Raw genomic sequence first — 62,644 nt, forward strand, 5'->3', positions numbered from 1 at the left:
AGGAAGCTGGATTAATATCAATACAGATACAATCAGCAACACAAGGTGCTGGGGGAGAGGGGTTACTGAGTGACAGTGTGTGGGAGCTGGATTAACATCAGTAGAGATACAGTCAGTAACACAGGGTGCTGGGGGAGAGGGGTTACTGAGTGACAATGTGAGGGAGCTGGATTAACATCAGTAGGGATACAGTCAGTAACACAGGGTGCTGGGGGAGAGGGGTTACTGAGTGACAATGTGAGGGAGCTGGATTAACATCAGTAGGGATACAGTCAATAGCACAGGGTGCTGGGGGAGCGGGGTTACTGAGTGACAGTATGAGGGAGCTGCATTAACATCAGTAGTGATACAGTCAGTAACACAGGGAGCTGGGGGAGAGCGGTTACTGAGTGACAGTGTGAGGGAGCTGGATTAACATCAGTAGAGATACAGTCAGTAACACAGGGTGCTGGGGGAGAGGGGTTACTGAGTGTCAGTGTGAGGGAGCTGGATTAACATCAGTAGAGATACAGTCAGTAACACAGGGTGCTGGGGGTGAGGGGTTACTGAGTGACAGTGTGAGGGAGCTGGATTAACATCAGTAGAGATACAGTCAGTAACACAGGGTGCTGGGAGAGAGGGGTTACTGAGTGACAGTGTGAGGGAGCTGGATTAACATCAGTAGGGATACAGTCAGTAACACAGGGTGCTGGGGGAGAGGGGTTACTGAGTGACAGTGTGAGGGAGCTGGATTAACATCAGTAGAGATACAGTCAGTAACACAGGGTGCTGGGGCAGAGGGGTTACTGAGTGACAGTGTGAGGGAGCTGGATTAACATCAGTAGAGATACAGTCAGTAACATAGGGTGCTGGGGGAGAGGGGTTACTGAGTGACAGTTGAGGGAGCTAGATTAACATCAGTAGAGATACAGTCAGTAACACAGGGTGCTGGGGGAGAGGGGTTACTGAGTGACAGTGTGAGGGAGCTGGATTAACATCAGTAGAGATACAGTCAGTAACACTGGGTGCTGGGGGAGAGGGGTTACTGAGTGACAGTGTGAGGGAGCTGGATTAACATCAGTAGAGATACAGTCAGTAACACAGGGAGCTGGGGGAGAGGGGTTTCTGAGTGACAGTGTGAGGGAGCTGGATTAACATCAGTAGTGATACAGTCAGTAACACAGGGTGCTGGGGGAGAGGGGTTACTGAGTGACAGTGAGGGAGCTGGATTAACATCAGCAGAGATACAGTCAGTAACACAGGGTGCTGGGGGAGAGGGGTTACTGAGTGACAGTGTGAGGGAGCAGGATTAACATCAGTAGGGATACAGTCAGTAACACAGGGTGCTGGGGGAGAGGGGAAACTGAGTGGCAGTGTGAGGGAGCTGGATTAACATCAGTAGAGATACAGTCAGTAACACAGGGTGCTGGGGGAGAGGGGTTACTGAGTGACAATGTGAGGGAGCTGGATTAACATCAGTAGGGATACAGTCAGTAACACACGGTGCTGGGGGAGAGGGGTTACTGAGTGTCAGTGTGAGGGAGCTGGATTAACATCAGTAGAGATACAGTCAGTAACACAGGGTGCTGGGGGAGAGGGGTTACTGAGTGACAGTGTGAGGAAACTGGATTAACATCAATACAGATACAGTCAGCAACACAAGGCGCTGGGGGAGAGGGGTTACTGAGTGACAGTGTGAGGGAGCTGGAGTAACATCAGTAGAGATACAGTCAGTAACACAGGGTGCTGGGGGAGAGGGGTTACTGAGTGACAATGTGAGGGAGCTGGATTAACATCAGCAGGGATACAGTCAGTAACACAGGGTGCTGGGGGAGAGGGGTTACTGAGTGACAGTGTGAGGGAGCTGGATTAACATCAGTAGTGATACAGTCAGTAACACAGGGTGCTGGGGGAGAGGGGTTACTGAGTGACAGTGTGAGGGAGCTGGATTAACATCAGTAGTGATACAGTCAGTAACACAGGGTACTGGGGGAGAGGGGTTACTGAGTGACAGTGTGAGCGAGCTGGATTAACATCAGTAGTGATACAGTCAGTAACACAGGGTACTGGGGGAGAGGGGTTACTGAGTGACAGGGTGAGGGAGCTGGATTAACATCAGTAGAGATACAGTCAATAGCACAGGGTGCTGGGGGAGAGGGGTTACTGAGTGACAGTGTGAGGGAGCTGGATTAACATCAGTAGGGATACAGTCAGTAACACAGGGTGCTGGGGGAGAGGGGTTACTGAGTGACAGTGTGAGGGAGCTGGATTAACATCAATAGAGATACAGTCAGTAACACAGGGAGCTGGGGGAGAGGGGTTACTGAGTGACAGTGTGAGGGAGCTGGATTAACATCAGTAGAGATACAGTCAGTAACACAGGGTGCTGGGGGAGAGGGGTTACTGAGTGACAGTGTGAGGGAGCTGGATTAACATCAGTAGTGACACAGTCAGTAACACGGGGTGCTGGGGGAGAGGGGTTACTGAGTGACAGTGTGAGGGAGCTGGATTAACATCAGTAGAGATAGTCAGTAACACAGGGTGCTGGGGGGAGAGGGGTTACTGAGTGACAGTGTGATGGAGCTGGATTAACATCAGTAGAGATACAGTCAGTATCACAGGGTGCTGGGGGAGAGGGGTTACTGAGTGACAGTGTGAGGGAGCTGGATTAACATCAGTAGTGATACAGTCAGTAACACAGGGTGCTGGGGGAGAGGGGTTGCTGAGTGACAGTGTGAGGGAGCTGGATTAACATCAGTAGTGATACAGTCAGTAACACAGGGTGCTGGGGGAGAGGGGTTACTGAGTGACAGGGTGAGGGAGCTGGATTAACATCAGTAGAGATACAATCAATAGCACAGGGTGCTGCGGGAGCGGGGTTACTGAGTGACAGTATGAGGGAGCTGCATTAACATCAGTAGTGATACAGTCAGTAACACAGGGAGCTGGGGGAGAGCGGTTACTGAGTGACAGTGTGAGGGAGCTGGATTAACATCAGTAGAGATACAGTCAGTAACACGGGGTGCTGGGGGGAGAGGGGTTACTGAGTACAGTGAGGGAGCTGGATTAACATCAGTAGTGATACAGTCAGTAACACAGGGTGCTGGGGGGAGAGGGGTTACTGAGTGACAGTGTGAGGGAGCTGGATTAACATCAGTAATGATACAGTCAGTAACACAGGGTGCTGGGGGGAGAGGGGTTACTGAGTGACAGTGTGAGGGAGCTGGATTAACATCAGTAGTGATACAGTCAGTAACACAGGGTGCTGGGGGAGAGGGGTTACTGAGTGACAGTGTGAGGGAGCTGGATTAACATCAGTAGTGATACAGTCAGTAACACAGGGTACTGGGGGAGAGGGGTTACTGAGTGACAGGGTGAGGGAGCTGGATTAACATCAGTAGAGATACAGTCAATAGCACAGGGTGCTGGGGGAGCGGGGTTACTGAGTGACAGTATGAGGGAGCTGCATTAACATCAGTAGAGATACAGTCAGTAACACAGGGTGCTGGGGGAGAGGGGTTACTGAGTGACAGTGTGAGGGAGCTGCATTAACATCAGTAGTGATACAGTCAGTAACACAGGGAGCTGGGGGAGAGCGGTTACTGAGTGACAGTGTGAGGGAGCTGGATTAACATCAGTAGAGATACAGTCAGTAACACAGGGTGCTGGGGGAGAGGGGTTACTGAGTACAGTGAGGGAGCTGGATTAACATCAGTAGAGATACAGTCAATAGCACAGGGTGCTGGGGGAGCGGGGTTACTGAGTGACAGTATGAGGGAGCTGCATTAATATCAGTAGTGATACAGTCAATAGCACAGGGTGCTGGAGGAGAGGGGTTACTGAGTGACAGTGTGAGGGAGCTGGATTAACATCAGTAGAGATACAGTCAGTAACACAGGGTGCTGGGGGTGAGGGGTTACTGAGTGTCAGTGTAATGGAGCTGGATTAACATCAGTAGTGATACAGTCAGTAACACAGGGTGCTGGGGCAGAGGGGTTACTGAGTGACAGTGTGAGGGAGCTGGATTAACATCAGTAGGGATACAGTCAGTAACACAGGGTGCTGGGGAGAGGGGTTACTGAGTGACAGTGTGAGGGAGCTGGATTAACATCAGTAGTGATACAGTCAGTAACACAGGGTGCTGGGAGAGAGGGGTTATTGAGTGACAGTGCGAGGGAGCTGGATTAACATCAGTAGAGATAGTCAGCAACACAGGGTGCTGGGGGGAGGGGTTACTGAGTGACAGTGTGAGGGAGCTGGATTAACATCAGTAGAGATACAGTCAGTAACACGGGGTGCTGGGGGGAGAGGGGTTACTGAGTACAGTGAGGGAGCTGGATTAACATCAGTAGTGATACAGTCAGTAACACAGGGTGCTGGGGGGAGAGGGGTTACTGAGTGACAGTGTGAGGGAGCTGGATTAACATCAGTAATGATACAGTCAGTAACACAGGGTGCTGGGGGGAGAGGGGTTACTGAGTGACAGTGTGAGGGAGCTGGATTAACATCAGTAGTGATACAGTCAGTAACACAGGGTGCTGGGGGAGAGGGGTTACTGAGTGACAGTGTGAGGGAGCTGGATTAACATCAGTAGTGATACAGTCAGTAACACAGGGTACTGGGGGAGAGGGTTTACTGAGTGACAGGGTGAGGGAGCTGGATTAACATCAGTAGAGATACAGTCAATAGCACAGGGTGCTGGGGGAGCGGGGTTACTGAGTGACAGTATGAGGGAGCTGCATTAACATCAGTAGAGATACAGTCAGTAACACAGGGTGCTGGGGGAGAGGGGTTACTGAGTGACAGTGTGAGGGAGCTGCATTAACATCAGTAGTGATACAGTCAGTAACACAGGGAGCTGGGGGAGAGCGGTTACTGAGTGACAGTGTGAGGGAGCTGGATTAACATCAGTAGAGATACAGTCAGTAACACAGGGTGCTGGGGGAGAGGGGTTACTGAGTACAGTGAGGGAGCTGGATTAACATCAGTAGAGATACAGTCAATAGCACAGGGTGCTGGGGGGAGCGGGGTTACTGAGTGACAGTATGAGGGAGCTGCATTAATATCAGTAGTGATACAGTCAATAGCACAGGGTGCTGGAGGAGAGGGGTTACTGAGTGACAGTGTGAGGGAGCTGGATTAACATCAGTAGAGATACAGTCAGTAACACAGGGTGCTGGGGGTGAGGGGTTACTGAGTGTCAGTGTAATGGAGCTGGATTAACATCAGTAGTGATACAGTCAGTAACACAGGGTGCTGGGGCAGAGGGGTTACTGAGTGACAGTGTGAGGGAGCTGGATGAACATCAGTAGAATACAGTCAGTAACACAGGGTGCTGGGGAGAGGGGTTACTGAGTGACAGTGTGAGGGAGCTGGATTAACATCAGTAGTGATACAGTCAGTAACACAGGGTGCTGGGAGAGAGGGGTTATTGAGTGACAGTGCGAGGGAGCTGGATTAACATCAGTAGAGATAGTCAGCAACACAGGGTGCTGGGGGGAGGGGTTACTGAGTGACAGTGTGAGGGAGCTGGATTAACATCAGTAGAGATACAGTCAGTAACACGGGGTGCTGGGGGGAGAGGGGTTACTGAGTACAGTGAGGGAGCTGGATTAACATCAGTAGTGATACAGTCAGTAACACAGGGTGCTGGGGGAGAGGGGTTACTGAGTGACAGTGTGAGGGAGCTGGATTAACATCAGTAGTGATACAGTCAGTAACACAGGGTACTGGGGGAGAGGGGTTACTGAGTGACAGGGTGAGGGAGCTGGATTAACATCAGTAGAGATACAGTCAATAGCACAGGGTGCTGGGGGAGAGGGGTTACTGAGTGACAGTGTGAGGGAGCTGGATGAACATCAGTAGAGATACAGTCAGTAACACAGGGAGCTGGGGGAGAGGGGTTACTGAGTGACAGTGTGAGGGAGCTGGATTAACATCAGTAGTGATACAGTCAGTAACACAGGGTGCTGGGGGGAGAGGGGTTACTGAGTGACAGTGTGAGGGAGCTGGATTAACATCAGTAGTGATACAGTCAGTAACACAGGGTGCTGGGGGAGAGTGGTTACTGAGTGACAGTGTGAGGGAGCTGGATTAACATCAGTAGTGATACAGTCAGTAACACAGGGTGCTGGGGGAGAGGGGTTACTGAGTGACAGTGTGAGGGAGCTGGATTAACATCAGTAGTGATACAGTCAGTAACACAGGGTGCTGGGGGTAGGATGCTGGGAAGCTACTGGGCGACTGTTTAAAACTCACCTTCACATACGGAGGTTCCTAGAACTTTGAAGGAAAGAAGGCGTGAATGAGTGATAGAGGAAGACAGAGAGGAGTAAGGGAATGGGAGAGAGAATGATATATGAATGAAAATGAGAACAGCGAGAACATCAACAAGACAACATTCGACAGTGATGACCTGCTACTCTGACATGAGCAACTATCTCTCCCCTCAGTCTGTCTCACTCTCTTCCTCCTGAACCTCAGTCTCTCTCTCTCGATCTTTCCCATTCCAGACTCTTCCACTCCCTCTTGTGTTCTATTTGTTTACGGAACGTGAGCGTTGCGGACAGGGCTGGCAATTATTGCCCATCCCCGACTGCCCTCCATTTCAGGTGGCATATGGGAATCAACCACATTGTGGATCTGGAGTCACATGTTGGCCAGAGCAGGTAAGGACGGCAGATTTGCTCCCCGACAGGACCTTGGTGTCACGGTCATCAATAGACTTTTAATTCCAGATAACTCACAATCACACATCCCAGTCTACTGTGGTGGGATTTGAACACTGTTCCCCTGATCTTGCCTGGGTCTTTGGATTACTAATCCAGTGACAATGCCACAACACCACTGCCTGCCCCGACATTCAGCCTCTCTCTGCCTCCTTGTACTCTTCCCTTTGGCCTCTCCCCCTTCGATCTATCTCAGTTCCAATCTGTCCACTGCTCGATGTCACAACTCAGTCTCTTTGCCCTGATTTCTCAACTGCAATCTCTCTCACAGAATTGCAGAATAATACAGCTCTGACGAGGCCCTTTGGCCCATCGAATCTGCACCGACGCATGAAATACACCTGAGCTGCCGACCTAATCCCATTTGCCAGCATTTGGCCCATAGCCCTGAATGTTATGGCGCGCCATCTGCTCATCCAGGTACTTTTTAAAGGATAATAATAAGGCAACCCGCCTCTACCACCATCCCTGTCATTCCAGACCGTCACCATCCTCTTGGAAAAAAGGTTTTTCCTGAAATCCCCCCTAAACCACACCATGTGTTCCCCCGTAACTGACCTATCAGCTAAGGGGAAAAACTGCTCTCTCAGAAGTCACAGTCTGCAATACAGACTGGAATCCAATGGAGGGGTTTGTAGCGGTTTATATTCAGAATATCCGTGTGGGAAGTACAGACTGGAATCTAATCGAGGGGTTTGGGGTGGTTTATATATAGAATAGCAGATACCCGGGAGTGAGTTACAGACTGGAATCTAATCGAGGGGTTCGGGGTGGTTTATATATAGAATAACAGATACCCGGGAGTGAGTTACAGACTGGCATCTAATCGAGAGGTTCGGGATGGTTTATATATAGAATAACAGATACCTGGGAGTGAGTTACAGACTGGAATCTAATCGAGGGGTTCAGGGTGGTTTATATATAGAATAACAGATACCCGGGAGTGAGTTACAGACTGGAATCTAATCGAGGAGTTTGGGATGGTTTCTATATAGAATAGCAGATACCCGGGAGTGAGTTACAGACTGGAATCTAATCGAGGGGTTCGGGGTGGTTTATATATAGAATAACAGATACCCGGGAGTGAGTTACAGACTGGCATCTAATCGAGAGGTTCGGGATGGTTTACATAGAGAATAACAGATACCTGGGAGTGAGTTACAGACTGGAATCTAATCGAGAGGTTCGGGATGGTTTATATATAGAATAACAGATACCCGGGAGTGAGTTACAGACTGGAGTCTAATCGAGGGGTTCGGGATGGTTTATATATAGAATAACAGATACCCGGGAGTGAGTTACAGACTGGAATCTAATCGAGGAGTTTGGGATGGTTTCTATATAGAATAGCAGATACCCGGGAGTGAGTTACAGACTGGAATCTAATCGAGGAGTTTGGGATGGTTTCTATATAGAATAATAGATACCCGGGAGTGAATTAGACTGGAAACTATTTGAGTATTGAATAGGAAGACGGTCTGGGTGTTTACCTGGTCGCTATGTCATCATCCTCCCCACCCCAGCCCCAATATTCATTGGGAAAGCCATTCATCTGGAGATATTGTTCTGGGGTCACTGCTGAGACCCCACCAAAGTACGTCTTGTATGGAAGTCTGCAAGATTAAACAAAGAGCATCAGCTTCAGAAGAAATATCAAGCTAAATATTCATCAGCACTCCCGGATGTGAAGGAACACACCTTTAATAGTGATTTCAGTGTGTGTGAGTCCGGGTGTGAAGGAACACTCCTTTAATAGTGATTTCAGTGTGTGTGAGCCTGGGTGTGAAGGAACACTCCTTTAATAGTGATTTCAGTGTGTGTGAGCCCGGGTGTGAAGGAACACTCCTTTAATAGTGATTTCAGTGTGTGTGATCCCGAGTGTGAAGGAACATTCCCTTTTTTTATTGGAATTTTTCAAAAATATATATCAACTAAACAATAATATCAATAACAATAATAGTAATAACACCCCCCGGCACCCGTAACAACGCATATAACAAACCCCCCTACCCCCCCCCCCCCCCCCCCCCCACCCCCCCCCCCCCCCCCCCCCCCCCCCCCCCCCCCCCCACCCCAATAAACAACAAAATAAATTAACAATAAGCAAATTAACTTAAACACTATCCCCCGAAAGCTGAATGAATCCCGCCATGTCATTAATCTAGGTCTCCACGCTCGGAGGTCTCGCATCTTTCCACTGCAGCAAGATCCTCCGCCGGGCTACCAGGGACGCAAAGGCCAAGACATCGGCCTCTTTCGCCTCCTGCACTCCCGGCTCCACCCCAACCCCAAATATCGCGAGTCCCCAGCCTGGCTTGACCCTGGATCCCACCACCCTCGACACCGTCCTCGCCACCCCCTTCCAGAACTCCTCCAGTGCCGGGCATGCCCAGAACAAATGGGCATGGTTCGCTGGACTACCCAAACACCTGACGCACCTGTCTTCGCCCCCAAAGAACCTACTCATCCTAGATCCGGACATGTGGGCCCGGCGCAGCACCTTGAACTGGATGAGACTAAGCCTCGCACATGAAGAGGAGGAGTTCACCCTCTCCAGGGCGTCCGCCCATGTCTCCTCCTCAATCTGCTCCCCCAGCTCCACATCCCACTTAGCCTTCAGCTCCTCTACCGACGCCTCCCCCACCTCCTGCATTACCTGGTAGATGTCAGACACCTGCCCATCCCCGACCCACACCCCCGAAAGCACCCTATCCCTTACCCCCCGCGGGGGCAGCAAAGGGAACCCCTCCACCTGTCGCCTAGCAAATGCCTTGACCTGAAGGTACTTGAACATATTCCCCGGGGGGAGCTCAAACTTCTCCTCCAGTTCACCAAGGCTCGCGAACCTCCCGTCAATAAACAGGTCTCCCAACTTCCTAATGCCTGCCCTGTGCCACCCCAGGAACCCGCCATCCATGTTCCCTGGGACAAACCGGCGGTTCCCCCCTGTGTCGCCTCCACTGCCCCAAATTTTGAGGGTAGCCGCCACCACCGGGCTCGTAGTGTACCCCGTTGGAGGGAGCGGCAGCGGCGCCGTTACCAGCGCCTTCAGGCTCGTGCCTCCACAGGACGCCATCTCCATCCGTTTCCATGCTGCCCCCTCCCCATCCATTACCCACTTACGTACCATCGAGACGTTAGCCGCCCAATAGTACCCAGAGAGGTTGGGCAGCGCCAGCCCCCCTCTATCCCTGCCCCACTCCAAAAAGGCCCTCCTCACCCTCGGAGTCCTGTGCACCCAAACAAATCCCAGAATGGTGCTGTTCACCCTCCTAAAAAAGGCCCTCGGAACGAAAATGGGGAGGCACTGAAACAAAAACAAAAACCTCGGGTGCACCGTCATTTTAATGGACTGTACTCTACCCACCAACGACAACATGTCCCACCTTTTAAATTCCTCCTCCATCTGCTCCACCAACCTAGTAAAATTGAGCTTGTGCAGAGTCCCCCAGCTCCTAGCCACCTGAACCCCCAGATACCTAAAACTCCTCACTGCCCTCTTTAGCGGGAGCCTACCAATCCCCTCCTCCTGATCTCCCGGGTGTACGACAAACAGCTCACTCTTGCCCAGGTTCAATTTATATCCCGAGAAACTCCCGAACTCAGCAAGAATCTCCATCACCTCTGGCATTCCCCCCACCGGGTCTGCTACATACAACAGCAAGTCATCCGCATACAGCGACACTTGGTGCTCCTCCCCACCTCGCACCAAACCCCTCCACCTCCTCGACTCCCTGAGAGCCATGGCAAGAGGCTCAATTGCCAATGCAAACAGCAAGGGGGACAGGGGGCACCCCTGCCTCGTCCCACGGTGGAGCCTGAAGTACTCGGACCTCCTCCCATTTGTCGCTACACTCGCCATCGGGGCCTCGCACAGCAACCTCACCCATTTAATAAACCCCACCCCAAACCTCTCCAACACCTCCCACAAATACCCCCACTCAACCCTGTCAAAGGCCTTCTCCGCATCCAATGCCACCACAATCTCCGCCTCTCCTTCTGCTGCCGGCATCATTATCACATTTAGCAGCCTTCGCACGTTAGTGTTCAACTGCCTCCCCTTCACAAAACCCGTCTGATCTTCATGTACCACCTCCGGCACCCAGTCCTCTTCGCCAACAACTTGGCGTCTACATTCAGCAGTGAAATCGGCCTGTATGATCCGCACTGCAAGGGATCCTTATCACGCTTCAGGATCAGGGAGATTAGCGCCCGAGACATCGTCGGGGGCAGAACACCCCCCTCCCATGCCCCGTTGAAGGTCCTAACCAACAGGGGGCCCAGCAGGTCCGCAAATTTCTTATAAAATTCAACCGGGAACCCATCCGGTCCCGGCGCCTTCCCCGACTGCATGTGGCCAATCCCACTGACCAGCTCCTCCAACTCGATCGACGCCCCCAGTCCCCCCACCTGCTCCTCCTGCACCCTTGGAAATCGGAGCCTGTCCAAAAAGCTCTCCATTCCCCCTCCCACCACCGGCGGCTCCGACCGGTACAGTTCCCTATAGAAGTCCCTAAAGACCTCATTGACCTCTGCCCCCTCCCGCACCACATTCCCACCCCTATCCTTCACTCCACCAATCTCCCTAGCCGCGTCCCGCTTCCGAAGCTGATGCGCCAGCATCCTGCTCGCCTTCTCTCCATACTCATAGACCGCTCCCTGTGCCTTCCTCCACTGTGTCTCCGCCTTTCTGGTGGTCAATAAATCAAACTTGGCCTTCAAGCTACGCCGCTCCCCCAGCAATCCCTTCTCCGGGGCCTACGCGTACCTCCTATCCACACTCAACAGCTCCTCCACCAGTCTCTCCCTCTCCCTCCTCTCCCCCCTCTCCCTATAGGCTCGGATGGAGATCAGCTCCCCCCTAATCACTGCCTTCAGAGCCTCCCACACCATCCCCACCTGGACCTCCCCAGTATCATTGACCTCGAGGTACCTCTCGATACATCCCCGGACCCTCCTACACACCTCCTCATCAGCCAACAACAACGCCAAAGCGGGCGCTGGTCCCGCACCTCCCCCATCTCCAGATCCACCCAATGCAGAGCTTGGTCCGGAATCGCAATAGCCGAATACTCGGCCTCCTCCACCCTCGGGACCAGTCCCCTACTCAAAACAAAGAAATCAATGCGGGAATAAACCCTGTGCACATGGGAGAAAAAAAGAGTACTCCCGAGCCCTCGGCCTCCCGAACCTCCAGGGATCCACTCCTCCCATCTGGTCCATAAACCCCCTCAACACCTTGGCCGCCGCCGGCCTCCTGCCTGTCCTTGAACTAGAACGATCCAGTCGGGGATCCAGCACCGTATTGAAGTCCCCCCCCCCCCATTGATCAAGCCCCCCACCTCCAGGCCAGGAATGCGGCCCAACATACGCCTCATGAAACCAGCATCATCCCAATTTGGGGCGTACACATTTACCAACACCACCCTCTCCCCCTGCAGCTTACCACTCACCATCACATATCTGCCACCACTATCAGCCACAACCTCACACGCCTCAAACGCCACCCTCTTCCCCACCAGGATCACCACCCACCGGTTCTTCGAGTCGAGCCCTGAGTGGAAAACCTGCCCCACCCACCCCTTCCTCAGACGGACCTGGTCCGCCACCTTCAGGTGGGTCTCCTGGAGCATGGCCACGTCCGCCTTCAGCCCCTTCAGATGCGAAAACACCCGGGCCCGTTTAACCGGCCCATTCAACCCCCTCACGTTCCACGTAATCAGCCGGATCGGGGGCACCCCGCCCCCCTCCCCCGTCGACTAGCCATAGCCCATCGACTGCTCGCCCCTGCCAGCACCCATTCGGCCCGTTTCCCACGGCGATAGAACCTCACCCCGACCCCCCCCCAACTCCTCCCTGGCCAATCCAGCAGCAACCCGGTATCCCCCCCCCAGGCTAGGACCCCTCCTAGTCACGACTCTCCCTCCACTGTACTCCCGTGAGCCAGCTGACTTCTGCTGACCCCGGCAGCTCCCGCTCTAACTCCGACCCCTCCCGATATGAGGTCCCCCCTCCTCCCCTGCATCAGCTCCTTGGCACCGCTTCAGCGCGGGAAACCCGGTCTAATAACCACGCCCCTCGCCACCAGCTCCACCCCCTCGCCCGCAGCGCGGGAAACCAGAGAAAAGCCCGCGCTTTCACACTGCCCCACCCCACCAACGCAGCTCCCAAACCACAGTCCCAACCCAACCACCAACTCCGTACAAAGACACAGATCAACCACAAACCCCAGTACCCCCCTTAGAACACAAAACCATAACCCACATCGTCCGAAAGCGAGAGAAAAAACAGAAACAAACAGAATAACCCGCTACAGCATCAACAATAATACAGAAATAGAAAAACTCCCACAGCCCCCAATCTCTAGTTCGAGTCCAGCTTTTCAGCCTGTACAAAGACCCACGCTTCCTCCGGGGACTCAAAGTAGTGATGCCGGTCCTTGTAGGTGATGCACAGGCGACAACATGCCGACTTCACCTGCTTTCCATGGAGCACCGCCTTCGTCCGGTTAAACCCGGCTCTCCGCTTGGCTACCTCCGCACTACAGTCCTGGTAGATACGCACTACCGAATTCTCCCACTTACTACTCCTCACCTTCTTGGCCCATCGGAGAACACACTCCCGGTCACTGAACCGATTGAACCTCACCAGCATCGCCCGCGGGGGTTCATTCGCCTTAGGCCGCCTGGCCAGTACTCTGTGGGCCCCCTCCAGCTCCAGGGGCAGATGGAAGGATCCTGCCCCCACCAGCGAGTTCAACATCACGGCCACATAGGCCGGCAGGTCCGACCCCTCCAGCCCCTCCTCGAGGCCCAGGATCCGCAGGTTCTTCCTCCGTGACCGAAGCTCCATCTCCTCGAACCGATCTTGCCACTTTTTATGAAGCGCCTCGTGTATCTCCACCTTCCCCACGAAACCTCCTCCTCGCGCTCAGAGGCCTGCTGCTGCAACTCGAGTATCGCTGCACCCTGGGTTGTCTGGGTCTCCAGCAGCTTACTCGTCATCACCTTCAGGGATTCCAACAACCACCCTTTCAGCTCCGTGAAATAGCACAGAAGGGCCGCCTGCTGCTCCTCAGCCCACTGCCTCCACTCCTCAGGGGCTCCACCGGCCGCCATTTTGTCCACCTTCCCCCGCTTTTCCAGGGGAGCTGCTGCGTTTTTCTCCTCGCCCCACTTCGAGTCCGCACCATAAATCCCGGGGGGTTTTGCTCCAGACCCCTTTATCCACCGGGAATCGTCGAATCAGCGCCGTTTGGGGCCCTTAAAAGAGCCCACAAGTCCTATTAAAGCGGGAGCTGCCGAACATCCGGCTTAGCTCCGCATAGCCGCAACCGGAAGTCATCGAAGGAACACTCCTTTAATAGTGATTTCAGTGTGTGTGAGCCCGGGTGTGAAGGAACACTCCTTTAATAGTGATTTCAGTGTGTGTGAGCCCGGGTGTGAAGGAACACTCCTTTAATAGTGATTTCAATGTGTGTGAGCCCGGGTGTGAAGGAACACTCCTTTAATAGTGATTTCAGTGTGTGTGAGCCCGGGTGTGAAGGAACACTCCTTTAATAGTGATTTCAGTATGTGTGAGCCTGGGTCTGAAGGAACACTCCTTTAATAGTGATTTCAGTGTGTGTGAGCCCGGGTGTGAGGGAACACTCCTTTAATCGTGATTTCAGTGTGTGTGTGCCCGGGTGTGAAGGAACACTCCTTTAATAGTGATTTCAGTGTGTGTGTGCCCGGGTGTGAAGGAACACTCCTTTAATAGTGATTTCAGTGTGTGTGAGCCTGGGTGTGAAGGAACACTCCTTTAATAGTGATTTCAGTGTGTGAGCCCGGGTGTGAAGGAACACTCCTTTAATAGTGATTTCAGTGTGTGTGAGCCCGGGTGTGAAGGAACACTCCTTTAATAGTGATTTCAGTGTGTGAGCCTGGGTGTGAAGGAACACTCCTTTAATAGTGATTTCAGTGTGTGTGAGCCTGGGTGTGAAGGAACACTCCTTTAATAGTGATTTCAGTGTGTGTGAGCCCGGGTGTCAAGGAACACGCCTTTAATAGTGATTTCAGTGTGTGTGAGCCCTGGTGTGAAGGAACACTCCTTTAATAGTGATTTCAGTGTGTGTAAGCCCGGGTGTGAAGGAACACTCCTTTAATAGTGATTTCAGTGTGTGTGAGCCTGGGTGTGAAGGAACACTCCTTTAATAGTGATTTCAGTGTGTGTGAGCCCGGGTGTGAAGGAACACTCCTTTAATAGTGATTTCAGTGTGTGTGAGCCCGGGTGTGAAGGAACACCCCTTTAATAGTGATTTCAGTGTGTGTGAGCCCGGGTGTGAAGGAACATTCCTTTAATAGTGATTTCAGTGTGTGTGAGCCTGGGTGTGAAGGAACACTCCTTTAATAGTGATTTCAGTGTGTGTGAGCCTTGGTGTGATGGAACACTCCTTTAATAGTGATTTCAGTGTGTGAGCCCGGGTGTGAAGGAACACTCCTTTAATAGTGATTTCAGTGTGTGTGAGCCCGGGTGTCAAGGAACACGCCTTTAATAGTGATTTCAGTGTGTGTGAGCCCTGGTGTGAAGGAACACTCCTTTAATAGTGATTTCAGTGTGTGTAAGCCCGGGTGTGAAGGAACACTCCTTTAATAGTTATTTCAGTGTGTGTGAGCCTGGGTGTGAAGGAACACTCCTTTAATAGTGATTTCAGTGTGTGTGAGCCCGGGTGTGAAGGAACACTCCTTTAATAGTGATTTCAGTGTGTGTGAGCCCGGGTGTGAAGGAACACCCCTTTAATAGTGATTTCAGTGTGTGTGAGCCCGGGTGTGAAGGAACATTCCTTTAATAGTGATTTCAGTGTGTGTGAGCCTGGGTGTGAAGGAACACTCCTTTAATAGTGATTTCAGTGTGTGTGAGCCTTGGTGTGATGGAACACTCCTTTAATAGTGATTTCAGTGTGTGAGCCCGGGTGTGAAGGAACACTCCTTTAATAGTGATTTCAGTGTGTGTGAGCCCGGGTGTGAAGGAACACTCCTTTAATAGTGATTTCAGTGTGTGTGAGCCCGGGTATGAAGGAACATTCCTTTAATAGTGATTTCAGTGTGTGTGAGCCTGGGTGTGAAGGAACATTCCTTTAATAGTGATTTCAGTGTGTGTGAGCCCGGGTGTGAAGGAACACTCCTTTAATAGTGATTTCAGTGTGTGTGAGCCTGGGTGTGAAGGAACACTCCTTTAATAGTGATTTCAGTGTGTGAGAGCCCGGGTGTGAAGGAACACTCCTTTAATAGTGATTTCAGTGTGTGTGAGCCCGGGTATGAAGGAACATTCCTTTAATAGTGATTTCAGTGTTTGTGAGCCCGGGTGTGAAGGAACACTCCTTTAATAGTGATTTCAGTGTGTGAGAGCCTGGGTGTGAAGGAACGCTCCTTTGATAGTGATTTCAGTGTGTGTGAGCCCGGGTGTGAAGGAACACTCCTTTAATAGTGATTTCAGTGTGTGAGAGCCTGGGTGTGAAGGAACGCTCCTTTGATAGTGATTTCAGTGTGTGTGAGCCCGGGTGTGAAGGAACACTCCTTTTATAGTGATTTCAGTGTGTGTGAGCCCTGGGTGTGAAGGAACACTCCTTTTATATAGTGATTTCTGCGCGCTTTCTCACCGATATCCAAACTTGTTCATCGCAATGGAGACATGCTTGGGATTTTGGGTATCACAGATATAGACGTTGTGGTCATTCTCCGGGATGAGGTCAACATCGTGCAGGAAGAGACAATCCCATTCCTCGTCTCGTAAAGCCTCCTTCACGCCAACGTTGAGGAGCTTTGCCCTGTTGAAAGTCTGGTTGCCTGCCTGGGAAGTGAGTGCACAGACACAGAGTGAGACACAGACACAGGGATGTGAAAGGCAGTGTAGGCAGGGAGAGGGAGAGGCTGAGGGCGACACTGCCTCCGGACAAGTCCATGCCTCACCTGATGGATGATATAGATGGCGTACTGGAGCTGCTGCCGCTGCAGGAATGGGTGCAGGTAGTACAGGAAATGCCGGAGGTGTGTTTCCCGATTTCGGTGGGGGATAATCAGAGCTGTGCGGTACTGAGGCATGCAGTTTGGTGGGGTGTAAAACCCTCCCTCCTGGACCAGCGGGTTCCTCTCCTGAATGCCAGCGAGTGACGGGATCCTGTCGAACTGGATGCTCAGGGGACCCACTGATAGGACGAAAGAGACTGATAACACATTTCTTATCCATTGCAACATCCACTTGTCTACTTCCCAGCTGTCCCATCATTATCCATGCATACACACTCCCAACATCCTCTCACACTCCCCGTCCCTCCCAACATCCCCTCACACTCCCCGTCCATCCCAACATCCCCTCACACTCCCCGTCCCTCCCACTGTCCTCTCACACTCCCCGTCCCTCCCAACATCCCCTCACACTCCCCGTCCATCCCAACATCCCCTCACACTCCCCGTCCATCCCAACATCCCCTCACACTCCCCGTCCCTCCCACTGTCCCCTCACACTCCCCGTCCGTCCCAACATCCCCTCACACTCCCCGTCACTCCCAACATCCCCTCACACTCCCCGTCACTCCCAACATCCCCTCACACTCCCCGTCCCTCCCACTGTCCCCTCACACTCCCCGTCCCTCCCACTGTCCTCTCACACTCCCCGTCCCTCCCAACATCCCCTCACACTCCCCGTCCATCCCACTGTCCCCTCACACTCCCCGTCCCTCCCACTGTCCTCTCACACTCCCCGTCCCTCCCAACATCCCCTCACACTCCCCGTCCCTCCCACTGTCCTCTCACACTCCCCGTCCCTCCCAACATCCCCTCACATTCCCCGTCCATCCCAACATCCCCTCACACTCCCCGTCCATCCCAACATCCCCTCACACTCCCCGTCCATCCCAACATCCCGTCACACTCCCTGTCCCTCCCACTGTCCCCTCACACTCCCCGTCCGTCCCAACATCCCCTCACACTCCCCGTCACTCCCAACATCCCCTCACACTCCCCGTCCCTCCCACTGTCCTCTCACACTCCCCGTCCCTCCCAACATCCCTTCACACTCCCCGTCCATCCCAACATCCCCTCACACTCTCCGTCCCTCCCACTGTCCCCTCACACTCCACGTCCCTCCCACTGTCCCCTCACACTCCCCGTCCCTCCCACTGTCCCCTCACACTCCCCGTCCCTCCCAACGTCCCCTCACACTCCCCGTCCCTCCCACTGTCCCCTCACACTCCCCGTTCCCCCCAACATCCCCTCACACTCCCCGTCCCTCCCACTGTCCCCTCACACTCCCCGTCCCTCCCACTGTCCCCTCACAATCCCCGTCCCTCCCACTGTCCCCTCACACTCCCCGTCCCTCCCACTGTCCCCTCACACTCCCCGTCCATCCCAACATCCCCTCACACTCCCCGTCCCTCCCACTGTCCCCTCACACTCCACGTCCCTCCCAACATCCCCTCACACTCCCCGTACCTCCCACTGTCCCCTCACACTCCCCGTACCTCCCGCTGTCTCCTCACACTCCCCGTCCCTCCCACTGTCCCCTCACACTCCCCGTCCCTCCCACTGTCCCCTCACACTCCCCGTCCCCTCACACTCCCCGTCCCTCCCAACATCCCCTCACACTCCCCGTCCCTCCCACTGTCCCCTCACACTCCCCGTCCCTCCCAACATCCCCTCACACTCCCCGTCCCTCCCAACATCCCCTCACACTCCCCGTCCCTCCCACTGTCCCCTCACACTCCCCCGTCCATCCCAACATCCCCTCACACTCCCCGTCCCTCCCAACGTCCCCGCACACTCCCCGTCCCTCCCACTGTCCCCTCACACTCCCCGTCCCTCCCACTGTCCCCTCAACACTCCCGTCCCACCCACTGTCCCCTCACACTCCCCGTCCCTCCCACTGTCCCCTCACACTCTCCGTCCCTCCCACTGTCCCCTCACACTCCCCGTCCCTCCCATCATCCCCTCACACTCCCCGTCCCTCCCACTGTCCCCTCACACTCCCCGTCCCTCCCACTGTCCCCTCACACTCCCCGTCCCTCCCAACATCCCCTCACACTCCCCGTCCCTTCCAACATCCCCTCACACTCTCCGTCCCTTCCAACATCCCCTCACACTCCCCGTCCCTCCCACTGTCCCCTCACACTCCCCGTCCCTCCCACTGTCCCCTCACACTCTCCGTCCCTCCCATTGTCCCCTCACACTCCCCGTCCCTCCCACTGTCCCCTCACACTCCCCGTCCCTCCCACTGTCCCCTCACAATCCCCGTCCCTCCCACTGTCCCCTCACACTCCCCGTCCCTCCCACTGTCCCCTCACACTCCCCGTCCCTCCCACTATCCCCTCACACTCCCCGTCCCTCCCACTGTCCCCTCACACTCCCCGTCCCTCCCAACATCCCCTCACACTCCCCGTCCCTCCCACTGTCCCCTCACACTCCCCGTCGCTCCCACTGTCCCCTCACACTCCCCCGTCCCTCCCACTGTCCCCTCACACTCCCCGTCCCTCCCAACATCCCCTCACACTCCCCGTCCCTCCCACTGTCCCCTCACACTCCCCGTCCCTCCCACTGTCCCCTCACACTCCCCGTCCCTCCCACTGTCCCCTCACACTCCCTCCCACCGTCCCCTCACACTCCCCGTCCCTCCCACTGTCCCCTCACACTCCCCGTCCCTCCCATCATCTCCTCACACTCCCCGTCCCTCCCACTGTCCCCTCACACTCCCCGTCCCTCCCAACATCCCCTCATACTCCCCGTCCCTCCCACTGTCCCTTCACACTCCCCGTCCATCCCAACATCCCCTCACACTCCCCGTCCCTCCCAACGTCCCCTCACACTCCCCGTCCCTCCAACTGTCCCCTCACACTCCCCCATCCATCCCAACATCCCCTCACACTCCCCGTCCCTCCCAACATCCCCTCACACTCCCCGTCCCTCCCACTGTCCCCTCACACTTCCCGTCCATCCCAACGTCCCCTCACATTCCCCGTCCCCCCCACTGTCCCCTCACACTCCCCGTCCCTCCCACTGTCCCCTCACACTCCCCGTCCCTCCCACTGTCCCCTCACACTCCCCGTCCCTCCCACATCGCCTCCCCTCCCCCCCCCCACTCCCCTTCCCTCCGAACATCCCCTCACACTCCTGTCACGCCCCCATGGTCCCTGCCCCATCACATTGCAGTGCCATTCTGCCAAGCTGGGTAATGTTGGCAGCCTTACCCAGATACGGTGATTTGTCCGGGCAGTCGGGCAGGCCCTGCGTGCCAGAGATGGGCCGCTGGATTAGGCTGAGATTGGTGTAGACATCGTGAGTCTTTGTGTAGTCCCAGGCAGGTTCTCCGCTCCAGGAGAAGAAGGCGACCATGCTCTGGAGCCCTCCGAAGGAATAGTACACCAGAAAACACAACTGCGAAGCCACCAGAATCAAAAAAGTGCACTGCCGGTCAAGCCAGGGGCTCATCTCTCTTCGGGGGAGGCAGGGGGGAGGGATTGTTCTTCAACCTAGAGTTGTAGGGAACAAGACAAGAGTTGTTAGCCTCATTGTCAATTCCCAGGGGATCAGAGTGAGATTACTGTGTCGGAGGCGAGTTTATGAGGGTTGGGAGTGAGCATGAAGATGTTCGGGGGGGAGGGGCGAGGATATGGGATCGGGAGGGGCAGATATGGGATCGGGGGGGAGGATACGGGATCGGGGGGAGGATACGGGATCGGGGGGGAGGATACGGGATCGGGGGGGAGGATACGGGATCGGGGGGGAGGATACGGGATCGGGGGGGGAGGATACGGGATCGGGGGGAGGATACGGGATCGGGGGGGAGGATACGGGATCGGGGGGAGGATACGGGATCGGGGGGAGGATACGGGATCGTGGGGAGGATACGGGATCGGGGGGGAGGATACGGGATCGGGGCGAGGAGGATACGGGATCGGGGCGAGGAGGATACGGGGTCGGGGGGAAGGTTACGGGGTCGGGGGGAAGGTTACGGGGTCGGGGCGAGGTTACGGGGTCGGGGCGAGGTTACGGGGTCGGGGCGAGGTTACGGGGTCGGGGCGAGGTTACGGGGTCGGGGCGAGGTTACGGGGTCGGGGCGAGGTTACGGGATCGGGGCGAGGTTACGGGGTCGGGGCGAGGTTACGGGGTCGGGGCGAGGTTACGGGGTCGGGGCGAGGTTACGGGGTCGGGGCGAGGTTACGGGGTCGGGGCGAGGTTACGGGGCCGGGGCGAGGTTACGGGGTCGGGGCGAGGTTACGGGGTCGGGGCGAGGTTACGGGGTCGGGGCGAGGTTACGGGGTCGGGGCGAGGTTACGGGGTCGGGGCGAGGTTACGGGGTCGGGGCGAGGTTACGGGGTCGGGGCGAGGTTACGGGGTCGGGGCGAGGTTACGGGGTCGGGGCGAGGTTACGGGGTCGGGGCGAGGTTACGGGGTCGGGGCGAGGTTACGGGGTCGGGGGCGAGGTTACGGGGTCGGGGCGAGGTTACGGGGTCGGGGCGAGGTTACGGGGTCGGGGCGAGGTTACGGGGTCGGGGCGAGGTTACGGGGTCGGGGCGAGGTTACGGGGTCGGGGCGAGGTTACGGGGTCGGGGCGAGGTTACGGGGTCGGGGCGAGGTTACGGGGTCGGGGCGAGGTTACGGGGTCGGGGCGAGGTTACGGGGTCGGGGCGAGGTTACGGGGTCGGGGCGAGGTTACGGGGTCGGGGCGAGGTTACGGGGTCGGGGCGAGGTTACGGGGTCGGGGCGAGGTTACGGGGTCGGGGCGAGGTTACGGGGTCGGGGCGAGGTTACGGGGTCGGGGCGAGGTTACGGGGTCGGGGCGAGGTTACGGGGTCGGGGCGAGGTTACGGGGTCGGGGCGAGGTTACGGGGTCGGGGCGAGGTTACGGGGTCGGGGCGAGGTTACGGGGTCGGGGCGAGGTTACGGGGTCGGGGCGAGGTTACGGGGTCGGGGCGAGGTTACGGGGTCGGGGCGAGGTTACGGGGTCGGGGCGAGGTTACGGGGTCGGGGCGAGGTTACGGGGTCGGGGCGAGGTTACGGGGTCGGGGCGAGGTTACGGGGTCGGGGCGAGGTTACGGGGTCGGGGCGAGGTTACGGGGTCGGGGCGAGGTTACGGGGTCGGGGCGAGGTTACGGGGTCGGGGCGAGGTTACGGGGTCGGGGCGAGGTTACGGGGTCGGGGCGAGGTTACGGGGTCGGGGCGAGGTTACGGGGTCGGGCCACAGTATTTATGTTCAGTTTCTGGTCAATGGTAACCCCCAGGATGCAGGCAGTTTGGGATTCAGTGATGGTAATGTCATTCAATGTCAAGAGAATATAGATACATCGATACATTGAAGATAGGAGCAGGAGGAGGCCTTTTGGCCCTTCGAGCCTGCTCTGCCATTCATCACGATCATGGCTGATCATCCAACTCAATCGCCTAATCCTGCTCTCTCCCCATCGCCTTTGATCCCATTCTCCCCAAGTGCTATATCCAGCCGCCAGTTTTAGCATCAACTACTTCCTGTAGTAATGAATTCCACAGGCTCACCACTCTTTGGGTGAAGAAATGTCTCCTTATCTCTGTCCGAAATGGTTTACCCTGAATCCTCAGACTGTGACCCCTGGTTCTAGACACACCTATCATTGGTTACATCTTGAAAATGAAAATCACTTATTGTCACAAGTAGGCCTCAAATGAAGTTACTGTGAAAAGCCCGTAGTCGCCACATTCCGCCGCCTGTTCGGGGAGGCTGGTACAGGAATTGACCCGTGCTGCTGGCCTGCCTTGGTCTGCTTCCAAAGCCAGTGATTTAGCCCAGTGTGCTAAACCAGCCCCTCGCATCTACCCTGTTTAGTCCTATTAGAATTTTATAAGTCTCTATGAGATCCCCCCTCATTCTTCTGAACTCCAGCGAGAACAATCCCAACCGAGTCAATCTCTCCTCATATGACAGTCCCGCCATCCCTGGAATCAGTCTGGTAAACCTTTGCTGCACTCCCTCGAGAGCAAGAACATCCTTCCTCAGAGAAGGAGACCAAAACTGCACACAATACTCCAAATGTGGCCTCACCAAGGCCCTGTACAATTGCAGCAACACATCCCTGCTTCTATACTCGAAACCTCTCGCAATGAAGGCCAACATACCATTAGCCTTCTTTACCGCCTGCTGCACCTGCATGCTTACCTTCAGCTACTGGTGCACAAGGACACCCAGGTTCCCGCTGCACACTTCCCTCTCCCACTTTACAGCCATTCAGGTAGTAATCTGCCTTCCTGATTTTGCTTCCAAAATGAATAACCTCACACTTATCCAAATTATACTGCATCTGCCATTGGTTTGCCCACTCGCCCAACCTGTCCAGATCTTGCTGTAGGATCCCTGCATCCTCGTCACAATTCACCCTCCCACCTAATTTGGTATCATCTGTAAACTTTGCAAATTTGTGTGGCGCGAATGTAATTTGCCATTTTTCAGCCCAAGTCTGGAAGTCAAAAAAGGTCCACATTAAAAAGCTGGTTTCTCCCTGGAACTGTAGACATTTGGCTTGCGGGCATGGAGAGGTTGCAGCGGACAGTCCAGTGGCTTTGTAAAGCGAACGATTGTACCACTCCTTCAGCTTACAGTTTGTGACTCATTACCGAGTTGCTGTGCTTCACATATTAATTCAACTCAGAAAACTTGGAGAATAATTGCAAGCGCGCAGACTTTCTTTAAATCGAATAAAGAGAAGATTTTTAAAATCTCACATCTTCAGCAGTTCAACACGAATCCGCTCTGCGATATTAGCTTCGTACAGTTGCGTCTGTACAGCCACATGAATTAGAAGCAGGAGCAGGCCACTCGGCCCCTCCATTCTGCTCCGCCATTCAATAAGATCACGGCTGATCTGACTCTAACCTTGATCCCAGATTCCCGCTGACAGGACCCCCCCCCTCCCCGATAACCCCTCACCTCCCCCCTTGTTAAACTAGAATCTATCCTCCTCGGCCTTCCACTGCCTTTGAGGAAGACTCTGCTTCCACTGCCTTTGAGGAAGACTCTGCTTCCACTGTCTTTGAGGAAGACTCTGCTTCCACTGCCTTTGAGGAAGACTCTGCTTCCACTGCCTTTGAGGAAGACTCTGCTTCCACTGTCTTTGAGGAAGACTCTGCTTCCACTGCCTTTGAGGAAGACTCTGCTTCCACTGCCTTTGAGGAAGACTCTGCTTCCACTGTCTTTGAGGAAGACTCTGCTTCCACTGCCTTTGAGGAAGACTCTGCTTCCACTGCCTTTGAGGAAGACTCTGCTTCCACTGCCTTTGAGGAAGACTCTGCTTCCACTGCCTTTGAGGAAGACTCTGCTTCCACTGCCTTTGAGGAAGCGGCTCATGACCTTCTGAGAGAAAACGTCCCCTAATCTCTGTCTGAAATGGTCGATCCCTTATTTTTAAACAGTGACCCCAATTCTTGATTCTCCCACAAGGAGAAAAAACCTCTCTGCATCCCCCTGCGCCCCCCCCCCCCCCCCCCCCGCCAATTCCCCTCAGGATCTCAAAGGTTTTGATCAAGCCGCCTCTTACCTGTCTAAACTCTAGTGGATACAAATTTAATGTCTCCAACCTTTCCTCGTAAGACAACCTGTCTATTCCTGGTATTAGACCCAGCTTCTAATGCACTTACATTCTTTAATAAGGAGACCAATACTCCTGATGCTCTGTGCAACTGAAGCATAATCTCTCTGTCTTTGTAATCAATTCCCCTCACAATAAACTATAACATTCTATTAGATTCCAAATTGGGCAGCATGGTAGCACAGTGGTTAGCACTGTGGCTTTACAGCTCCAGGGTCCCAGGTTCGATACCCCACTCGGTCACTGTCTGTGCGGAGTCTGCATGTTATCCTCGTGTGTGCGTGGGTTTCCTCCGGGTGCTCCGGTTTCCTCCCACAGTCTAAAGATGTGCAGGTTAGGTAGATTGGACATACTAAATTGCCCTTAGTGTACAAAAAAGGGTTATTGGGTTACGGGATTGGGTGGAAGTGAGGGCTTAAAGTGGGTCAGTGCAGACTCGAGGGGCCGAATGTCCTCCCTCTACACTGTATGTTCTATGTCTATGTAATTAATCACTGTACCTGTACATTCACCTTTTAATATTCATGCACCAGGACACCCAGATCCCTCTATACCTCAGAGCTCTGCAATCTCTCACCATTTAGACAATATGCTTCTTTTTTTATTCACAATTACCCACATTATACTCCATTTGCGAGAAGTAGGCCACTCACTTCACCTAGTCAAAGAACAAAGAAAATTACAGCACAGGAACAGGCCACTTCGGCCCTCCCAGCCTGCGCCGATCCAGATCCTTTATCTAAACCTGTCTCCTATTTTCCCAGGTCTACTTCCCTCTGTTCCCGCCCGTTCATATACCTGTCTAGATGCCTCTTAAATGATGCTATCGTGCCCGCCTCTACCACCTCCGCTGGCGTCATCAGCAAATTGAACAACTTGTTCAAGTCAAGAGTACAGGAAACATAGGAATTGAAAAATGAAAATTGCTTATTGTCACAAGTAGGCTTCAAATTAAGTTACTGTGAAAAGCCCCTAGTTGCCACATTCCAGCGCCTGTTCGGGGAGGCTGGTACGGCAATTGAACCGTGCTGCTGGCCTGCCTTGGTCTGCTTTCAAATCCAGCGATTTAGCCCAGTGCTAAACAGCCCCATTAGGTGATTAGGAATTAGGAGAAGTTGGCAATTCAGCCCTTCGAGACTGCTCCGTGTTCAATCAGATCATGGCTGATCTCTTCCTACCTGTGCCCCACATCCCTTTCACCCATTTTGCATCAGGAATACATCTATCTCCCTCCTGAAACCATTTAATGATTCAGACTCCACCGCACTATGGGGCAGTGATTTCCACAAATTCACCATCCTCTGCGAGAACTGCCTCCTCATCTACCTCCTCTCAACCTGTATCTGTGACCTCTTGTTTAGATTGCGCCGTAAGGGGGGACCATTTGGTCGATATTTACTTTATCAAGCCCATTTTGTATTTTATACAACTCGAAATGATCTTCTCCCATTCTTCTAAACTCCAGCAAGTATGAGCCCAAATTGTTCAATCTCTCCTCATTCGTCAACCATTTAATTCATCCCCAGAATCAATCTGGTGAATCTCCTCTGAACTGTCTCCAATGTCACCACATCCTTCCTCAAATAAGGAGACCAAAACTGGACACAATTCTCCAGATGTGGCCTCACCAACACCCTATGCAACTGCAACAACACTTCTCTACTTTTATACTCCAGTCCTTTTGCAATAAACGCTATAATTCTATTATTCTAATTTGCCCATTCAATCCCTAAATTTGACGAGGATGACGTGGAGACCTTCTTTGTGTTTTTTGACAGAGTAGCTGAGTAAGTGGAGTGGCAAACCATGAGGCTAATTTTAAGAGGGTTGGAGCTGGATCCTGAGGCATTCCATCAGGGATTCCATACCTTTCGAAGATGGCAGCACAAGATACGTATCGAATTAGAATGACTTAAGCAGTTCACACTTGCTTGGTGGAAAGGAGCACTTAAGGACATGGACACAGATGAGAACCTCAGAGAAATACAGCTCCTCAAAGATTTAAAAAATTCACTCCCTCTCCCAATAAAAACATGCAGAGGGGAACAAAAAGTGGCAGGTCCCAGACAGGCAGAACCTCCGATTAGGAGCTTGTTCAAAAGCGCTAATCCCAAAAGGAATCCTTCCCTAATCACCCCCCCCCCCCCCAGAAATCTGGAAGGATAGGAGATGGGAGAGTGATAGGAAGCCGAGCTGGGACAGAAGGGAATGTTGGAGACCAGGGAACCCTGTTCAGACCAGAAAGGATGGTGCTGAGAAAGGAATAACGCTCGGTGGCCTGTGTCTGTCCGCAAGGCCGGACATCTTTGTCCTGATTGTTGGAAGTTACAGGGGAAGCCTGTAGGATTTATTGGGACACACATGTGATGTTGTACGAAGTAAATAATGGCATGATGGGAAAACTGGTCAACTACTGGGTACAATGAAAGAAAAACTGACTTTGCACGAATAAGATCAGAGAAGGTCAAGTTGTTCCGAAATGCCTGGGCTCTGTAAATTCTGATAAGACTAACTCGTCATAACCCAAAGCAGTCTAAATACGACAAGATAGGGCCAGAACAAGTCTCCTCCGATTCTTAAACATGCGATCAAAAGACAAGATAATGGTATGAGACCCAGAGTCCTGAAAGGTCAGCCTGTTTTATGATATTGCTTATGTTTTTACTTCTGATCGAATTCCTGACTAAGCTGTAGTCACATAATCTTGATTCTGATAATGTATAAATATCGAGCGGATTCTCTGTGAAAGCGCGGACTTGAGAAGGAAACAGCAGTTTTTACTGACTGCTCTCTGACTTCAAGTTTCAGCCATTACTGCATGCAGCTGTAATTCGTAAATAAAGCTTTGTTTTGTTTTCGTAACGAGCGTTGTTGAATCTTTCTATCACAGTCCAGAAGCGGGAAAAATATTGACTTCGACACACAGGCCCTGTGCAGAAAGAGAGAGAGGCAGGCAGAGAACATAGCACACCAGGCTATGGCTCAGATTGCAGGAACACACCCCTGTAAGTGCACCTGAGAGAATGGGTGAGACAAATAAAGTCCCTGTGGATTACAAGCATTTCGTGCCAAATGGAAAGGTTTCCTGCAACCATCTGGGATGGCCACTTTCAAAGGGAAATATGGCCACTGGCAAAGAATCATGGGAAATATGGCCAATGCACGATCCAGACAAACTCAGAGCTTAAATATATATTTGCCACTAGATAGCCAGACAAACCCCCAGCCAATTTGCATTCTAATGGCCCATTTCCCCAGAACAAAAGACTTGTACTCGGGTATCAGATACAGACTCATCGACTCCACTCCCTTCACCCAGGAAGCCCAAACAGCCACGGTCAATGTAGTTACATTGTATATCTTGTGTTGCCCTATTATGTATTCTCATGTATTTTCTTGAATTCTGTTCAATTCCCTTTTCTTCCCATGTACTGAATGATCTGTTGAGCTGCTTGCAGAAAAATACTTTTCACTGTACCTCGGTACACGTGACAATAAACAAATCCAATCCAATGACCGCTCAGGACACGCCCAGCCATCAAGGCACCCGCCCCTTTATTGGCCAAAATCGAAGGCAGTAATCGAAGCCTGACGAATTATTGGGTCCAAAGCTAAGGACCGCCTGAAAGAGCGCGAAACCCCAGAAGGATAAAGAGAGACACTGTCATCTGTTCAGTCTCTGTTGGCCCTGGTGCTCGGTCTCTCTTGGCCCCAGCTTACACCTAAAAACAATTGCAGCATCACAATCCAGAAGCAAGTTCAAGACCAACGATCACTACCAGACGGATGAGCCCAACAGAAACGAAGTCACTTCTCCAGACCCAGCCACGCAAGATCCGAACAAAGGCCTTGTTCCTCTGCATAAAGCCGGGTGCCTGAAGTTAAGTACAGGTTGTTGTAGTTGTTAGGTGTAATTTAGCTTGTAGTGTTTTATGCTGCTTGTCGAAGTAAATGTGTGTAAATAAACTATCACTGAACTTGAACTAACTGGTTGTTGGGTCTTTGAACCGGTTAAAGCCTTGTGGTGGTATCATTTGATTCCTGGCGACTCAGAAAAGCAATGTCATCATTAATAACTATCAGTTTCCAGTTAAAAGAGCAACATTATTGGTGCGAATTGCCAACATTACAAAGAGCAAGACAGGTAAATCTGTAGTCATGCTGAGGTTATAATGGCGCCAGGCAATCTGTACTGCTGACAGGTGAGGCAGATTTTGCAGAACCGCATCATGTCTTTGTGGAGGTTTGGCCAGTAAAAATGCAAGTTTCTGTGGGCTAGTCAGCGCAATTGACTGGAAGGCTGGTTTGTGATGCGGAGCGGCGCCAACAGCGGAGGTTGATATCCCATACCCGCTGAGATTGCCATTAAAGCCCTGCCTTCTCAACCTTGTCCCTTGCTTCTTCGAGGAGCTTTATTTCTCTCAGGTTTTTAACCTCAGGGTAAATCAGCAGCAGTCATCTCTCTCTCTCTCACACACACACACACACACACACACACACACACACACACACACAAAGAGATTCCCGTATACGGGAATCACAAGCCCGCAGAAGCCAGCGTTTTTACTGGTCGCGCCGCCACAACGATGCGGTGAGAGGCTCTGGAAAACCCGGTCAGGTAGCGGGGAAACCGCAGCCTGCAACCGAACCTGCACTTCTGACTTTCCTACCCGCCTTTGGGAACCCTTCAGCAAAGTGCTGGTGGCTTGCGTGGGAACGCTGCCCAAAGCACCAGCACGTTCCTACTATTCTGGATGGGGCGCACTGATTCCCAGAGGCCATTTCCCCGGAGAGTTCTCTCTGCCAATGTAGTCGTGAAGTGATTTTAAAAAAAATATAAACTTAAGAGTACCCAATTATTGTTTTCCAATTAAGGGCCAATTTAGCGTGGCCAATCCGCCTACCCGGCACATCTTTGGGTTGAAGGGGGCGAGACCCACGCAGACACGGGGGAGAATGTGCAAACTCCACACGGACAGTGACCCAGAGCCGGGATCGAACCTGGGACCTCGGCGCCATGAGGCAGCAGTGCTAACCACTGTGCCGTGCCGCCCTTGGCAGTGAAGAGATTACCACAATTCTATACCAGTTGGATCAAAGTTCGAACTTCCTGTCCAGAATATTCCAGAAAGTCGTGGTTAACCTGGGTGCTAAGCTAGCGAAAGTCTTCAGCATACCGCCCACAGCCAGAAGGAGGCGGAAAACTGCGCCACCAAACCCCGGCAGAAAAACAAATCAGGGCGTTTACGGTCATGAGCGGCCCCCATTGACTTGGATGAAGGACTGGGTTTTCTTCGGCCCGCTGCCAGGGACTCGCCCAATGAAGCCATCAGATTAGTTTATGGAAACCAAGTGAAGCGGGACTAATCAAGGGAGAACCTTTTAGAAGAGAATATGGAGGCCTCCATGTCAGGCAATATGTCTGTGGTCCGCGGGCGGCTCAGGGGACATGTGGTGGACGGCATGGTGGCACAGTGGTTAGCACTGTTGTTTCACAGTGCCAGGATCCCAGGTTCGATTCCCGGCTTGTGTCACTGTCTGTGCGGAGTCTGCACGTTCTCCCCGTGTCTGCGTGGGTTTCCTCCCACAACTCCCGTGCTTGTTAGCTGAATTGGCCATTCTGAATTCTCCCTCTGTGACCCGAACAGGCGCCGGAGTGTAGCGACTAGGGGACTTTCACAGTAACTTCATTGCAGTGTTAATGTGAGTCCACTTGTGACAACAAAGATTATTATTACGTAGCCCGGGAGCCCTGCAAACTCTCCCAAGCAGCTATGAAAAAGCGGGCAGGCAAACTTGCCACGGCCTGAACTCTTCAACCACGAGACGTTGGGGGCGATTCTCCGAGCCCCTCGTCGGGCCAGAGAATCGGCACAACCGCGCCACGATGCCCCGACGCTGGCACCCGATTCTCCAAGGTGCGAAGAATCAGCGCCATTTGCACCGGCGCAGAGCTGGCCGCTGGGCCGTTGGAACCAGCGGGGCCGCCAATTCTCCGGCCCAGCGGATACGACAGAGTCCCGCTGGGACTCTACGGGAACGTTCGGGGCGGCAGCCTGTGGGGGAGGGGGGCTCCGATGGGGTCTGGCCCGCGATCGGGGCCCACCGATTGGCGGGCCAGCCTCCCCCCCCCCTCTCCGAGTCTACTTTCTGGCGCGGCCGGCCACTGAACACCGACGCCATGCTGAGTCGGGGCCTGCACGCTAAAGAAGTCCCCCGCGTATGCGCAAATTGGCGAGGCGCCAATTTGGCGCCGGGGAGGGAGGCTGGAGTGGAGTGAACCGGAATCGGTCGTACCCGGGCCCTGTTCGCGCTGTCGTGAAACGCGACGCCGTTCACGACGGCGCGAACACTTGGGCTCCATTTTGGAGAATCGCCCCCCTATGTGTTCGTGCTCAACCCAATACAGGGTGAAATCCCTGAAAGCTCCATTCAGTGGCCTGTTCAGGGTAGAGTGATGGTATGGGCATGTTTGTGTGTGAATGTGTGCAAGCTGTGTTGCTAAGGGTAAAGCTGTGTGTGTGTGTGTGCGCGCCCAGGGTCAAACAAAGGAGAGGTTCCTGGAGTCAGATTGCCTGTGGAATGTACAGGGATGAAAGGATTAAGCTGTCATCTTCTGGCTTTTTTGGTAACAAAGCCCGTATGCTGCATCTTAACCTTATAAATGAACAAGAGGAGATTTGTCATTTGCATTTGGGGACAAGTGTTGATGTCGATGTGCAGCTGTTGCATTTCAAAAGAGTCTAAAACATTTATCAAAGAACATTTTCACTTTACAGGTATGTGAGTAAACAGGGGCAGGTGCTTTAAAATGTTATTGACCCAAATACTGTATAGAGGTTAAGTTGGAACCTGAAAGCTTTGAATAATTGGGAGCCACAGTCTTCAAAGGGATGTGTGGGGAGCCAAGAAGGGGTGAAAATGGATTGCAACTCTAGTTAGCTGCCTTGCAGGGTGGGGTGTGTGTGTGTTCCTGTGCCAGTTCCTGTGTTTTCACGTGGGTTTGGGGAGCTGTGAAAGTCTTTTAATTGACGAAAAGCAACTCGGGTTTTATGGGGCCTGGACAATATTTATCCTGAGAAACTGTCTTATTTAGCTCTGTGGATTCATAGAAAAGTTACAGCACAGTCGGGAGGCCATTCGGCCCATCTTGTCCATGCCAGCCTGAGTACTCCCAGATACTCTTTCTAATCCCACCTGCACCCAGTCCATAGCCCTGTAGCATACAGCACTTACGATGCAGATCTAGGCACTGTTTAAAAGAGTTTCGGGTCTCTGCCTCCACCACCAACTCGGGCAGCGAATTCCCGACTCCCACTACCCCCTGCTTGAAAAGGTTCTTCCTCACGTCCCTTCTACACTTTCTGCCTCTTATCTTGAATCTCTGTCCCCTGGGTCTAGAATTCTCCACCAAGGGAAACAATATAAATCTGTCCACTCCATCTCTTCCCCTCATAATTCTGTGCACCTCAATTAAGTCACCCCTCAGCCCTCTTCGTTCCGAGGAAAATAACCCCAACCTATCCAATCCCTCCTCATAGCCTCGTTCTGGGAGGTCGTGGCACGTACATAGAACAAAGAACATTACAGCGCAGTATAGGCCCTTCGGCCCTCGATGTTGTGCCGACCTCTGAAACCCTCTAAAGTCCCTCTACACTATTCCCTTATCGTCCATATGCCTATCCAAGGACCATTTGAATGCATTTAGTGTTGGCGAGTCCACTACTGTTGCAGGCAGGGCATTCCACGCCTATTCACTGTCCACCCTATCTAATCCTCTGATCATCTTGTATACCTCAATTAAGTCACCTCTTAACCTTTACTTCTCGGTTTGGGTCATATTTCCTGGATAATATGGTTTAAGAATCTATCAGGGCTGTTGCCAAAATGATCGCTTTATTATGCACCTTTAATTAAGCATTTTGGGGGTTTCTTTGGTTAAGATCTGTTTCTAAACTGCATCTTTTATCTTGCGTGTTTCAGTTTTATATTTTCTTTTCTTCACCACTTTTAATAAATATTTTATTTCTTCAAAATTTTAAACGTTAGCAGGGGCGTCCTGTGCTTTTGTGTTCAGTAGCTTTCCCTCCTTGTTTCTACAATACGAAAAGAAAGGATTTACTGTCAGATGGGGACGGTTTTCGCCCTGAGATTTGTCTGGTTCCAGCATTATCAGCTGCAGCCATAACAGCAGCAATGAGAGTTTGGGGGGGGGGGGGGGGGGGGGGGGGGTCGAACTATTTGATCAACAGCCCAGACCGGAGGAGGAAAAAACCGCAGCTGTGTCACGTCAACACTTTAAAGCTGTGCCACAGCTGGGAAGGGGACAAGCACGGTAGCGTAGTGGTTAGCACAATTGCTTCACAGCTCCAGGGTCCCAGGTTCGATTCCGGCTTGGGTCACTGTCTGTGCGGAGTCGGCACGTCCTCCCTGTGTGTGCGTGGGTTTCCTCCGGGTGCTCCGGATTCTTCCCACAGTCCAAAGATGTGCAGGTTAGGTGGATTGGCCATGATAAATTGCCCTTCGTGTCCAAAATTGCCCTTAGTGTTGGGTGGGGTTACTGGGTTATGGGGATAGGGTGGAGGTGTGGATCTTGGGTAGGGTGCTCTTTCCAAGATCCGGTGCAGACTCGATGGGCCGAATGGCCTCCTTCTGCACTGTAAATTATATGATAATCTATGATAAAGCTGGTAACGTACGGTCTGTCAGATAGCAAAAGAAACAGTGAGGTATCCTTTGGAGACCCAAACTGAACCCCCTATCCAGTTAGCAAAGACAGAAAGTTTTAAGTTCATAAGTTACAGGAGCAGAATCAGGCCATTCGACCCATCAAGTCTGCTCCACCATTCGATCATGGGGCTGATATGTTTCTCATCCCCATTCTCCTGTCTTCTCCCATAACCCCTGACCCCCTTATTAATCAAGCAATCCTCTTATTAATCAAGAACTCCAGATTTGTGTTTGAGGTGCTGTTACCAACAGGGCTACAGGCCAAGAGCTGGATGGTGAAATTAGACAGAATAATTATTTCTTAAAACAGAAGAACTGGGAGCAGGAGTGGGCAATTTAATCTCTCGAGCCTGCTCCACCGTTCAATACGATCATGGCTGATCTCATCCTGACCTCAACTCCGCCGTTCTCCCTGTCCTCCATAACCCTTCAACCCATTACCAATTAAGGCTTCTCCTTAAATTTATTCAGTGTCCCAGCATCCATACTCACCTATTTAAAGTAAGAAGTCTTACAACACCAGGTTAAAGTCCAACAGGTTTGTTTCAAACACTAGCTCTCGGAGCACTGCTCCTTCCTCAGGTGAATGAAGAGGTAGGTTCCAGAAACATATATAGAGACAAAGTCAAAAATGCCAGACAATGCTTTGAATGCGAGCATTTGCAGGTAATTAAGTCTTTACAGATCCAGAGAGAGGGGCAATCCCAGGTTAAAGAGGTGTGAATTGTCTCGAGCCAGGACAGTTGGGAGGATTTTGCAAGCCCAGACCAGATGGTGGGGGGTGAATGTAATGCGACATGAATCCCAGGTCCCGGTTGAGGCCGCACTCATGTGTGCGGAACTTGGATAAAAGTTTCTGCTCAGCGATTCTGCGTTATCACACGTCCGGAGGGGCCCAATTCGACTCTTTCCTCTTCGGTTGCCGCACTGCAGATCTCTCGGTCTACTGTTCCGGCTCATTGGTTGACTCATTGGCCTCTTGTGGAAGAACTCCCGGAGCCTCATTTGCCTGATGAATTCATCCGTGTCTGCTGAGAGACTGCTGGGATCTATTTTGGTGGTAGTACAGAAATTGAGCCCTCTGCTGAGGACTTTGATTGCGTCTGGTTGAAGGGTGTAGTCCGACAAGTTGACAATAGATTTCCCTGTATTGTTTTCTACTGTGGTACCGGGGGAGGCTTGGTTGCTGCTGGTGGTGATGCCGAGTTTCTCAAGCTTCCTGGTCTTGGTGTGCACACAGGTGGTGTAGTATGGTTGTCTCATCTGTTTGGCGATGTTCCGCAGCTGGTCTGCTGCGTCCTAAGCGCAAATTGAGAATATGGCCTCTATCTTGGTTTCCAGGTTGCGGCGTCTGCTGTCGAGCTGGTGTACGAGGTTGTTGAGGAGTGTGAGAGAGGTGTGACGGCAGAGTCTCTCAGCCTAGTCCGTGTTGTAGGTCGCCTTGAGTGGGTTTGTGATCTGTAGCCCTTTCGGGATCTTGTCCGAGTTCTTGCATCTTTGTAGAAGCTTAATGTCAGTGTCTATATGCGCGATCTTCCTGGAGATCCTCTCCACTTTGAGCCGGCCCTTTGCGGTATAGATGGTAGCCATGATGTGGAGATGCCGGAGTTGGACTGGGGTGAGCACAGTAAGAAGTCTGACAACACCAGGTCAAAGTCCAACAGGTTTGTTTCAAATCACTAGCTTTCGGAGCACAGCTCCTTCCTCAGGTGAATGAAGAGGTAGGTTCCAGAAACATATATATAGACAAAGTCAAAGATGCCAGACAATGCTCAGAATGCGAGCATTTGCAGGTAATTAAGTCTTTACAGATCCAGAGATAGCGGTAACCCCAGGTTAAAGAGGTGTGAATTGTCCCAAGCCAGGACCGGTTAGGATTTCGCAAGCCCAGGCCAGATGGTGGGGGGTGAATGTAATGCGACATGAATCCAAGGACCAGGTTGAGGCTGTACTCATGTGTGCGGAGCTTGGCTATCAGTTTCTGCCCTGTGATTCTGCGTTGTCGCGCGTCCTGAAGGCCGCCTTGGAGAACGCTTACCCGGAGATCAGAGGCTGAATGCCCTTGACTGCTGAAGTGTTCCCCGATCTCAGACGAGGAGAAGCGTAACAGACATCTACAGAAGCTGAAAGATGCCCTCATACAAACGGAATATGGCGCTCGACTCATCGATCGACAGGCCCAGCGCGCCACAGCAAAAAACCACACCGACCTCCTCAAAAGACAAACACGGGATACAAACGACAGAGCACCCTTCGTCGTCCAGTAGTTCCCCGGACCGGAGAAACTACGGCATCTTCTTCGCAGCCTTCAACATGTCATCGATGAAGACGAACATCTTGCCAAGGTCATCCCCACACCCCCACTACTGGCCTTCAAACAACCGCACAACCTCAAACAAACCATTGTTTGCAGCAAACTACCCAGCCTTCAGAACAGCGACCACAACACCACACAACCCTGCCATGGCAATCTCTGCAAGACGTGCCAGATCATCAACATGGATACCACCATTACACGTGAGAACACCGCCCACCAGGTACGCGGTACATACTCGTGCGACTCAGCCAACATTATCTACCTCATACGCTGCAGGAAAGGGTGTCCTGAAGCGTGGTACATTGGCGAGACCCTGCAGACGCTGCGACAACGGATGAACGGACATTGCGCAACAATCGCCAGGCAGGAATGCTCCCTTCCAGTCGGGGAACACTTCAGCAGTCAAGGGCATTCAGCCTCTGATCTCCAGGTAAGCGTTCGCCAAGGCGGCCTTCAGGACGCGTGACAACGCAGAATCGCCGAGCAGAAAGCCAAGTTCCGCACACGAGTACGGTCTCAACCGGGACCTTGGATTCATGTCGCATTACATTCACCCCCCACCATCTGGCCTGGGCTTGCAAAATCCTACCAACTGTCCTGGCTTGAGACAATTCACACCTCTTTAACCTGGGGTTAGCCCTCTCTCTGGACCTGTAAAGACTTAATTACCTGCAACAAAGAGGCTGTTTAGCACAGGGCTAAATCGCTGGCTTTGAAAGCAGACCAAGGCAGGCCAGCAACACGGTTCAATTCCTGTACCAGCCTCCCCGAACAGGCGCCAGAATGTGGCGACTAGGGGCTTTTCACAGTAACGTTTCCAATTAAGGGGCAATTTAGCGTGGCCAATCCACCTATCCTGCACATCTTTGGTCTGTGGGGGTGAAACCCACGCAGACACGGGGAGAATGTGCAAACTCCACACGGACAGTGACCCAGGGCCGGGATTTGAACCCGGGTCCTCAGCGCCGTAGGCAGCAATGCTAACCACTGTGCTGCCCCCAATTCCCAAAAAGATTAACGCAGTGACCAAAGCCAACGTCTGCCCTGTTCCCCTGCCTGGAAGACTTCATAGAGGGAGTAGGCAAGGCAGACAAATCACTAAGGTAGACTCATAATAGGGATACTGGAAAGTGCCTTTGACCATCTGAGCGAAGGAGGTCTCGACCTTCGCAACTGCAGGTGGGTTATACCAGTGTGGAGGCATGTCATTTAGACTCGGAAATGCCTCTGCCACCTTCCAACGGCGGATAAAGCAGGGCCTACCCAACTGTGTAGTGTACCTAGACAACCTACTCGTGACCCCTTGCAAAGTTTACAAAAGGTGAGTTGGCTAGGGATCGGATGGCCCATCCAGGACAAAGTGGTGTGTCGAGAACAAGCACTGCCCAGAGCAGCAAAGGTGCAATGTGCCCATTCCCCCAGACACAACGGGAAAGGTGATTTCTACCGCAAGTCGCCAGGTTCAGATGTATTGTATCCCAGGATGTTGAAGGAAGCCAGGGAGGAAATAGTGGGCCACCCGAGAATCATTTTCCAATCCTCACTGGACACAGGCAGAGTACCGGGGGATTGGAGGTCTGCGAACGTTGTACTATTTAAAGAGGGTGTGAGGGATAGGTCAAATAATTAGAGGTCAGTCAGGCTGACTTCGGGTGGTGGGCAAATTATTGGAATCAATTCTAAGAGAAAGGTTACACCTGGATTGACCAGGGATAGTCAGCATGCTATCGTTAGGGGAAGGTCGTGTCTTCCAGCTTGCTGGAATTTTCTGAGGCAGTAACAAGGAGGATTGATGAGGATGGTGCAGTGGATGTTATCTAGATGAATTTTAGTAAGGCAATTGACGAGGTCGACTGGTCAGAAAAATAAAAGCCCCATGGGATACAGGGGAATGTGGTGAAATGGATTGACTCAGCGGCAGGAAACACAGGATAATTAATGATCAGTAGCTGCTTTTGCGAATGGAAAGCGGTTTCCAGTAGCGATCCACAGGGCCCAGTGTTGGTCCCTTTGCTATTTGTTGTAAAGAAATTAATGATTTGCAGTTAAAGAGAGGCACGATTGGGAAATTTGCAGAAGACAATGAAATTAGCCGTGTAGTTGATAGAGAAGAGGATGGCTGTCGACTCCAGGATGATATCAATGGTGCTGTTGAGTGGGCGGAGAAGTGGCAAATGCAATTCAATACTTTTGAAGAGGCCAAAGGGGGGAATATTCAATAAGTGGGAAGATATTGGGAGAGATTTGAGTGTGTGTCCACAGGTCGTTGATGATGGCAGGGCTGGTGGAGAAGGTGGTGACGAAGACACACTGAATGCTTCTCTTTGTTGGGCGAGGCACCAAACACATTTTTTTTTCTTTTTTAAAATAAATTTAGAGGACCCAATAATTTTTTTTCCAATTAAGGGGCAATTTCACGTGGGCCAATCCACCTACCCTGCACATCTTCAGGTTGTAGCGGGGAGACCCCGCAGACACGGGGGGAGAATGTGCAAACTCCACACGGATAGTGACCCGGGGCCGGGATTGATCCCGGGTCCTCGGCACTGTGAGGCAGCAGTGCTAACCACTGCGCTGCCGTGCAATACAAAAGCAGAGACAGAGATGCAGTGTTGGAATTTTATTTCACACCGGTTAGAACATGGGATTTACAGTGCAGAAGGAGGCCATTTGGCCCATCGCACCTGCACCAGCCCTTGGAAAGAGCACCCCATTTAAGCCCATAACTCCGCCCCATACCCATAACCCAGTAACCCCACCCAACCCCTTTGGACACTGAGGGCAATTTAGCACGACCAATTCACCTAACCTGCACATCTTTGGACTGTGGGAGGAAACCGGAGCACCCGGAGGAAACCCACGCACACACGGGGAGAACGTGCAGACTCCGCACAGACAGTGACCCAAGCCGGGAATCGAACCTGGGACCCTGGAGCTGTGAAGCGACAATGCTAACCATTGTGCTGCCCTACCGTTAGGCCACAGCTGGAGTTTGTGAACAGTTCTGTTCACATTACAGGACAGACATAATTGGTGTGGAGCGAGTGCAGAGGGGGTTAAGAAAGAAGATGAAAGAAAATCGCTTATTGTCACAAGTAGGCTTCAAATGAAGTTACTGTGAAAAGCCCCTAGTCACCACATTCTGGCGCCTGTTCGGGGAGGCGTGCTGCTGGCCTGCCTTGGTCTGCTTTAAAAGCCAGCGATTTAGCCTGGTGATAAACCAGCCCCGCTTTACAAGAATGTCGCCAGGGCTTGACGATTGTAGCCATGAGGAGAGATTGGATAGGCTTGGGTTGTTTTCCTCAGAAGGAGGCCGAGAGGTGACCTAATAGAGGTGTAGAAAATTATGAGGAGCCTCGACAGGGTAGACAGGAAAGACTTGTTTCCCTGTAGTTTGGGAGGGGGGGGGGGGGGGGTCAATTACCAGGCAGCGCAGGTTTAAAGTGATTGGTAGAAGGATTAAAGGGTACATGAGGAAACGGTTTTAACACAAAGGATGGTGTGCGTGTCCGGAATTCACCGCCTAAATTGGTGGTTTACAAAGTACCTGGATCTGCGCCACCTGCCCCACCTGTGACAGAAACTGTGGGTCACGCAGTGGACTCCCCAGTCACTTGAGAGTTAATTTTTAGTGTGGAAGCAAGTCATCCATGACTCTGAGCCATTGCAATTTAGCTACACTACTCGTGTAGTGAGAAGTGGGATTAGAAACGGCGGGCTAGTTTTCTCAGCCAGATGGGTTGAACGGCCTCTTTCTGTGCCGTAACTGTCCTACCGTTCTGGGTTTTTATCCCTAACTTTGGCACGACCGCTGACCCGTTAACAGACCTGTTACAGAATTAAGCAAAGCCAGTGTGGGCAAAGAGGTGCTAAAATTGCTTTCGAGGAGCCGAAAGCAGTTGCAGCAGACGGACCAGTGTTGGCAGCTTCAGATTTTAACAGAGCATTTAACACGGCCATCGATGCTCGACCTCGGGGCTGTCCTATTCTAGGAGGATAAATCGAGCACGGAGAGGTCAATCAGATATCTCCCAAGAAAATGAACAAACTGCATTCCATTGTGGAGAAGGAAACCGTAGGGTTATAACTTGATGGCCAACGCTTTGTGATATATCTAAAATGGCTTCAAGAAGGGGTCAGTGCGGTGGCACAGTGGTTAGCACTGCTGCCTCACGGCACCGAGGTCCCAGGTTTGATCCCGGCTCTGGGTCACTGTCCGTGCGGAGTTTGCACATTCTCCCCGTGTTTGCGTGGGTTTCGCCCCCGCAACCCAAAAATGTGCAGAGTAGGTGGATTGGCCACGCTAAATTGCCCCTTAATTGGAAAGAAAAATGAAGAGGGCACTCTCAATTTTTTTTTAAAAATGGCTTCAAAAAAGGAAGAATCACGATCCCCCACTTGAAGATTGAAGACCAAAAACGCAAGTGTCTTTGGCAGATGGAATAGAAGGTGGGAAAGTGTGAAGTTGTTCATTTTGGCAGGAGGAATAAAAAAAGCAGAGCATTACTTAAATCGAAAACAGCCACAGCATGCGTTTCCACGCCGTCGGGAACTCGGCCGGTCGGGAGCGGAGCATTGTGGGGGTGAGGGTCTCAGATAATGTGCAGCGCACTGCTGGGAGGCGGTGGAGCATCGCAACCTCTCGGAATTCGCAACTAAACCCTGCTGCAGCCAGATTTGGAGTGGTAATAATGATAATAATAATCTTTTTTATTGTCACAAGTAGGCTTACATTAACACAGCAATGAAGTTACTGTGAAAAGCCCCTAGTCGCTACATTCCGGCGCCTGTTCAGATACTCAGAGGGCGAATTCAGAATGTCCAATTCACCTAACAGCACGTCTTTTGGGACTTGTGGGAGGAAACCGGAGCACCCGGAGGAAACCCACGCATACACGGGAAGAATGTGCAGACTCCACACAGACAGTCACCCAAGCCGGGAATCGAACCCAGTACCCTGGTGCTGTGAAACAACAGTGCTAACCACTGTGCTACCACACTTGATAGCACTGTCGACAGCACGTGTAATCACTTTGCTAATGATTGAGTCGACTGCTGGGGCGGTAATTGGCCAGGCTAGGTTTGTCCTGCTGTTTGTGGACAGGACTCACCTGGGTAATTTTCCACATTGCCGGGTAGATGCCAGTATTGTAGCTGTACTGGAAAGTTCTGGAGCACAAGTCTTCAGCACTATTTCCGGAATATTGTCAGGACCCACAGCCTTTGCAGTATCCAGTGCCTTCAGCCGTTTCTTGATATCACGTGGAGTGAATCTTATTAGTTGGAGACTGACATCTGTGATGCTGGGGACCTCCGGAGGAGACCGAGATGGATCATCCACTCGGCACTTCTGGCTGAAGATTGTTGCGAATGCCTCACCCTTTTGCCTTTTACACAGATGTGTTGGGCTCCTCCATCATTGAGGATGGGGATATTTGTGGAGCCTCCTTCTCCAGTGAGTTGTTTGATGGTCCACCACCATTCACAGCTGGATGCAGCAGAACTGCAGAGATTAGATCTGATCTGTTGGTTGGGAGATTGCTTAGCTCTGTCTATTACTGCCTGCTTATGCTGTTTGTAGTGTTGTAACCACCAGGTTGACACCTCATTGTTCAGTGTGCCTGATGTTGCTCCTGGCATATTCTCCAGCACTCTTCATTGGACCAGGGTTGATCCCCTGGCTTGGTGGTTAATGGTAGAGTGAGGGATATGCCGGACCATGCGGTTACAGATTGTGGCTAGTACAGTTCTGTTGATGGCCCACAGCGCCTCATGGATGCCCAGTCTTGAATTGCTGGATCTGTTCAAAGCCATTCAGCACGGTGTCGTGCCACACAACACGATGGAGGGTATCCTCAATGTGAAGACGGGACTTTGTCTCCACAAGGACACTTAGAACATAGAACATAGAACAGTACAGCACAGAACAGGCCCTTCGGCCCTCAATGTTGTGCCGAACAATGATCACCCTACTCAAACCCACGTATCCACCCTATACCCGTAACCGAACAACCCCCCCTTAACATTACTTTTTAGGACACTACGGGCAATTGTAGCATGGCCAATCCACCTAACCCGCACATCTTTGGACTATGGGAGGAAACCGGAGCACCCTGAGGAAACCCACGCACACACGGGGAGGACGTGCAGACTCCGCACAGACAGTGACCCAGCCGGGAATCGAACCTGGGACCCTGGAGCTGTGAAGCATTTATGCTAACCACCATGCTACCGTGCTGCCTACTTCTACCGATACTGTCATGGACAGATGCTTCTGCAGCAGGCAGATTGGTGAGGATGAGTTCAAGTAGGCTTTTCCCTCTTGTTGGTCCCTTCTGTAGCCATCTCAGATGGTCACCTGCAAAGGACCATGGTAATTATGGCCAATCCAGGACTCAGACAATCTCAGAGTCTGTGTGTGTATTTGCAACCCAGATAGCTAGACACGATCGAAACCCCTGCTCGCTTGCATTCTAATGGCCTATTTCCCCAGAACAAAAGAACTGTCGTCAGGTAACCGACACAGATACAGACTAATCGGTGCCACTCCCTTACTCAGGGAGCTCAAACAGCCAAGGTCAATGACTGCTCAGGACATGCCCAGCCATCAAGGCACCCGCCCCTCTATTGGCAAAAATCGAAGGCAGTGATCGAAGCCTGACGAATTATTGGGTCCAAATTAAGGACCGCCCCAAAGAGCGCAAAATCCCAGAGGGATAAGAAGAGTCACAGCCATGTGCTCAGTCTCTCTTGGATCCTGCCTATGCAAATCCAAGTACAGCATAAACAGACAGACAAGTTCAAGACCAACGATCGCGAGCAGACGGATGAGCCCAGCAGAAGCAGAGCCACCTCTTCCACCCAGCCACTCAAGATCCGGACAAAGGCCTTGTCCATCTGCATAGAGCCGGTTGCCCTGAAGTTAAGTATAGGTTATTGTAGTTGTTAGGTGTAGTTTAACTTGTAGTGTTTTGTGTTGCATGTCGAAGTAATCCTTATGTGTAAATAAACCATCTTTGAACTTGAGCTGGCTAACTGGTTGTGTGGTCTTTTGATAGATATCCCCGAGTTTACACGTTCTCCCCGTGTGCGCGTGGGTTTCCTCCGGGTGCTCCGGTTTCCTCCCACAGTCCAAAGACGTGCAGGTTAGGTGGACTGGCCATGATAAATTGCCCTTAGTGACCAAAAAGGTTACGGGGATAGGGTGGAAGTGGGGGCTTAAGTGGGTCGGTGCAGACTCGATGGGCCAAATGGCCTCATTCTTCACTGTATATTCAATGTTCTATGATATCCGGCAAAGCCTTGTGGTGGTATCATTTGATACCTGGCGACACTAAAGAGCATCATTATTAAAAAGAGCAACACCACCACCTGCAGCAGACCCGGCCAGCTCAGTCCGTGGTGGTGCTACCGAGCCACTCTTGGTGATGGACATTGAAGTCCCCCCACCCAGAGCACATTCTGTGCCCTTGCCCCCCTCAGTGCTTCCTCCAAGTGGTGTTCAACATGGAGGAGTACGGGATTCATCAGCTGAGGAAGGATGGTACATGGTCACCAGCAGGAGGTTTCCTTGTCTATGTTTGACCTGATGCTGTGAGACTTCATGGACCTTTAGGTCAACTCTCTCCTGACTGTATACCACTGTGCCACCACCTCTGCAGAGTCTGTCCAGCCAGTGGGGCAGAACATACCCAGGTACGGTGGTGATGATGGTGAGATACCGGGATCAGAGGTGTAGGACTGGTTTTAGGGGACATGGGGGTGGCGGGCCAATGATGTGGGCGAGGCTACGGGGTCAGGGGTTGATGGTCCAGCAGGCGGTTGGGAGAGGGAGAGGTCGGGGGCAGAGTTGACAGGGGTCGGGGGGACAGAGTTGACCGGGGTCGGGGGGACAGAGTTGACAGGGGTCGGGGTGAAGAGTTGACAGGGGTCGGGCGGGGGGACAGAGTTGACAGGGGTCGGGGGGGAAGAGTTGACAGGGGTCGGGGGAGGAAGAGTTGACAGGGGTCAGGGGGACAGAGTTGACAGGGGTCGGGGGGGGGGAAGAGTTGACAGGGGTCGGGGGGGAAGAGTTGACAGGGGTCAGGGCGGAGTTGACAGGGGTCAGGGCGGAGTTGACAGGGGTCAGGGGGGAGTTGACAGGGGTCAGGGGGGAGTTGACAGGGGTCAGGGGGGAGTTGACAGGGGTCAGGGGGGAGTTGACAGGGGTCAGGGGGGAGTTGACAGGGGTCAGGGGGGAGTTGACAGGGGTCAGGGGGGAGTTGACAGGGGTCAGGGGGGAGTTGACAGGGGTCAGGGGGGAGTTGACAGGGGTCAGGGGGGAGTTGACAGGGGGCAGGGGGGAGTTCACAGGGGTCAGGGGGGAGTTGACAGGGGTCGGGGGGGGAAGAGTTGACAGGGGTCAGGGGGGAGTTGACAGGGGTCAGGGGGGAGTTGACAGGGGTCAGGGGGGAGTTGACAGGGGTCAGGGGGGAGTTGACAGGGGTCAGGGGGGAATTGACAGGGGGCAGGGGGGAGTTGACAGGGGGCAGGGGGGGAGTTCACAGGGGTCAGGGGGGAGTTGACAGGGGTCGGGGGGGGAAGAGTTGACAGGGGTCGGGGGGAAGAGTTGACAGGGGTCAGGGGGAGTTGACGGGGTCAGGGCGGAGTTGACAGGGGTCAGGGCGGAGTTGACAGGGGTCAGGGGGGAGTTGACAGGGGTCAGGGGGGAGTTGACAGGGGTCAGGGGGGAGTTGACAGGGGTCAGGGGGGAGTTGACAGGGGTCAGGGGGGAGTTGACAGGGGTCAGGGGGGAGTTGACAGGGGTCAGGGGGGAGTTGACAGGGGTCAGGGGGGAGTTGACAGGGGTCAGGGGAGAGTTGACAGGGGTCAGGGGAGAGTTGACAGGGGTCAGGGGAGAGTTGACAGGGGTCAGGGGGAGTTGACAGGGGTCAGGGGGGAGTTGACAGGGGTCAGGGGGGAGTTAACAGGGGTCAGGGGGGAGTTGACAGGGGTCAGGGGGGAGTTGACAGGGGTCAGGGGGAGTTGACAGGGGTCAGGGGGGAGTTGACAGGGGTCAGGGGGGAGTTGACAGGGGTCAGGGGGGAGTTGACAGGGGTCAGGGGGGAGTTGACAGGGGTCAGGGGGGAGTTGACAGGGGTCAGGGGGAGTTGACAGGGGTCAGGGGGGAGTTGACAGGGGTCAGGGGGGAGTTGACAGGGGGCAGGGGGGAGTTGACAGGGGTCAGGGGGGAGTTGACAGGGGTCAGGGGGGAGTTGACAGGGGTCAGGGGGGAGTTGACAGGGGTCAGGGGGGAGTTGACAGGGGTCAGGGGGGAGTTGACAGGGGTCAGGGGGGAGTTGACAGGGGTCAGGGGGGAGTTGACAGGGGTCAGGGGGGAGTTGACAGGGGTCAGGGGGGAGTTGACAGGGGTCAGGGGGGAGTTGACAGGGGTCAGGGGGGAGTTGACAGGGGTCAGGGGGGAGTTGACAGGGGTCAGGGGGGAGTTGACAGGGGTCAGGGGGGAGTTGACAGGGGTCAGGGGGGAGTTGACAGGGGTCAGGGGGGAGTTGACAGGGGTCAGGGGGGAGTTGACAGGGGTCAGGGGGGAGTTGACAGGGGTCAGGGGGGAGTTGACAGGGGTCAGGGGGGAGTTGACAGGGGGTCAGGGGGGAGTTGACAGGGGTCACGGGGGAGTTGACAGGGGTCAGGGGGGAGTTGACAGGGGTCAGGGGGGAGTTGACAGGGGTCAGGGGGGAGTTGACAGGGGTCAGGGGGAGCTGACAGGGATCAGGGGGGAGCTGACAGGGATCAGGGGGGAGCTGACAGGGATCAGGGGGGAGCTGACAGGGATCAGGGGGAAGTTGACAGGGATCAGGGGGAAGTTGACAGGGATCAGGGGGAAGTTGACAGGGATCGGGGGAAGTTGACAGGGATCAGGGGGAAGTTGACAGGGATCAGGGGGAAGTTGACAGGGTCAGGGGGGAGTTGACAGGGGTCAGGGGGGAGTTGACAGGGGTCAGGGGGGAGTTGACAGGGGTCAGGGGGGAGTTGACAGGGGTCAGGGGGGAGTTGACAGGGGTCAGGGGGGAGTTGACAGGGTCAGGGGGGAGTTGACAGGGGGCAGGGGGGAGTTGACAGGGGTCAGGGGGGAGTTGACAGGGGTCAGGGGGGAGTTGACAGGGGTCAGGGGGGAGTTGACAGGGGTCAGGGGGGAGTTGACAGGGGTCAGGGGAGCTGACAGGGATCAGGGGGGAGCTGACAGGGATCAGGGGGGAGCTGACAGGGATCAGGGGGGAGCTGACAGGGATCAGGGGGGAGCTGACAGGGATCAGGGGGGAGCTGACAGGGATCAGGGGGAAGCTGACAGGGATCAGGGGGAAGTTGACAGGGGTCAGGGGGGAGTTGACAGGGGTCAGGGGGGAGTGGACAGGGGTCAGGGGGGAGTTGACAGGGGTCAGGGGAGTTGACAGGGGTCAGGGGGGAGTTGACAGGGGTCAGGGGGGAGTTGACAGGGGTCAGGGGGGAGTTGACAGGGGTCAGGGGGAGTTGACAGGGGTCAGGGGGAGTTGACAGGGGTCAGGGGGAGTTGACAGGGGTCAGGGGAGTTGACAGGGGTCAGGGGGAGTTGACAGGGGTCAGGGGGAGTTGACAGGGGTCAGGGGAGTTGACAGGGGTCAGGGGGAGTTGACAGGGGTCAGGGGAGAGTTGACAGGGGTCAGGGGGGAGTTGACAGGGGTCAGGGGGGAGTTGACAGGGGTCAGGGGGAGTTGACAGGGGTCAGGGGGAGTTGACAGGGGTCAGGGGGGAGTTGACAGGGGTCAGGGGGTAGTTGACAGGGGTCAGGGGGGAGTTGATGGGGTCAGGGGGGAGTTGACAGGGGTCAGGGGGGAGTTGACAGGGGTCAGGGAGGAGTTGACAGGGGTCAGGGGGGAGTTGACAGGGGTCGGGGGGAGTTGACAGGGGTCAGGGGGGAGTTGACAGGGGTCAGCGGGGAGTTGACAGGGGTCAGCGGGGAGTTGACAGGGGTCAGGGGGGAGTTGACAGGGGTCAGGGGGGAGTTGACAGGGGTCAGGGGGGAGTTGACAGGGGTCAGGGGGGAGTTGACAGGGGTCAGGGGGGAGTTGACAGGGGTCAGGGGGGAGTTGACAGGGGTCAGGGGGGAGTTGACAGGGGTCAGGGGGGATAGATAGATAGAGAAATACAGCACAGAACAGGCCCTTCGGCCCACGATGTTGCGCCGAACTTTTGTCCTAGGTTAATCATAGAATTTTGGACAATTTGTCATGGCCAATCCACCCAACCTGCACATCTTTGGACTGTGGGAGGAAACCGGAGTACCCGGAGGAAACCCACGCAGTCACGGGGAGGATGTGCAGACTCCACACAGACAGTGACCCAAGTCGAAATCGAACTTGGGACCCTGGAGCTGTGAAGCAATTGTGCTATCCACAATGCTACCGTGCTGCCCTTAAGAAGTTAACCTACACTCCCTTATTCTACCCTAATCCAAGTACCTATCCAATAGCCGTTTGAAGGTCCATAAATTTTCCGACTCAACTACTACCACAGGCAGTGCATTCCATGCCCCCACTACTCTCTGGGTAAAGAACCTACCTCTGACATCCCCTCTATATCTTCCACCATTTATCTTAAATTTATGTCCCCTTGTAATGGTGTGTTCCACCCGGGGAAAAAGTCTCTGACTATCTACTCTATCTATTCCCCTGATCATCTTATAAACCTCTATCAAGTCACCCCTCATCCTTCTCCGTTCCAATGAGAAAAGGCCCAGCACCCTCAATCTTTCCTCGTATGACCTACTCTCCATTCCAGGCAACATCCTGGTAAATCTCCTCTGCACCTTTTCCAAAGCTTCCACATCCTTCCTAAAATGAGGTGACCAGAACTGCACACAGTACTCCAAATGTGGCCTGACCAAGGTTTTGTACAGCTGCATCATCACCTCACGGCTCTTAAATTCAATCCCTCTGCTAATGAACGCTAGCACACCATAGGCCTTCTTCACAGCTCTATCCACTTGAGTGGCAACTTTCAAAGAACAATGAACATAGACCCCAAGATCTCTCTGCTCCTCCACATTGCCAAGAACCCTACCATTAACCCTGTATTCCGCATTCAGATTTGTCCTTCCAAAATGGACAACCTCACACTTGTCAGGGTTAAACTCCATCTGCCACTTCTCAGCCCAGCTCTGCATTCTATCTATGTCTCTTTGAAGCCGACAACAGCCCTCCTCACTATCCACAACTCCACCAATCTTCGTATCATCTGCAAATTTACTGACCCACCCTTCAACTCCCTCATCCAAGTCGTTAATGAAAATCACAAACAGCAGAGGACCCAGAACTGATCCCTGCGGTACGCCACTGATAACTGGGCTCCAGGCTGAATATTTGCCATCCACCACAACTCTCTGTCTTCTATCGGTTAGCCAGTTTGTTATCCAACTGGCCAAATTTCCCACTATCCCATGCCTCCTTACTTTCTGCATAAGCCTACCATGGGGAACCTTATCAAATGCCTTACTAAAATCCATGTACACTACATCCACTGCTTTACCTTCATCCACATGCTTGGTCACCTCCTCAAAGAATTCAATAAGACTTGTAAGGCAAGACCTACCCCTCACAAATCCGTGCTGACTATCCCTAATCAAGCAATGCCTTTCCAGATGCTCAGAAATCCTATCCCTCAGTACCCTTTCCATTACTTTGCCTACCACCGAAGTAAGACTAACTGGCCTGTAATTCCCAGGGTTATCCCTATTCCCTTTTTTGAACAGGGGCACGACATTCGCCACTCTCCAATCCTCTGGTACCACCCCTGTTGACAGCGAGGACGAAAAGATCATTGCCAACGGCTCTGCAATTTCATTTCTTGCTTCCCATAGAATCCTTGGATATATCCCGTCAGGCCCGGGGGACTTGTCTATCCTCAAGTTTTTCAAAACGCGCAACACATCTTCCTTCCTGACAAGTATCTCCTCAAGCTTATCAGTCTGCTTCACGCTGTCCTCTCCAACAATATGGCCCCTCTCATTTGTAAATACTGAAGAAAAATACTTGTTCAAGACCTCTCCTATCTCTTCAGACTCAATACACAATCTCCCGCTACTGTCCTTAATCGGACCTACTCTCACTCTAGTCATTCTCATATTTCTCACGTATGTGTAAAAGGCCTTGGGGTTTTCCTTGATCCTACCCGCCAAAGATTTTTCATGCCCTCTCTTAGCTCTCCTAATCCCTTTCTTCAGTTCCCTCCTGGCTATCTTGTATCCCTCCAGCGCCCTGTCTGAACCTTGTTTCTTCAGCCTTACATAAGTCTCCTTCTTCCTCTTAACAAGACATTCAACCTCTCTTGTCAACCATGGTTCCCTCACTCGACCATCTCTTCCCTGCCTGACAGGGACATACATATCAAAGACACGCAGTACCTGATCCTTGAACAAGTTCCACATTTCACTTGTGTCCTTCCCTGACAGCCTATGTTCCCAACTTCGGCACTTCAATTCTTGTCTGACAGCATTGTATTTACCCTTCCCCCAATTATAAACCTTGCCCTGTTGCTCGCACCTATCCCTCTCCATTACTAAAGTGAAAGTCACAGAATTGTGGTCACTACCTCCAAATGCTCCCCCACTAACAAATCTATCACCTGCCCTGGTTCATTACCAAGTACTAAATCCAATATGGCCTCCCCTCTGGTCGGACAATCTACATACTGTGTTAGAAAAGCTTCCTGGACACACTGCACAAACACTACCCCATCCAAACTATTTGATCTAAAGAGTTTCCACTCAATGTTTGGGAAGTTGAAGTCGCCCATGACTACTACCCTGTGACTTCTGCACCTTTCCAGAACCTGTTTCCCAATCTGTTCCTCCACATCTCTGCTGCTATTGGGGGGCCTATAGAACACTCCCAACAAGGTGACTGCTCCTTTCCTATTTCTAACTTCAACCCATATTACCTCAGTAGGCAGATCCCCCTCGAACTGTCTTTCTGCAGCTGTTATACTATCTCTAATTAACAATGCCACCCCCCCACCTCTTTTACCATCCTCCCTAATCTTGTTGAAACATCTATAACCAGGGACCTCCAACAACCATTTCTGCCCCTCTTCTATCCAAGTTTCCGTGATGGCCACCACATCGTAGTCCCAAGTACCGATCCATGCATTAAGTTCACCCACCTTATTCCTGATGCTTCTTGCATTAAAGTATACACACTTCAACCCATCTCCTTGCCTGCAAGTACTCTCCTTTGTCATTGTTACCTTCCCCACTGCATCACTACGTGCTTTGGCGTCCTGACTATCGTCTACCTTAGTTGCTGGACTACAGATCCGGTTCCCATTCCCCTGCCAAATTAGTTTAAACCCTCCCGAAGAGTACTAGAAACCTCCCCCCCAGGATATTGGTGCCCCTCTGGTTCAGATGCAACCCGTCCTGCTTGTACAGGTCCCACCTTCCCCAGAATGCGCTCCAATTATCCAAATACCTGAAGCCCTCCCTCCTACACCATTCCTGCAGCCACGTGTTCAACTGCACTCTCTCCCTATTCCTAGCCTCGCTATCACGTGGCACCGGCAACAAACCAGAGATGACAACTCTGTCTGTCCTGGCCCTTAACTTCCAGCCTAACTCCCTAAACTTGTTTATTACCTCCACACCCTTTTTCCTACCTACATCGTTGGTACCAATGTGCACCACGACTTCTGGCTGCTCACCCTCCCCCTTCAGGATCCTGAAGACACGATCAGAGACATCCCTGGCCCTGGCACCCGGGAGGCAACATACCTTTCGGGAGTCTCGCTCGCGACCACAGAATCTCCTATCTATTCCCCTAACCATTGAATCTCCTATTACTATTGCTTTTCTATGCTCCCCCCTTCCCTTCTGAGCCCCAGAGCCAGACTCAGTGCCAGAGACCTGGCCGCTGGGGCCTTCCCCCGGTAGGTCATCCCCCCCAACAGCATCCAAAACGGTATACTTGTTTTGAAGGGGAATGGCCACGAGGGATCCCTGCACTGTCTGCCTGTTAGTTTTCTTTCCCCTGACTGTAACCCAGCTACTCTTGTCCAGTACCTTTGGTGTGGCTACCTCCCTGTAACTCTTCTCTATGACCCCCTCTGCCTCCCGGATGATCCGAAGTTCATCCAGCTCCAGCTCCAGTACCTTAACACGGTCTCTGAGGAGCTGGAGTTGGGTGCACTTCCCGCAGGTATAGTCAGCGGGGACACCAGTGGTATCCCTCACCACCCACATCCTACAGGAGGAGCATGCAACTGCCCTAGCCTCCATCCCCTCTTACTTTACAGAATTAGCTGCCCTGTGGACCAACTGGACCTCCGCCCTCCGACTCTGCTCCCAGTCAGCTGTACTCTAAACTCCTGGTTCCCTTCACGCTCTTTGATAAATATAGGAAATTAAATGAAAGGAGTACCTTACTCCCTCCTCACCTAACTCCCTCAGTCACCAAACTCTCACTGTAGCACTCAAATGCCACAAGCTCAGCACTCAGTGCTGTTGACAGGGGTCAGGGGGGAGTTGACAGGGGTCAGGGGGGAGTTGACAGGGGTCAGGGGGGAGTTGACAGGGGTCAGGGGGGAGTTGACAGGGGTCAGGGGGGAGTTGACAGGGGTCAGGGGGGAGTTGACAGGGGTCAGGGGGGAGTTGACAGGGGTCAGGGGGGAGTTGACAGGGGTCAGGGGGGAGTTGACAGGGGTCAGGGGGGAGTTGACAGGGGTCAGGGGGGAGTTGACAGGGGTCAGGGGGGAGTTGACAGGGGTCAGGGGGGAGCTGACAGGGGTCAGGGGGGAGCTGACAGGGATCAGGGGGGAGCTGACAGGGATCAGGGGGGAGCTGACAGGGATCAGGGGGGAGGTGACAGGGATCAGGGGGGAGTTGACAGGGATCAGGGGGGAGTTGACAGGGATCAGGGGGAAGTTGACAGGGATCAGGGGGAAGTTGACAGGGATCAGGGGGAAGTTGACAGGGATCAGGGGGAAGTTGACAGGGATCAGGGGGAAGTTGACAGGGATCAGGGGGAAGTTGACAGGGATCGGGGGAAGTTGACAGGGATCAGGGGGAAGTTGACAGGGATCAGGGGGAAGTTGACAGGGGTCAGGGGGGAGTGACAGGGGTCAGGGGGGAGTTGACAGGGGTCAGGGGGGAGTTGACAGGGGTCAGGGGGAGTTGACAGGGGTCAGGGGGAGCTGACAGGGGTCAGGGGGGAGTTGACAGGGGTCAGGGGGGAGTTGACAGGGGTCAGGGGGGAGTTGACAGGGGTCAGGGGGGAGTTGACAGGGGTCAGCGGGGAGTTGACAGGGGTCAGGGGGGAGTTGACAGGGGTCAGGGGGGAGTTGACAGGGGTCAGGGGGGAGTTGACAGGGGTCAGGGGGGAGTTGACAGGGGTCAGGGGGGAATTGAAAGGGGGCAGGGGGAGTTGACAGGGGTCAGGGGGGAGTTGACAGCGGTCAGGGGGGAGTTGACAGGGGTCGGGGGGGAAGAGTTGACAGGGGTCGGGGGGAAGAGTTGACAGGGGTCAGGGGGAGTTGACGGGGTCAGGGCGGAGTTGACAGGGGTCAGGGCGGAGTTGACAGGGGTCAGGGGGGAGTTGACAGGGGTCAGGGGGGAGTTGACAGGGGTCAGGGGGGAGTTGACAGGGGTCAGGGGGGAGTTGACAGGGGTCAGGGGGGAGTTGACAGGGGTCAGAGGGGAGTTGACAGGGGTCAGGGGAGAGTTGACAGGGGTCAGGGGAGAGTTGACAGGGGTCAGGGGAGAGTTGACAGGGGTCAGGGGGGAGTTGACAGGGGTCAGGGGGGAGTTGACAGGGGTCAGGGGGGAGTTGACAGGGGTCAGGGGGGAGTTGACAGGGGTCAGGGGGGAGTTGACAGGGGTCAGGGGGGGGTTTGACAGGGGTCAGGGGGGAGTTGACAGGGGTCAGGGGGGGAGTTGACAGGGGTCAGGGGGGAGTTGACAGGGGTCAGGGGGGAGTTGACAGGGGTCAGGGGGGAGTTGACAGGGGTCAGGGGGGAGTTGACAGGGGTCAGGGGGGAGTTGACAGGGGTCAGGGGGGAGTTGACAGGGGTCAGGGGGGAGTTGACAGGGGTCAGGGGGGAGTTGACAGGGGTCAGGGGGGAGTTGACAGGGGTCAGGGGGAGTTGACAGGGGTCAGGGGGAGGTGACAGGGGTCAGGGGGGAGTTGACAGGGGTCAGGGGGGAGTTGACAGGGGTCAGGGGGGAGTGGACAGGGGTCAGGGGCGAGTTGACAGGGGTCAGGGGGGAGTTGACAGGGGTCAGGGGGGAGTTGACAGGGGTCAGGGGGGAGTTGACAGGGGTCAGGGGGGAGTTGACAGGGGGTCAGGGGGAGTTGACAGGGGTCAGGGGGAGGTTGACAGGGGTCAGGGGGGAGTTGACAGGGGTCAGGGGGGCGTTGACAGGGGTCAGGGGGGAGTTGACAGGGGTCAGGGGGGAGTTGACAGGGGTCAGGGGGGAGTTGAGAGGGGTCAGGGGGGAGTTGACAGGGGTCAGGGGGGAGTTGACCAGGGGTCAGGGGGGAGTTGACAGGGGTCAGGGGGGAGTTGACAGGGGTCAGGGGGGAGTTGACAGGGGTCAGGGGGGAGTTGACAGGGGTCAGGGGGGAGTTGACAGGGGTCAGGGGGAGCTGACAGGGATCAGGGGGGAGCTGACAGGGATCAGGGGGGAGCTGACAGGGATCAGGGGGGAGCTGACAGGGATCAGGGGGGAGCTGACAGGGATCAGGGGGAAGTTGACAGGGATCAGGGGGAAGTTGACAGGGATCGGGGGAAGTTGACAGGGATCAGGGGGAAGTTGACAGGGATCAGGGGGAAGTTGACAGGGGTCAGGGGGGAGTTGACAGGGGTCAGGGGGGAGTTGACAGGGTCAGGGGGGAGTTGACAGGGGTCAGGGGGGAGTTGACAGGGGTCAGGGGGGAGTTGACAGGGGTCAGGGGGGAGTTGACAGGGGTCAGGGGGGAGTTGACAGGGGTCAGGGGGGAGTTGACAGGGGTCAGGGGGGAGTTGACAGGGGTCAGGGGGGAGTTGACAGGGGTCAGGGGGGAGTTGACAGGGTCAGGGGGAGCTGACAGGGATCAGGGGGAGCTGACAGGGATCAGGGGGGAGCTGACAGGGATCAGGGGGGAGCTGACAGGGATCAGGGGGGAGCTGACAGGGATCAGGGGGAAGTTGACAGGGATCAGGGGGAAGTTGACAGGGGTCAGGGGGGAGTTGACAGGGGTCAGGGGGGAGTGGGACAGGGGTCAGGGGGGAGTTGACAGGGGTCAGGGGGGAGTTGACAGGGGTCAGGGGGAGTTGACAGGGGTCAGGGGGAGTTGACAGGGGTCAGGGGGGAGTTGACAGGGGTCAGGGAGAGTTGACAGGGGTCAGGGGGAATTGACAGGGGTCAGGGGGAGTTGACAGGGGTCAGGGGGAGTTGACAGGGGTCAGGGGGAGTTGACAGGGGTCAGGGGAGTTGACAGGGGGTCAGGGGGAGGTTGACAGGGGTCAGGGGGGAGTTGACAGGGGTCAGGGGGAGTTGACAGGGGTCAGGGGGGAGTTGACAGGGGTCAGGGGAGAGTTGACAGGGGTCAGGGGGAGTTGACAGGGGTCAGGGGGAGTTGACAGGGGTCAGGGGGGAGTTGACAGGGGTCAGGGGGAGTTGACAGGGGTCAGGGGGGGAGTTGATGGGGTCAGGGGGGAGTTGACAGGGGTCAGGGGGGAGTTGACAGGGGTCAGAGAGGGAGTTGACAGGGGTCAGGGGGGGGTTGACAGGGGTCAGGGGGAGTTGACAGGGGTCAGGGGGGAGTTGACAGGGGTCAGCGGGGAGTTGACAGGGGTCAGGGGGAGTTGACCAGGGGTCAGGGGGGAGTTGACAGGGATCAGGGGGAAGTTGACAGGGATCAGGGGGAAGTTGACAGGGGTCAGGGGGGAGTTGACAGGGGTCAGGGGGGAGTTGACAGGGGTCAGGGGGGAGTTGACAGGGGTCAGGGGGAGTTGACAGGGGTCAGGGGGGGGTTGACAGGGGTCAGGGGGGGTTGACAGGGGTCAGGGGGGAGTTGACAGGGGTCAGGGGGAGTTGACAGGGGTCAGGGGGGGTTGACAGGGGTCAGGGGGGTTGACAGGGGTCAGGGGGGTTGACAGGGGTCAGGGGGTTGACAGGGGTCAGGGGGGGGTAAAAATGGCTGACGTCTTCTGGTACTCTGATGTACTGGGAGAAGGATTAAAGTGACTCTCCAGCTCCCTCTCATTCTCTAACCGAGGACCAGGCAGACGGATAGGTTGTAATTTGAAAGGCTTCGTCCGTGTTACTCACCCAGACCGAGGCCCCGCTCCCCACCTCCCGCTCCCGGGGCTTCGGCACCGCGGCTTCAGCAGGAGCCTCAGCGTCATGATGTCAGCACGCTGCTGACATCACTAATTCCTTCCCCTTCCCCATCGAGATCACAATCCGTGCGCTGTCAATCACAGTAACCCCGCCCCTACCGCCACCGAGATCACAATCAGTGAGCTGTCAATCACACTAACCCCGCCCCCTACCCCACCGATATCACAGTGAGCTGTCAATCACACTAACCCCGCCCCCTACCCCACCGATATCACAGTGAGCTGTCAATCACACTAACCCTGCCCCCTACCCCACCGAGATCTCAGTGAGCTGTCAATCACTCTAACCCCGCCCCTACCCCACCTAGATCACAGTGATCTGTCAATCACACTAACCCCGCCCCCTACCCCCACTGAGATCACAATCAGTGAGCTGTCAATCACTCTAACCCCGCCCCTACTCATACCGAGATCACAGTGATCTGTCAATCACACTAACCCCGCCACCTACCCCCTCCGAGATCAAATCAGGCATCTGTCAATCATACTAACCCCGCCCCCTATCCCACCGAGATCACAATGTGAGCAGTCAATCACACTAACCCCACCCCCTACCCCACCATGATCAGTGAGCTGTCAATCACGCTAACCCCGCCCACTACCCTCACCGAGATCACAGTGAGCTGTCAATCACACTAACCCTGCCCCCTGCCCCCACTGCGATCACAATCAGTGAGCTGTCAATCACACTAACCCCGCCCCCTACCCCAGCATGATCACAGTCAGGGGGCTGTCAATCACACTAACCCCGCCCCCTACCTAACTGTGCTCCTCCTCTTCCGTTGTCTTGGCCGAGCCCGCCATGTCGTCGGCGAGACAAAGGACACTGAAAGGTGGGCGTGCCTACGTTCTGCGTCACTGACGCCGCGTGCGAGAGGAAAATCCAAATGGCGGCGCTGGCGGATCCCCTCTCAGGTAACTGGAGAAATGGCGGCGCGGAGCTGGAGCCCCGGGACTGGGGGTGGGGGCAGCCCAGGGTGCTACTGCAGCGTCATCGGTAAATACATCAGTCAGCAATCACTAACTCATCACCAAACCCAGTAACCAATCAATCACCAAGTAAACAGTAACTAAGCGCCAAATCCAGTACCAGCCACACTCATCCATCAACAAAACCCAGGGAAACAATCCGAAGGCGCCACTAAATCCAGCAAACTGTCATTAATCCATCAACAAACTCAATCATGGGTTCATACAATCCATGCAATGGCACAATGAGGCTAATTCGACCCAACGAGTCTGCACCCACCCTGCTCTGAAAGAACACCCCCTTAACCCACCTAACCTATACATCCCTTCACACTAAGGGCAATTTTGAACACTAAGGGCAATTTTGGACACTAAGGGCAATTTATCATGGCCAATCCACCTACCTCCACGTCTTTAGACTTGTGGGAGGAAACCGGAGCACCCGGAGGAAACCCCACGCAGACGCGGGGGAGAACGTGCAGACTCCTCACAGACAGTGACCCAAGCCGGGAATCGAACCTGGGACCCTGGCGCTGTGGGGAAACTGTGCCAGCTACTGTGCAAACAATTGCTAATCCACCCATAAACCCGATAAACACTCACAAATCCATCAACAAACTGAGTATACAGTCACTAATCAGACAATAATCTCAGTAAACAATCACTCATCCATGGCTGAACCCATTCATCTGTCACATCACCAAACCTGGTATCAGGACACGTTGGCTTGGGGTATTGTCGCTGGACTATTTACCCAGGGTAATAATGCTCTGCAGACCCAGATGGTGAAATATAAATTCAATATCTGGAATTAAAAGTTGTTGTCATGAAAACCCATCTGGTTCACTAACGTACTTTAGGGAAAGGAAATCTGCCATCCTTGCCTGGTCTGGCCTACGTGTGACTCCAGATCCACAGCAATGTGGTTGACTCTTAAATGCACTCATGGATGTGTAATAAATGTTGGCCCGGTCAGTTTCCATAACAAATTTCAAAAGATCACTACCATGAAGTGATTGGTGGCTCCCACTCGAGGCTGATTTTGTCGGTCTATCCCCTGCCCAAAGGGTGAAGTATTTGAGAGCAAGAGGTGCAGGCGTGCTTGGGAACGTTTATACTGCTCTGGTGTGGCTGATGGATGGATTCACGGACTAGGAGTGGAGCAAGAAGGAAAGAGCTGCTGGAGCAGGAAAGTCTTCATGGTGCGCCACAGGAAAAGATGGCGGAGGCAAGGAGGCTGCTCTGCCTACCCAGTGGGTCAATGGAGCAGCTGATAGTGTTCCTCAGTGATAGCTTCAGCAGCAGAGGGAATAGGCCCTGGAAGACCTGGCCAAGGTGGGGATTGAGTGAGTGGAGCAGGGGCTGGAGTCCCAGAGTCAGCAATCCAGAAAGAGCAGTGGGGGAGCATGAGGAGGCTCAGTGGCTGAGATGAGGGTGATGCGGGAGAGCCAAAAGAGGCTGAGGTAGAATGGGGAGGATCTGGAGAATCACTCCAGAAGGCAAAACCTCCGGATTGTTGAGCTGCCGGAAGGCATTGAAGGATCGGAGGCCAGGGTGTATGTGGCAAGGGGGGGGGGGTCTTTCATTTATTCAGCCCATGCAGATTGACCGCGTGCACAGGGTGCTGAGAAGGAGGTCTTGGGTGGGGACCATTATGCTAGCTGGGCGGGCTAGTTAACAGGAGTGAGGTGGGGAATTGCCAGGGGGAGGGGGGGGGGTGTGCTGACAAGGGTATGGTTGATGTGGCTCAGTTGAAAGGGATCGATGATGATATCGGTGGTGGGCCTGGAGGTGTGTTGACGCTGGCTGGGGGCTGGCTCAAAAAAGGGCTAATCGGCAGGGGGAAAGAGATAGTGAGCCCCCTGACCAGGCTGGTCATGTGGAACGTGAAACGTGTGTTCGCGCTTCTGAGGAGTCTGAAGGCGGACATGGCCTTTTTGCAGGGGGACACACTTAAAGATAGGGGACCATACGAGTTTGATGAAGGGATGGGTGAGGCAGGTGTTTCATTCAGGGGCTGGATATGAAGACGAGGGGAGTGGCAGTGGCTGGTTAATAAATAGGTATTTTTAAAAATATAAATTTCGAGTACTCAAGTATTTTTTTTTCCACTTGAGGGGTAATTTAGCGTGGCCAATCCACCTAACTTGCACATCTTTGGGTTATTGGGGCGAAACCCACACAGACACGAGGAAGTTTGGGAAGGAGGGTCGAAAGAGCTTTCATACTTCTCCCATGTGTACTCCCGGATTGAGTTTTTTTAAGACGTTGCTTGCGGGAGTTGTCGATTCGGAGTATTTGGCGATTGTGAATTCAGATCACGCATTGTGCTGGGTGGATTTGCGCAATGCGCAGGGGATGGGAGGGGGCAGCGCCCGCAGTGGAGGATGGATGTGGGGTTGTTGGCGGATGAGGAGGTGTGCGAGCGGCTGAAGGTAGACATTCGGGGGTACATGGAGCTAAATGACATGGGGGTGGTCACGGCTGCCATGCTGTGGGAGGCTCTCAAGGCGCTGGCAGGTGGAGTTTATCTCAATTCGGGCGCATAGGTAGAAAACGGAGCGGGAGGAGAGGGTAGATTGGTGTAAGAGATTTTGAGGGTGGACAGGAGGCGCCAGAGGCAGGGCTGTTGAAGGAGAGGCAGAGGCTCCAGATGCAGTTTGGGCTAGTGTCCACAGGGACGATGGTGGGGGCAGTTACGGAGGGGCAGTACGTGAGTACAGGGAGAAGGCAAACAGAATGCTGGCCCATCAGTTGAGAAAGCAAAGAGGCTGAAAGGGAGATGAGCAGAGTGGGGGGAATGCGGCAGCTACTGGATGGGTTGGAGTTTTCTAAGGTAGAGGAGGAACTGGTTCAGGGACTGAGGGCTCCAATTGAACTGAGGATGGAGAGTATGGGGATGATGCAGCCAGGGAAAGCCCCAGGGCGTGGATGGATTCCTGGTAGAGTTCTAAAAATGGCAGACCTGGGGCCAGTACTGTGAGGGGCGGTATAATGAAGCAAGGGAGAGGGAGGCACTCCCCCCTACATTGTCGCAGGCTTCCACCGCCCCGATATTACAGAAGGGTAAGGATCCGGAGCAGTGTGGGTTCGTGCTACCCGATACCATTACTGAATGTAGATGTCAAGCTGTTGCCAAAGGTGTTGGCCTCGTGAATCGAGGATTACATCCTGAGGGGTGATAGGCGAGGATCAAACGGGTTTTGTGAAGGGGAGGCAGTTGAACGGCAAACGTGAGGAGGCTGCTTAACATAATCATGGTATCTTCGGAGGGGGCAGGAGGTGGGAGTAGTGGGGGTGATGACGCGGAGAAGGGGGAGTGGGAATACCTGCTGGAGGTGTTGGGGCGGTTCAGGTTCAAACATGGGTTTGTGGACCTGGGTCCGGCTGCTGTGTAAGGGCCGTCGGCCGCAAGAGTGCGGACGAACCGAGTGATTTTGGGGCACTATCGGGCTGCATCGGGGGACAGGCAGGGGTGTTCACTCTCCCCATTGCTTTTTGCTTTGGCTACAGAGCCGCTGGCAATGGCGCTTAGGGCATAGAGGGATTGAGGTGGGAGGGTGGTTTTCGAGCAAAGGGTTTCATTGTATGCGGCCGACCTGGTGCTGTAGATTTCAGACCTGTTGACCGGTACCTGAAGGCATCATGGGGATTTAGAGAAATTTAGCCAGTTTTCGAGATACAAGTTGAATATGGAGAAGAGCGATTTGTTGCCGATTGAGACGAGACGCAAGAAAGGAGGTGAGGGAGACTTCCGGTTGCGGTGAGGCGGACCTAAGCCACACGGTCAGTAGCTCCCCGCTTTTTTCGGTCTTTTGGGCTCTTTTGAGGGCCCGTAGTGGTGCTGGTTGGACTTTTCCCTGTGTGGGAACACTCTCTCTAAGATTCTCCGCTGGTGGATGGCCTGGACTAGGAATGGAGCGGTCAAAAAATCGGCTTTGGAGCAGAGAAGGTGCGAGGCAGAAGAAGCAAGGTGGCGGCGGTCAGGGAAGCAGCAGTGGGCGCGAGGCAGCAGGAGCTGCTTCAGCGCTCCTTTAAGGAGCTGAAGGCAGAGATGTCTGGAGCCGTTTAAGGGCCGCCCTGGACAAGCCATGGCGACCCATATGGCTCAGGGTGCGGAGATCCGAGAGCTTCGGCAAAAGGCCTCGGAGGGCGAAGACAACTCCTGGGCCTGGCAGTGAAGGTGAGTCGCCGAGGCCGCTCCATAAGAATTGGTCAGCGAGATGAGGAGATGAGAACCTGCGGATCCTGGGCCTCCCGAGGGGCTGGGAGGTTCGGATTTGGGGCCTATGTGGCCATGATGCTGAACAAGCTATGGTGCTAATGGAGCTGGAGGGTGCCCATCGGGTGCTGCTGAGGAAACCCAGGCCAAACGAGCCGCCTCGGGCGGTGCTGATCCGTTTCTCTCTGCTTTGTCGACCGCGAGTGGTGCTGCGTTGGGTGAAGAAGGAGAGGAGCAGCAAGTGGGAGAATGCGGAGGTCAGGATATACCAGGACTGGAGTGCGGAGGTGGCGAAGAGAAGGGCTGGCTTTAACCGGGCAAACGCAGTGCTCCACAGGAAGGGGTCAAGTTTGGCTTGTTACGCCGGCACGCCCGTGGGTCACGTATAAAGATCGCCAGCTATATTTTGACTCCCCGGAGGAGGCCTGGACTTTTGTTCAGGCAGAGAAGCTGGACTTGAACTGAGGGCTGGGGAATGGTGTATACAGCCTCGGAGGCTTTGTCTTCCTTGGTATCCTTTCGCTTTATCGGTTCTATTGGATGATTTTTTTTTTTGCTGTTCTGCCTTCTTTTTGCTTGTTTGGGACTGTTATCTGTTTATTTGGGTGTTTTGTCATGTTTGGGGTCTGTATTTTGTTCACTGGTTGAGAGTTTGGGTGGGGTTCGCGGTCCTGTTGGGTCATGTGCTCGTCTTTCCCCCGCATTTTGGGTCGGGGGGCGGGGCTTGGGATGGAAGCGCGGGCTTTTCTCCGCGCTACAGGAGCGGTGGGCGGGGCCGCACTGGGGAGGTGGTTGTGTGCACTGCGGGGGGGTCATTGGGATGGCGGGGGCAGCCGGTGTCGTCAGGAGTCGGCTGACTTACGAAGTACAATGGAAGGGGTTACGCAGCTAGGGGGGGGCCTAGCTTGGTGGGGGGGGGTGGGTGGGTTTGTGGGAGGGAAGATGGGGGGGTACCGGGTTGCTGCTGGAATGGCCAAGACAGAGGTGGAACATGTAGAGGGGGTCGGGATGGGGGTCGGTCACTGTGGGGAATGGGCTGAGCGGGGGCGCGGGCAAGTGGCGGATTGCAGAAGGGTGATGGCTATCGACGGGGAGGGGGGTAGGCGGTCCCCTGATCCGGCTGACCACCTGGAATGTGGGGACTGAATGGGCCGTCAAACGGGCCCCGAGTGTTTACGCACCTGAAGGGGCTGAAGCGGATGTGGCTATGCTTCAGGAGACGTACCTGCAGGTGGCGGATCAGGTTAGATTGAGGAAGGATGGGTGAGCCAAGTGTTTCATTCGGGGCTGGATGCAAAACTCGGGGGGTGGTGATCCTGGTGGGGAAGAGGTGTCGTTTGAGGCTTGAATGTGGTGGCAGACAGTGGCGGGCGGTATGTGATGGTGAGTGGCAAGCTGCAGGGGGAGCGGGTGGTGCTGGTTAATGTATACGCCCCGAACTGGGACGATGCGGGTTTCATGCAGCGCATGTTCGGCTGGATTCCAGATTTGGAGGCGGGGGTCTGATAATGGGTGGGTGGGGGGGGGGGTGTGTGTGTGTGGATTTCAACACAGTGCTGGATCCGCCCTGGATCGATCCAGTTCCAGGACGGGTAGGAGGCCTGCGGCGGCTAAGGTATTGAGGGGGTTTGTGGACCAATGGGAGGTGGATTCATGGAGGTTTGCGAGGGCCAGGGAATTTTCATACTTCTCCCATGTGCATAAGGCCTATTCCCGGATCGACTTCTTCGTTCTGAGTAGGGCGCTGATTTCGAGGGTGGAGGATGCTGAGTATTCGGCGATAGCCATTTCCGACCATGCCCCGCACTGGGTGGACCTCGGGCTGGGGGAGGAGAGAGACCAGCGCACTCTTTGGCGCTTGGAGGTGGGGCTGCTGGCGGACGAGGAGGTGGGGAGACGGTTCGAGGATGTATCGAGAGGTACCTGGAGGCCAATGACAATGGGGAGGTCCGAGTGGGGACGGTCTGGGAGGCGCTGAAGGCGGTGGTTAGGGGGAGTTGATCTCCATTCGGGCCCACAGGGAGAGAGGGGAGCAGAGAAAAGGGAGAGATTGGTGGGGGAGATGGAGGGTGGACAGGAGATACGCGGAGGCCCGAGGAGGGATTGCTGAGGGAGCGGCGCAGCCTCCAGGCTGAGTTTGACTTGCTGACCACCAGAAAGGCGGAAGCTCAGTGGAGGAAGGCACAGGGGGCTGTGTATGAATATGGGGAGAAGGCGAGCCGGATGCTGGCACACCAGCTCCGTAAGCAGGATGCGGCTAGGGAGATCGGTGGAGTTAAGGATCGGGGAGAAATGTGGTGCGAAGAGGGGTAGACATTAATAGGGACTTTTATGAGAAACTGTATCGGTCCGAACCCCTGGCGGAGATGGGGGGATGGGGCGCTTTTTGGACCGGCTGAGATTCCGAGGGTGGAGGAGGGACAGATGGAGGGACTGGAGGCGCGGTTGAGCTGGAGGAGCTGGGCAAAGGTATAGCATGCAGTCGGGAAGGGGCCGATGGGTTCCCGGCTGAATTTTACAAGAGTATGCAGACCTGTTGTTCCCCTGTTGGTTAGGACCATTAACGAGGCAAGGGAAGGGGGGGCTTTGCCCCCGACAATGTCTCGGGCGCTGATCTCCTTGATTCTAAGTGGTACAAGGATCCCCTGCAGTGTGGATCATACAGGCCTATCTCACTCTTGAATGTGGACGCCAAGCTGTTGGCAAAG

General features: G+C 54.1%; 1 protein-coding gene across 1 annotated transcript; it reads right to left on the minus strand.

Annotated features, from left to right (window-relative positions):
- Positions 1-6,239: 6,239 nt before the first annotated feature.
- On the minus strand, positions 6,240-54,789 carry LOC119967795 (beta-1,4-galactosyltransferase 3-like). Its single transcript, XM_038800795.1, has 6 exons — positions 54,675-54,789; positions 19,924-20,205; positions 16,655-16,890; positions 16,345-16,535; positions 8,198-8,320; positions 6,240-6,261 (listed from the first exon to the last, which is right to left on the minus strand). The coding sequence occupies exons 2-6, from the start codon at positions 20,162-20,164 to the stop codon at positions 6,240-6,242; spliced, it is 813 nt and encodes a 270-aa protein (XP_038656723.1). The 5' UTR covers positions 20,165-20,205; positions 54,675-54,789.
- Positions 54,790-62,644: the final 7,855 nt, after the last annotated feature.

This window comes from Scyliorhinus canicula, chromosome 6 (assembly GCF_902713615.1).
Source record: "Scyliorhinus canicula chromosome 6, sScyCan1.1, whole genome shotgun sequence".
NCBI classification, from domain to species: domain Eukaryota; kingdom Metazoa; phylum Chordata; class Chondrichthyes; order Carcharhiniformes; family Scyliorhinidae; genus Scyliorhinus; species Scyliorhinus canicula.

Bases quoted from the DNA above. Each gene is read 5' to 3' on its own strand.
- LOC119967795 (XM_038800795.1), bottom strand. From the start codon at position 20,164: ATGAGCCCCTGGCTTGACCGGCAGTGCACTTTTTTGATTCTGGTGGCT. The intron at 16,536-16,654 runs GTGAGGCATGGA...CTCACTTCCCAG, and splicing joins CCATCTATATCATCCATCAG to GCAGGCAACCAGACTTTCAA. The intron at 6,262-8,197 runs GTAAACACCCAG...TTTCCTTCAAAG, and splicing joins GATGATGACATAGCGACCAG to TTCTAGGAACCTCCGTATGT.